Genomic DNA, 72089 nt, shown 5'->3' on the forward strand with positions numbered 1-72089 from the left:
AATATCCACAACAAGCTTACCACAAAGGGTCCTCCATAGTTTCGATATATGAGGATTCCAGAAAGATATCATGTATCGAAGGTTTCACTTTGTGGTTAACAGAGAAGCACCAAACCCAAATGAATTAACAGGTGTGGTTGTGGGAGGGCCTGATGGCTATGACGGGTTTGAGGATAGCAGGGCTGATTCCACCGAGCTTGAGCCCACGACGTATATCAATGCTCCTCTCGTGGGAGTCTTGGCTAAGCTCCACAACAACATCATGGAATAATCGACATAACAAGGCCAATTCGTGCAAGCTTGAGCCCACAACTTATATCAATGATCCTCTTGTGGGAGTCCTGGCTAAGATCCATAGCATCAGCATGGAATCATGGACTTAAGTTCAAAAAGTTAAGCTAGTAATATCTTTTACTAAGTCTGTATTCTATATGCAAATTTGAGTCAATGGAAATATATATGAATTTTGGTGCTTCTGGGCTCCAGAATTGTTTGCCTGTTGAATCCTATAATCAGATTGAAGACTTGTTTTTACATCTTAGATCCCATATGCAGATTGAAAATTCTTCTCTTTTTAAATAGTAGTGATATTAGCTTAGAAGAACATGGTGTATGAGAGTCTCAGAAGATCCTGTGCCATCGTGTTATATATGTGAGCAACTACGATAAATATTTTTTCTAATAATGTATAGTTTAATTTATCATGTGTTAAATTTTTGCTAATAAAATAATGGCATAAGAAATTTGGCTTTCCTTTTGTCCTAATATTGATCCTAAAGCAACTACGATAAATATTTTTTCTAATAATGTATAGTTTAATTTATCATGTGTTAAATTTTTGCTAATAAAATAATGGCATAAGAAATTTGGCTTTCCTTTTGTCCTAATATTGATCCTAGAGTTGTATCTGAGGCACTAATGGATATGTGAAATTGGAGAGACCAATTTCTCCCTCTTAAAATAGGTTTTGTGGAAAATTTTTCTCTCTATATTTCAAAAGTAGTGCAACAAGATATATTCTAAAAAAATCATTATATTTAATGAGCAATTTAAACAATGGTGATGCTATTTTTGTGAAATTTTTTATGAATTTGGGCTAACCTTGATTCCTGTAGACAATATAGAATGACCAAAAACAATTCCTTTAGCAAGTAACATATGGATTTTTTCATTACTTGATGAAAGATTAGTTTCTTGATGCCTAATCATTTTTTTCAATATTTTCCAATGCTTTGTCAAAAAAATTACCATAAACAGTAAAATCATCCCTATAAAACTCCACACAATTATGAGTCAAGTGAGAAAAAATATCTAAAACAAGTTGAAAAGTAGTAGGAGCATTGCATGTAACCCAAAGGTAATACTCTATAAGAATATATCCCCCATGCACATGTAAATGTGGTATTATCTTGATCTTTTAGAGTGATTTGAATTTGATTATAACCACTAAATCCACCAATAAAAGTTTTGTTTTGTTTTTGTTTTTTCTTGATAAGGTATCTAAAAATTGATCTATAAATGGAAGAGGAAAATGGTATTTTAAGGTGCTTTATTTAATTCACAACAACCTATGCAAACTCACCACTCACCATTCTTTTTAGGAACAATTACTAAAGGTGAAACCCATTGATTATAAAAAATATAATATATGGCAGTTAATTCCATTACAATTTTTTTAGAAGTGGATTCATACATATTTGGGGTTGTTTGATTGGTTGAGAAATTTCCTAAATATAAATGTGTTAGGATGGATTCCATTCATATCATTATACTCCCATTAAAATGCACCAAAATGTTTTTGTAGTTTTTGAAATAGCTTTCTTTATGAGATTCCTCAAATTTAGAATTTATGTTTAAAGTTTTTCCTTGTTTAATCTCAAGAGGGGTACTATAAGATTCTAATATTGAATTAATAAAATACGTATAACCGATTAGTGTTGATAGAGTATATATAGTACAATTTTCCTAAAATTTCTTATCCAAGATATGATCAAAAGAAACTTCCCCCAATATGTTGAATTAAATCACAAAATTATTAGTAAAATTTGTGATTAGAAGTTTTTCAAGATCCTCTTTTAAATTCATAGCTTGGTTAATTGTTAAGATTGGTTGTACTATTTCTTCATCACTATTTGCATCATCAAGCTATTGTGTATTTTCTAATTTAGTTAATGATTTTGTAAGTGAATACAAAATAAATTTCTTATCTAAATCTCCATATGAAAATTTCATGTCTCATATTTACAACTGATTAACGCCTCAACTATAGTTAACCATGGTATTCCTAAGATAAGTGATGAAAACCCAAATTAGATTTAAAATACTTAGGATATTTGAAATAATTTAAAGAGACTATAACATCTTCTATTGTTCCTTCAAGTTTCATTGTACATATATATGCTAATTGTAAAACTGTAGGTGTGTGATGAAGATTAGATAACTGTAACTAATTCATAGTTCCTTTGTGATGACATTAGTTGCAACTCTAGATTGATTAACATGTTTGCAATTAGAATGTTATTGTTGTGAATCTTAATAATAAGGCTACAAGGATCAACACATTTTTCTATAAAGATTTTAAGCGACATTATATCTTTTAATTTGCCAATTGCTTATATTATTTGTGGGTATTTTTTGTTCTTCTTGGTTTGCATAGGCATGATTTCCTAACTATTTAGCATGGATTGGAATATCTCTTATTTCTTGTATTAAATGAGTTTTAATACAAAGATTCTTTAATTCACCCAATAAATCATATTCAAATTGTTTTATATTCTTATTAAAATTCAGCTTTTCTAAAAAAAGAGGATATTTGCATGAGAAGTTTGTTTTATTGCCAATTATAGAACTATTTTTTAAAAGAAAATCTATAATTTGCATTATAATAATTTGGGAATGCCAAGACCTTTTACAACATGTGCCATGATATTTTCAGTTGTTTTCCACAATTCTTACCGCATTACCTGAAAGATTTTTTTAAGACTACATACTATTCTACTGAAAACATTACTCCCATAAACTCTCCCAAAAACTCCATTAAACACTACCTAATGACAAAACATATAACCAAATTAAAATTTAAAAGACATTACAAGTCCTCCTTAGCTGGAGTGACTTGGACTCCGTGATCATCGTCGATGGGATGCTCGTGGCTCTCTCGTGGAATATCATCGGTCGTGATATCCTCCTGCATTTGCTCCGTATTCATAGCTAACTCCTGATTTTTGTTGTTTTCCTATTTGCGTGCCATGCCATTCTCCCCATGCCATTCTCTTCCACCCTCCTCCCTAAATTGTTGACCTAAAACTCTGGCGTTTCGACGACCAACTGCAGATGATCCAAATTTTTCTTCAGCAACTCGAGCTAATGGGAGAGCAAAATCATTGATTGCTCTAGTTTCCATCAATTGCATCTCTACATTACAAGAGATTAGTGCCATCAGGAAATCCAATTCCCTTGCTATCCTGACCATGTGAATGTCGAGCTCCTCACCGACTTCACCCTCAATTCTTTCCATTTCTGCTTGTAATCCCCGAAATTGATGAATCAATGTGATGAGGAATTGAACTACCTTCTTATTGATAACATAAGCTCCCACGTTCTCCATATATAGTGTTGATACTTCCATCATTCCCGCATTCTGGAAACCTTCTGCATTGAAGCGTGATGCATTCATCAAAGCCACTTGCATCAGGTCCATTAAGGATTGAGCACAAAACCTCTGAATTTCAAAGAACTGTCCATGGCCAAACATGTACTATGGTGTAGAGATTATGGTTTCACACATTTGAATTTCCCCGCTAATCAAATCTTTGCTAATCCATTTGTCTGGTGCCGACTCCAAGCTTACATCACTGCTCCATGTGGCCATGAAAGCATGATTCTCCAAGTTAATTTGACAACTTGTTGGGTCTTAATTAATATGGAGCTTGATTCGAGAGGTCCTGTATTAATAATGAAATTTGATGCCTGATCCTAAGATTAATGTGCATCGTAAGCCCAATTATTTCTAACTGCTTGCTCAACATTAAGGGAGTGGCTTAAATATAATTTTCTCATCGTCTACCTTTAATTCCCAGGTTTTTAATAGCTCTACCTTTAATTCCCAGGTTTTTTATAGCTCTACATAATTTTCCATGCAGTCGGCTTCCTCATTCAGGTTCATTTTAATATGATAAAAATCTATATGTCAAATTTCTCTATTAATAGTTTGATCCAGTGCAAGATAACAGGGATAAATGGGTCATTTTTCTCACGACACTTAGATAACCTATTGTCATCCAGTGCAAGATAACAGGGATAAATGGGTCATTTTTCTCACGACACTTAGATAACCTATTGGATGACAATATTGGAGTCCCCAAACACCTTCAATTGTCGAATTCTGTTGGCAAAGATTGTTTCCAATTCCTTCCATAGTGCAAAATACATTGGCTGATTGTTAGTCAATATCCTTAGGCCCAAGCGAATTTCAACACTCTTTGTTTATCGAGGTGATGCAATAGAACTATTATTATCTTTTGATTGATTAACACTTCAAAAATTTTGTAGGTTAACATTGTAAGCATGTTGAGCTACTTTATTGTTGGGGGTTTGGAACAAGTTATGTAAGTAACTGGGTTGGTCATGGAGGAATTTGGTTTGATGGTAATTGTGATTATTGTGATTATGAATTTGTGGCTATTGAGGTTAGGTAGGATAGGATTCTTGAACTTGCTGGGGATGTTTGGTTGGTATTATAACTCATCATTTCATTAACAAGGATTTGAACTTAGGTGGAAAAGGTAACAACCATTTCATCCAACCACCCAAGATAACCCCAATTGACTGCTTGTTATCCCTTTTTACATTATAATGAAATATTTCTATATAATATTCAAGGCTTTCATCCTATTTTTGTGCCGTTTTAAATATTTATTCTTGCAAATATTGATTTATACAATAGTGTTGATATTTTGTGGAAAAAAATGATGCATTTCATCCCAAGTTTTGATAGTACTAATTCCCAACCACATAAATTCATGCAAAGTTGCATCTTTAAGAGTAACTAGAAACAACTTGAGTTTCTAGGCATTAAAAGGATAATCAAAACTGTGACATAATACATCAAATTCGAAAAGGAAGGTTTTGGGATCTTCAGTTCTCATTCCACGAAAAATAGGTAATGCTGATGGTGGAATATTTTCATTTGGACATTTGTTGTTGGATCCAAAATGGGGAATCCAAAGTCATCTTTAAAACTTGATGTCCTTATACCTTATTTTTGTTCTATTCATACTTGTCCTTCATTTTAAACCATATTACATCAGATATATTCGATGAAATAAATACTAGGGTTCTTCTATAGGATAAATACTAGGGTTCTTCTATAGGATTATCTATGAATGGTATTTATAATGGTTGTCTACTGATAAAATTTTCATCCATTTGACAAGGTGAAAGTATTACAATTTCTTATGGACTAAATATTTCTAGAACCCTTTCTTTTTCTTTGGTTTTGCTTCTATCTTGAGAAGCCACAATTTTTCCTGATCATCCTCCTCTTGTAATTTTACCTATGGATGAGTGGATGGTGTGGTTCTTAATGCACCATGAATTGGAATAGATGGAGTAATGGGTGGAGTATTTTTTTCTAGTAATAAATATACCTCTATGATTTGGACATCTACTCATGTATCATATTTATCATGGTTTGAATTCAGTAAAATTGCCTATAACTGCATTAAAACTGTTGCTACAAAGAAACTAATTCCTTTTAGCAATTGCATAGCAATGATGCCAAAAATGTTAAACAATTTATATAGTTTAAATTCAGTGATATTGAGTTATCAACCACGGACGCATTACTGTGAAATGCATGCACTGTATATGTAGGATTTAGCTATCTAATGAATGTTATTTTAATAAAAAAAATACTGATTTTAACTACAGAATAACCTTAAAGTGAAATCAATCAAATGCTACAGGGATAATCTGACCACTTAAAATGGTCATATATTGAATTGCAATTCTACAATTTCATATCACAATCTTTCCTTCATCAGAGAATTGAATATTATTGTAATCAATAAATAAACAATATGTAAACAATATGTTTAATGAAAACAATTTCGAAGTGTATTGATGTCCTTGTAACTTTATGAAAAATACATTCATCATTTAATGAAACTTAAAAAAACGGAAAACTAGATCTTTACAAAATAGGAAATAAATGAAATGAAATTAAACTAATTCACTGTGTAAATGAAACACATACCAATGCAACACATACCAATGCATGGGAGGCCCTTCTCGGCTTAGGCTACACTACAGGAAAGTTACAAAGTTAAATTAAGATCAACAAAATATGAAGAAATCAATGCACGAGTTTGAAAATTAGTAGTATTATAATAATACTCCAAGAGAGATATATACCTACAATAAACCTACAACACTGCTCTTCAATATATACCAACAGAGATATATCACTGTTGATATTTGCAAATCATTGTTTATATCATATTTATAATAATCTTCTGGAATAAATACTAACTACAAAGGCATCCCATAACCTACAATCTTCTAATCGGTCACAAAAGGAAATTCAAAATAGAGGAGCCAATTTGCCTTGAATGTAGTTAATAAAATCGTTAACCATTTTCCTATTTTAAGAATTTCATGATAGAAAAGATGAAATTCTTCACGTGGTCTATTCACTCAAGATAGGTGGTTGCGTTGACTTGGAGTTTGACAATGCATTATCACTTGTCCTGTTTGATCTAGAATTCATTTAAGAAATACATAACCATCCTTAAAGGATCAAGAACCATATCCAAGTGGTGATTCTTGAACTATATAAAAATCAAAACTATTTTTATAAATTAGTAAAAAGATATCTAACCTTATTTGCATATCAAAACTTAGAAAAATATAAAGTTGACAACTTATACATTGAAATCCTTCTTCATATGTATATATCTTATAAAAACTTGATTTTTATAAATTAGTAAAAAGATATCTAAGCTTATTTGCATATCAAAACTTAGAAAAATATAAAGTTGACAACTTATACATTGAAATCCTTCTTCATATGTATATATCTTATAAAAACTATAATAATATGAAAAAAAATAATAATGATGTACAAGTAAAGGATTATGGATTGGAAATTGTGGCTAGAAGTGAAAAAAATATCAAAACAAAGTAATAATGATGTACAAGTAAAGGATTATGGATTGGAAATTGTAGCTAGAAGGGAAAAAAATATCAAAACAAAAACCCAATAGGAGGAAAGAACTTATAATAAGATTCTCATTTCAAGATTACTTCTTTTGTATAAAAGGATCTCATATTAAGTGGTAAACCAAATATAACTAAGCAAAAACATTCACACAATTGAAATGGCTCGTGCCTCATTCCTTTTATATTTACCATTACTATAATTGTGCACTCACGAAAGCTTTAAGAATATTGTATCATTGAATGACATGATTTAAGAATATTGTATCATTGAATGACATGATTTACAAAGTGGAATGCCTACGGAATTCTCATTTCCATTGTTGTAAGGTTTTTTAGAAAAAATCTGTAGTTAGATTCTTGATGGAATTGATTTGAAGGAATACTCATTCAATGCAGACAATTTAGGAGTTTCCTTTGAAATCCAATTGAATTAATGGAACATAAATTCTTATGTTGTGTACGCATATTTTGTGTGTAAAGAAAACATGTGAAAAGTCTCTTATCTGAAATCCCTTGTAAGAGCCATGTTACTCACATTGATTATAAAGAGGTTGATTTATGAAATTTTATTTTTGTAAAACTCTCACCAAAACCTTATGCACATTGTTTGAGTGATCTTGTTATTAATGGAGTAGGGAAACATTTAAGACATCCATAACTAACATGGAGTTGTCATGTGTATTGTGTCAATTTTTAACAAAATAAAAAGAAATCCCTCCAATCAAAGATGTCATGAGATGGCGAGCCTTAAAATTAATGCATTAAGGATTCCTTTTTGCAAATTTCACTAGTTAAAAGGCATCAAGGTGTGGAAGTGGCCAAAATGCAAATTTGAAAAAGGGTGAACGATTACACATATGACCAACATGTAAATAATATATCCAAGACGAGCTTGTACAATCAACAAATGAGAGAAAGGCTATCTGACTTCCATTCACAAGGACTAAACAAGGGAGATGATATCTAAGAATGTACAAGTTTCAAGGAAAAGGATAAGAGTCTTACATCTTGCAAATCACCAAAATGCAATGTATAAAGCATAAGGTCATGTTGGCTTGTAAGTTATAGAGGAAAAATTTTGAGTGAATATGCACATGGGTAAGAAACTTGTAATTTTAAATATGTTTATTGTAAATATATTATCATCATACTATTTAGGATTATGATGAAAGTTTGTAAAGTATGTTAGGAAGGCCAAGAGCCAAGAAGGTGGAAGGCCAAGAGTCAATTAGGTGGAAGGTCAAGAGTCATAAGAAATTCTATAAAGAAATCTGTTGTGCTCTTGCAAATGGTTCTTATTTGGCATCATAAGTTCTCTTCATATATTGAATGAAGGACAATGATAACTCATGTTCTTATAATAATACAAGTTTTGGATGGTTGTAGATTCTTCTCTGGCCTTTCTTGAAGCTTCTACTGATGGATGTTTTAATATGTACCTTATGCATTGGTTACTACCTAATGTGACATAATTATGCTTTCAACAAATTGTAAGCTAGCCTCTATTATGATAGTTGGCCTTGGGTTTCATGCGAAAAATAGTTGATTGATTATTCTACCTACTATTTTTACTTATCCCTTGGTTTTATATCAAAATTAACATGAAGTAAGTATGTTTTTATTAATTCATAATATATCCTTAGAGTTTGCTTTAGGTTCAATGTTGACAATTGTTGGTGGAATATTCTTTCCACTCTTTGTACTTTTCCATGGTGATTGGTGGATTATTCTCTCCATTTTTTTTTTGTATTTTTTCTTCTATTTCATTTCCAATAAGTTCTTGAAAACAATTTTACATAAGAAATATAAATATGGTTAAATAGGCTACAATAATTGCATCTTGTGTTTGATACTTAGTTACATTTAATTTTAAAGCATAATAATTGATATTGCAAGCATGGAGATGGGGTTTTCCATTTCAATAGAGAAAGGCACAATTGGGCCTTTTTACCAAGCGCATGTGTGAATTTTACTTGGGATAATTTTTTTACATTAATAGGTTTTAGAGATGACCTTTATGGAAAAATGCAAGTTAATTTTTTGGAGAAAATTTCACTCTTGTTTTTCCATCCATTATGGAATTGATTTAATACCTACTTGTAAGAATGAAAGTAACAATATTTATTTAGTATTTGAATATGTGAATACTTATTTTTCAAAAATTGCAAAAGCCCCACATAAAACATGAAAACAAAGAAATCCCATTACTTGTCTTTCCACTTTGTTCATTAAAATCAAAATGATTTATTCCATCATTAAAATTCATCATAGGTATATCTATATATATTAATGTTGGTATCTTATGATCTTTGTGTTTATGCTAGTATTGGATTATGTTTTCTCCAGATAAACCTCATAGGAAAACCCAATGGATTCTTCCTCACATTTTTGGATGACATTCATAGTAAACACATTTCATAGGTTAGTGCACCCAACCACATGACGGCTGGGGCGGATGGCTTTCGCTCCCCCAGCCGGGATCGATTCCTGCGGGATGTTTCGCTGAGGACCTCATGAAGGATATTTGGTCATCTGCTGGCTTCGGCCTTATGAAGGATATTTGTAACGGCTTCGGCCATATGTTGTAAAAATCTGCTGGCTTCGGCCATATGCTGTAATATCTGCTTGCCTCGGCCATATGTTGATTTTCTCTCTGAAAAAAAAGGTTAGTGCACCCAACCTAAGGAGATTTAAATTAGTTACTTGCTGGAACATAATTAACCAAATGCCTAGTAACTTTAACAACAACTAGTTGAGTTAACTGCTTGGGCTAATATTATCTTATGTTGCATGTTGCAATAGGAACATTAATATAGTTAAATGTAATAAAGTAAATGAAATAACTGGAAAATAAATTTTGATTGTTTCTTTCTTGTGTTTACTTCTAAATATTTTGAGACCCTTAACTTTTTCTGGTACACTTAACAGAATAATTTTTAGGTCTTTGTTTATGTTTTTTCTTTTTAATTATCAAGAACATATAATTTGTATCAATAAATTGTTGTAGTTGCATTGGTCAACATGATAATACATGTAGATCTGGTAATTGTTTAAAAAACATTCAAATAATGTCCAAGATTTGAATAATCCTATATATGAAGACAAAACAATCATCTGTATAGGGTTTTTGAAAACTACTACTTGTATGCATTTTGATAAATACTCCTAATATTAATCAAACTTTAAAAAACTTTATACACTATTATTGAAAAAAATCATGATGAATATAAGATTCTTTCTAGTTCTCTACATTTATCATGAAGGTTTGGTCCACATTTAACATTTTCACATCCCTTTGTTGCTATTGTATGCTTTCATCTTCTTTAAATTACTTTATTGCAAATCCAATTGACATCCTAGCATTCAAAATAACTAAAGTACTACTTCTTTCCAATCACAAAACTAGATGTTGGAAAGTAGCAAGACTTAGCTTGAAGGTCCTTAATTTGTCTCCTTTAATTTGCATCGTTTCCGATATCAAGACAATTTCAAAATTTATATCCTCTTCTTATGAATACGATCTACTAGTAATTGAGAAGATTGAGTTCCTATTATTAGTGATGTAACCATCCTTTCTTCTTAACACTAAGGATTTAAGTACTTTCACATAGTGAGCATCTCTTATAATTCCCATTGTAGTGCCCCGCTCTAGTTGACTGACAGTGATATGACACTAACATTTATTTAGCCCTAAGGCCCACACATTATTCTTTGAGGACCTCAGGTTGAGGATCCAGACATATGAGTCTATTATTAGTGGTTGTGATGTTTATGTATGTTTTCCATTGATATTATGATGAAGATAGCATTAATGGTTATGTATGTATCTATTGGTATTATGATGATTGTAGCATTAATGGTTATGCATGTTCTCTATTGGTATTATGATGATTGTAGCATTAATGGTTATGCATGTTCTCTATTGATACTATGGTGATTGTAGCATAAATGGTTATGTTTGGTCTCTATTGAATTTATGATAATGATGGCGATAAAAGATATGTATACTCTCTATTGATATCATGATGATGATAGCTTTGATGGATAGGTATGTTTATATTGATGTTACAATGTTGATAGCTTTGATGGATATGTATGTTTCCATTGATGTCATGATGATGATAGCCATGATGGATGTGTCCCCTATGTTACCTACTTTCATTAGTTCGGGCTTACAATGAACAATGATGTGAATGACTAGGTGTAGTTAATGATGTTATTATGACAATGACTAACACTGAGAAACCTTGTTACTAATGATTATTGAGTATGGCAGGAAACCACCAGAGGCACTCACATATGATGAGTTGATGACAACTGGTTTGATGAAAAAAAAAATTATATTATTTTATTTCAAAGTCAATATTGAAGCCTGATATATATGTTTATCTATATGCTGATGAGATGATAGTGGTTGTAGGCACAGATTAGTTTCTTGGCCGAATGACTCACATATGGGTGATGGGGTTGTACAAGTGGATGGAACTACATGGGAGGGGTGGGACAATGTCCCTGATCTCACCCACTAGCACTCCCATCGTGACTTGGGCTGGAAGGGTTGAAACACCTTCGCCTTGAAGATCACAATGCCATGAGGGCAGTTCCCAAAGTTGGGTCGCTCATGAGGATTTTACCGAGGGGCGCGCATCAAGGCGGATTCCTTGATCCCCGACACCATTAGTCTCACTATAGCAGGCAACATAAGAGATGATAGTGGTCTATGATGTTGCACCTATATTTTCCCCTCGTAGTCACTGAATGCTTGAAGGGCAAGTGGTGTGGCACCCTTGGAACTTCAAGGGAATTTCTTGAAGGGCATGACCAACTTGGCACCCTTGGCATCACAAATAACTATTAGGCATGGCACCCTTGGAACTTCAAGGGAAGTTCTTGAAGGGCATGACCAAACTTGGCACCCTTGGAACCATTAAAAATAAATTAAATAATAGATATAATCAAGGAATGAAAGCTAGATAAATTTACATCAAGGGTAAATGATGTTAGAAACCGAGGTAATTAAATCTAAAATAAAACTTGGGTTAAGAGGATCATAGGAAGAAATAAAATAGATTACCTTAAAAACTCTACCCTTCCCATGTTGGAAAATACTAGGAAGATTATGTGGTTTAATTAGGTAAAAAGGGGAAAGAGGGACATAATTGTAAGGATAAAGATTAATCCTAAACTAATTAAACCTAATTAAGAAAAGAGGAAGGTGAATTAAAATAAGAATAATAAATTAAATCTAGAGAAATGTAAAGAACCTCCATGTGGCAACAAACAACATAAGAATATCCATCTAAGAGATAACCTGAGTTAAATTAGGGAGTAGATAGGGGATCAAATCTTGACTCATTAATTGACTTTAGTAATGAACACAAATTAAGGAATAAAAAGGGGGATAAAGAGGCAACTAGGAGAAGAAATAGGAATCTTGTTGAGGCGAGGAAAATATTAGTTTTAAATTAAAATTTAAGTAAATAATTTTGGGAGACCCTTCATGAGAGAGTGACACTTGGGTGGGTGAATAATCAAGCTATTAAATTATAAAAAATAACTAATTATGCATGACATGCCAAGTGTCACCTATGAGGACTCCTATAAAAGAAGGGGCAAGCCATGGGAGAAAGGACTTTTTTTGGTAACCCTATTGTTGGATGGATGAGATGATGTCAGAGCAGTGATTACGAAACTATAGTGAGTTTGGTGAGGTAGAGGATTTTAGAGAGGGGACTCTTGAGCCAAGGAGTGCTCTCCTCTACCAGCTAGTGCATTCCTCCATTGTACAACCCCATTGCAGCTCGGGGGTCCGCGGGGAAGAAGAGTACCCAAGGAGTAGGCTGGGAGGTTAACCGGTGGGTCTTTGCATTCGGATCAAGTACGTCGTCATTCACTTGCGAAGGTGACCGGCAACAAGGGAATACCAGTAACAGTAGAGCAAGCGGAGTCTCGCCTTCTGGTGAACGGTACATATGTGTTTCATTACTATTTGATCTTAGTTAAAAGTATGTAAATGTTATGATATGTTTCCTGAAATGAGTTTCAGGAAAGTGTTAGACAGTGCTGAATAAATTTGAAATTTCAATGCGTTTCTCTTCTGGTGGTATTTTGCTGTGATTATAACAATATATATATATATATATATATATATATATAGTATGGAAATGGACCTTACACCCATGAACCATTGTGGTATCCTAACATAACACTTGAATGAATCCCTTATCTCTACTCACAACACTCGAAATAAGCAATCCTAGCTTCACATAGCAACCTTCCCTTAGAAAATTAGAAGAAGGATAAAATGCTAACCTTTTACAAATTCAAGTTGAGAGAAATAGGAGCTTTTGAAGAAATAAAAAATACCAAAATAGAAAGGCCACATAATATAACTTAGACCACCCAAACTAAACTAATCCATATGAACTAGAAACTAAAAAAACTGAGCCATGTTAACAAATATGGCCCAAACTACATGGACCTAAGCCACTAAGACAATAGGAATCTAAGTCCCACAAATAGGGGATATATAGAGAGCTATCAAATCCCCATAAAGAAAGGCTAATAGAGCGCAAATCTAGAAAGATACCAAGACTAAGATCTCATTAGAATAATTTAAGAAAGAGAAAGTCTAATTCAAAGCCCTAATTCGAACCATATCAAGATAAAACCAAAAACCATACACTAGAAAGCACCACAAATCTTTAAACAACAAACCTACCTGGAGAGTTATTATCCTAATTATAATAAAAACAGACCTTTAAAATAATTAATATAACTTATCCCACATTAACCTTTGAGTGTTCTAGGATAACATAAGTTGAATGCTCCTTGATCAACGTAAATGGTAATTAACCTTCTATTGACATGCCAATTGTTTATTATGCAAAGTAATTTGATTACTATGGTTTGATATTTATGAGATGGGAAAAATACCTCCCCATTTTTTAATCATAAATCACTACAGTCCAGACAAGAAACTTTCTTGAATAAACAATCTTAGTGGTTAAGAAACTCAACACTTAAACCTAAAAACTTTCCTTCTCATTCTCTAAATTCTCGCTTGAAGGCTTTTTCCATGTTTCCTTCGGATTCAAGAATGACCTTACCTCGAAACTTTCTTGAATAAACAATTTTTTTAGTGGCTGAGCAACCTTATAGGAAAGAACTCAACACTTAAACCAAACAACTTCCATTCTCATTCTCTAAATTATCGCTCGAAGGCTTTTTGCATTCTCATTCTCTAAATTATCGCTCGAAGGCTTTTTTTCATGTTTCCTTCGGATTCAAGAATGACCTCACCTCACTTGCCTTCCATTAGGATTTTGTTGAATTTAATAACTGGAAAAAAATTATTATTAAAAAAATTCAAAAATGCTATTATACTAATATGAATGGTCCTTTATATGAGTACATTTTTTAATGTAAAAATACCATCATTTACATTATAAAGTTAGACATTCCATGGTTAAAAAAGCTAAAGTTTCATAAGTTTTATAGTATTTTTTAAAACAAAAGCTAGCTCCCTTTATATATATTTGTTGCATTTCATCTTATTACAACATCTGAAAATTAATAGTTGAAACATGTCAATTTTTATTTATTTATTTATTTGTTTTAGGGCGTGAAAATTGTATCATAAGAGTGTTTTTTTACTTTGGGAATAAAACTTTTAAGTGATTAAAAATTATTTTTATATGAGTAAAGTGTTACGAATATTTTATTAAACAATGTATTATAATAAGTGCAATGTATTACAATAAATTCAATAATATTATGTTTAAAATCCAAAATTTATATTTGAAGATATATTTTTCTTTAGATTTATGGATCGATAAATTACTATTTATTGCATATGCATGGAAATTATAATTATGTAGAAAATAGAGAACAATGAAATAAAACTCACAAACCACAAATTAACACAAGATATAACCTGGGAAACTTTTTGAGGAGACAATTCAACTAGAAGGTGTGGTTGCTTTTCTCTCTTTCCTTGAATAGAAAATGGATACAAGTACAAAGAAGCGAGGTGTATGACCCATGGGATATTGCAATGCACAAATCCTCTCTGTTTTCTCTTTCCTATCCTCTCTTAGCTATATACTCATCTATGAAAAAATGCACTCGAATATGATTGAACTCCTTTTCCAGCCAGCGACCCAATTATAACACAACTTGATAGCCTATTGGTTGTTAAATTTGATTCCCCAAATCTTAATTAGTGTTACAACATTGACTCTTCTAGAAACTTCTTCATCATGATCATGTGGCTAGCCCATTTTCCATGAATAATGGGCGCTGACATGACTTATGGTGGTTAAAACAAGAAAGCCAACTTCTGAAAGTGACATAGCTTTTGCATATGAACTCTGATTGGGGCAATTCTTGCATCGTTGAAAATGTTTGTGTGTAGAATAATAAAAGTAGATGAGGTGCTTAAGCAACAAATTTTTACTCCAAAAAATATCAATTTATGCCTCAAACTACTCCCTGAAGGTTTCAGACCCCAATTTGCCAAACTAGGTCTTGTTAGTAAAAATGGTTTTGTGAGCTGATTCCTCCACTAGTTCCACTATCAAAGCATAAAAATGGATGATAAACAATATAATGATCTAATATAGATCACCATAAGATAAAACATTCAAAAACAAAAATATAAACCTATATGATAAAAGGGTGCATAATAATATAATCACTCACTTTAGAAGATGAAGATGATTCCTCCATAGCCATATACATTGAAACAATAGAAAAGACACTTAAAAATTAATTTATTATGCTAATATGCATGTATATTTTGGAATATGGATTTTAGAATTTTAATTTAACTATCAATAATTATTAGGTGGGTGGAAGCAATTTAACCTCAATGGGATATTCTAGAATATTTTTAGTAGTTGTCACATATCAAAGGCTTTGATTTATTTCAAAATTACTTATTTCTTTCTAACCTTTTAGTTAAAATAATTAATTAAAAAAATGTCATATGAACAAGAGTTATGGTTTCTTGGACATGTGATACTATTAAGCTATGGTATTGTAACCAAGCTTATTTATAGGTTAAAAACTTCAATAGTAAAGTAGGAATGAATAATCACCTTGTTACATGCTTTTTAAGTGTATATATATTTAACTCATAAATTAATTTGTTAATAATAATAATAATATAATTTACTAATTTTGATAATTTGTTTTGAAAATAATGTGAGATTAATTTTAAAGTAAGTGTTTTGATACCTTATCAACCATTTAACTTATATGAATATGTTAATTATTTTATAAAAAAATTAACATAAATAAAATTAAAGTAAATTCCCATTTTATTTGTTCTCTAAAAATAACTAGAAAACATACCCACTAAAATAATACCCACTAAAATAAATTCAAATCTTATTGTTCCCGCTTAAAAATAATGTTCATTTCAATAATGTCAGCTCGAATAGAAAGAAAGAGAGAAAAAAACAAGAAAACATATTGATGTATTCCTCAGCCGCCTTGGTAGTGGCTGCGAAAAATACACCAGCCAAATTTATTATACAAATGATCTGAAACCAAAATTTAATCTAGGAAATGCATAAAAGAATTGGAATATTTTTAATACAGAAAATATAATGCAATAGCGTGATCGCTCTATAGTTAATCAATGACCTAACAATAAAAAAAATGGATAAAATTCATACCCACCAAAATATTTTTGTTCCTAAGAGGGACTTAGGTATCTTATTTTTAAAGAGGATAAACGAAAAGACTAAAAATGACCCAATTATCAACACTAAAATAATTTTAAACTTTACTAAGAAATTTAAGATCAAGAAGATTTCCTATGGTAATTATTTCCGTACTTTATACTTACTTTTAAAAAGATGAAATATTAATAACGACTTGTGGTGAGTTCAGATTTCAAAAAGGGCAAAAGCAAGGAAATGGAATTGGTTTAGTAATCATGTTATTTCGCGATTTACTTATGTGATAGATTTATAAGAGTACAATGATTGGTGTGATATAATTAAAAATGCGATATTGCACATATTTTTAAATTAAAAAAAAATAATAGTTAATTTCGTGATTATTGCAGCGTGTCATGTGATAGATTTGTAAAAATATAAATTTAATTTAATTTAATAATTTTTATTTTTATTGTTGTTAAAGAATTTTGAAGTTTAAAGTGAACCTAATTTTTTTTATTTTTATTTTATATAGTAAAATTAAAATGGAAAAAATTATATAATAATAATTTGGTTTATAGTAAGTTAGATATAATTTTTTATTTTTATTGTTCTTAAAGAATTTTGAAGTTTAAAGGGAATCTAATTTATTTATTTTTATTTTTATTTTTATTTCATATAGTAAAATTAAAATAGGAAAAATTTATATAATAATAATTTAGTTTATAGTAAGATAGATATAATGTTATTTTTTTGTTTTGAAATCGAGATTTTTATTAATTTATATAAGAATATAATATGAGAAGTTTGTTATTAGTCTATTGCTAATTTTATTTTTCCTGAACTTATATTGATCATAAGATAATGAAAAAAATAGTTTGACAATAACAATAATAAACACAGAGATCATATTTCGATCACCCAAAAAATGTAAAGGGCCCCAAGAACCAAAATGCATCCAATATTTATCCCCAATCAATAAGATTACCGGACACCTGGAATGTTTGGTCCATTTTTGGGAGGTAGAGGAGGGCGAAGACCCTCATGAATGTGTGCTTCCAAATGTGCCAATCTGCCCTCTAATCCTTCCAACCTCGCCTAGATCCTTTTCTTCCCACAATGCAAGGATAATAGTGTATCCATCATGTGCCATTGGTTATGTTGAAGGTCATTCATGAAAGTAATGATTTCATTTTAGTCATCATGCCAGTTGCGTGTGAATTGCTCCAGAATGGTGGTTACCAGTTGAATTTGGTTTTCCAGTGAATCAAATGGAGGTGGGAGATCAATTCCACTAGGAGATGGAGGTGGTTATTGGTCTACCTCCTCCCCAAAGTCTCGAATTTATGCCTGATGGTCTTCTCCCTAGACGTGAGGCCCTATGCATTTGTGAACATGAACTCACTGGCATTGCATGGATGTGGAATTTCAATTGAAGGTCACCAATCCCACACCCTATGCTCAAAGAAATCATCATCCACACCCTGAGACAAGGAGACTAAGAAGATTTACAAAATTATGCACTAGAGAGGGGTTGACACAAACATTCCAGACAATAACCATACCTGGAACAATAATTGACTCATAGGCCAAAAAAAAAGAAGGGAAACCCCATAAAAAACACCATTACCTCCCCAATTGACCTCAAGTAATGAACACCAACAAAGGAGTAATATAAAGATCAGGAGGGGCCTATCCCCAACAACCATAAACTCAGCCACGACTATCCCAAGCTGAATAATTGTTCCATCACAAAAGTTAACATTCTAGAAAAGAGAAAGAATATGAGCAAAATTGAAGACTAGGGGGGGGGGATTTAACTAGTGAGATTGAAAATGAGGTGGCCACTCTCAAAGTCACCATAATCGTCAACGCCAATTGTTGATTGCTTTGAATCAATTCTCAACTCCTGTCGTCTGTCTGTGCAGACCACCATGAGCCTGGGTCCCAAGCCGTTTTCAACCGAGTTTCTACCGTGATAGGGGATAAGCATCCAAGCTTTGAAACGACGACTATTCTAACTATTATAGTTTGGGGAGCCATGGATGAAAAGGATAGAAATCCACCTTGCACTCCAACGAAGACATTACCTACCAATTTCCCTCTTCCCATTACCATGCAAATCCAATGACTTTCCAATAGAACCCACATATCACATATACCACAATGCCCTTCGAGAACTATCTGTTCTCGCGCACCACATGAGGTGTATTTAATACACTTCATGTCATTTAATGCCATGTGGCATGGGGTTAAATGTCCCTCCCTGTCCTTCACTTAACATCGAGGCCACCCCCATCAGGGGTATTGAGTCCCATTGTGAAATAATTTAAAAAAATAACATAATAAATATCTTTCATGCTTTTAATTATAACTATATATTATTTTAAATATGAAACTTAACTTATATTAAATGAAATGCTTTTTGTTTTTGTTTTTGGTAAGTTAAGATTTCTATTGTTAATAAAACAATTGCAGTTGTTACTGTTGTTATTTGTCTTTGGTATGCCACATGGGAAACCACACCGGAGACAAGATAATTGTTGGTCAGTTAGTGTCCAAAATGGTATGAGGAAAAGAGCACCCAACAAACGTACAATTTGCCTATCCCTTTGAGGGGAAAACTAGCTGAAAGAAAAACAAAATTATAGACCGAATTTTGAGATTGTATGCAAAGAACTAATAGCATTGGTCTAAAAATAAAAGAAATTGTCCCATAAGTGGGGAGACCAACCTTGAACACTACAACCAAAGAATCCAAAAAATCTGGACAAAATGAATAGAACAAAAATTAAGAAAAAATTGAGTCATGAAGATAAGCAGGTGTCTAATTCAATTGGGTGGTCTGAATCCTTGAAATGTGGTATCACTGTCAAACCTGGAGGCAAGCCCATTTCAAGGCGAGCAATATGGCCCGCCAAATCCATCAACAACAACTTTAACTCCTCCAACTTGTGTGTGAGGTTGTCTCGAGCATCCCATATATTAACCATATCTTTATGTAGAAGTAGTTTAATGTGCCAATAAAAATAAGAAATGAATGATTTTTATGGTCTTTCGTGTTTCCAATGTCCAGATCCCAATCCAAAATATTGTCCATAACCTCAGAGTATAGTATGCCTTCATCCTCAACTGCGTAAATTTTTGAGTAGATTTTAAGGGGAGTGTGATATTTATAGTGGCGGGCAAAAGTATTAGCTCAAAAATGAGCCTGTGAGCCTCTAACACTCCCACAACCTATAGCACCTTGTCAGATACATGTAGACTGTCACGTCATAGTGGCTAAGGGAAGAAAGAACTGAGTGAGTCAAAGGAGACTCAAAATTGAATGATGAACGAAGTGTAGGCCGAAGAAGAGATTAATACTTTCCTTGAGGAAAAAGGCTATGTCTATGATCACCTATGCATGTCCTCCATCATCCATTAGTGTTAATGAGGGCACGAGGAAAGTTAGAGAGAAGCTATCAAAAGGAGAACCAAGGAAAGAGGAGTTGCAAGCAAGAGTCATGTTGGGAGGTGGAAACAATTGGGAGGAATTGGAAAAAATGAAAATGGAAATCATTTTAGCGAGCTTGGAGATAACACCCTTCACGAAGTTTGTGGAGGCATTGACATGAGTGAGTTTAATGCAATATATCTTGCAAGGAGGGAGGAATCACTACCAAGACTGAGTTTATTGTACTCACTAATCCGTTATCATGTTAGGAGGGGGAGAGGCCTTGAACCCTAGCCCGAATTCTAACTGACACTTCACCTTCAGCCCTAAACACCTCATCAAGGAATATTAAATAAAATATTATCTAAAATTTATAAATATAGATAATTTTAAGTAATTTAATTTACTGAATAAAATGTAATATAAAATTAATTTAATTTAATATATATATATATATATATATATATATATATAATTTTTTTTTTGAAGATAATGGCTATAATAGACACCTAGGTCTCAAATCATTTTGAAAAGCTAGCCTCGGACCTAAGCCAAAAAAGGATCCCCTTGGTTTTGCAAACTATGTGCAACTTCCTTTCATACAGGGAACCACTGACAAGATCGCACACATTCTGAGTAAGAATAAGGTGCATGCTTCCTTTAAGCCCCTCAGCACTATTCGTAGCTCCCTTAAGTCAATCAAGGATCATGTTGACCCCAAAGATATGAAAGGTGTTTACTTAGTCCCTTGCTCATGTGGAACACCATATATTGGAGAAATAGGTTGTTCCATCAAGCAAAGGATCCAAGAGCATGCGGCAGATATTAGGCATAATAGATCCCGCTCGTCTGCCTTAGCTGAGCATGCGTCTAATACTAAACACCACATATGTATTGAAGATTCTAGTGTTTTAGCCAAAATTGATAATTCCATAATAGGAAGTTCAAGGAGGCTTTAGGAATTGAGAAGCACGATAAAAATCTGAATAGGGATGAAGATTGGAAAATTAGCAGCGATTGATCCCTGCTCTCTATTCCTAGTTTTTTTTTTTTGGAAATTGCCTATTTCTTTAGTCTCTTTTTTATTTATTTTTATTACTTATTCATTTAATTTTTATTATTATAATTTATTTTTATTTACAATTTTTTATTTATTTAATTTTTTTTTCACTGATCTTGTTTTTAATAATTTGTATTGATCCTTCTTTTGACTTCCTTTATTTTCTCCATAATTTTAGCATTTCATATTTGCATATATATTTATTTATTTATTATTATTATTTTCAATACATGATGATTGTTTTGAACATTTGATTTCATTTGACTTTGACTTTTTAACGTATAAAAAAAATAAAAAAATTTGTTTTTTGATTTTTTTTTTTGACTTTCTAATGGATGAATTTGTTTTCTCTGAAACATCTACACCTATATATATGGTTAGTGTTAGATCATATACTCCACTTTTGCTCTGACAATGAACCACACTAGAGGATTCAAAACTTTAGTTCCAAAAAATTATTCGATATGATCTCTCCAAAAAGAAAAAATCTCTTTTAAAAATTCAAAATTTATTAACTAATTAATAATATTAATATTTAATAAAACCATTTCATAATTTAAAATTTATTTAAATTAAAAAAATCATTACTTTAAAGAATCACATTGTTTATTTTGAAAATTTTGCACTATTTCAAATGACAAAGTGTTCTCATTGAATTTTACACACATGCATATGTTCTATATTTTAAATTATTTTAAAAAATAGAAGTAAGTATGTATATTTTTAATAATGGTTTTAATCATTAAAATGATTAATTTATTGAAATGATTTAGATTAAGTTATAAAGCAATATATGACTATCATTATAATTCAAAATTTTATATAATAGTTTGAGGTTAGATATATTAATAATCTGTGACTTAAACAAAATTAAGGAGCACTAAAGTGAATATTATTTTAGGGTGTCTAACTCTCTATCCTTATCACAACATGCTAATATGTCACTCCCAAAAATTGAGTTCTGGCCCGAATGAGAGCAAGCAATCTTCCCAACAACCCAAATTATAGATATTGCAATATACTATTGCACTCAAAATTTAAATTATATATATATAATTCCTATACCATATTTACAAAGCCAATGCTAGTAGCTAATGGATAAGACCATAACACTAGATGGCCCTAACGTGTGAGCTACTATTTTAAGCCTACCCATAAAGAAACTAGGCATCATCAAAATTGGACAAGGTCATCACTGCCATATATAAAAAATTTCCAAAATTTGATAAGAGATATTAACATTTCTAAAAATAAAAAATCTTTATGAGTTGATCAAACCTATAAATACATAAAACAAAAATAAAATTATAGATAGTAAAATTAAACCTGGTTGTAAGCTATGGTTGTCGAAGCATCCTCAGGGATGTAAATAGGATTTACCCTAGAAACTAGATTGGTCTCATAGATAAGGAATCCTCACTACTTATTTTCCTTCCACTTTTAGAGCCAGAAGAAGACACCCTTGCTTCTTTACTCTGCCTAGTCATGCTCGCAAGTATTTGTGCTCTATTTGGTGAGGGCATAAGAAATCAATGTTTTGGTATGCTAGTATAGCTGCAATATTCTATGGCACTTCATGTCATGAGTGTGGCTAGTTCCCATATATGGGACAATATTTGTAGCTTCATTCATTACCTCTTCATAATTCACCACTTCTTGCTTAATTTTAACCTCAACTTCTTGTTGCATTATCACATTTCTTGTTGTAGGGGAGGCAAAGCTGAAAAAATCCTGAGCAAGTTCTCTGGTTGCAATTCCCTATGTAGCTGGGTAAAGGAGAAATTGAAAAAGGGAAAATACCTTTGAAATTAAATTAAATTAAAAGGAGATGATATATCAATTTGCAGTAGAAAGAGAAGAGCCATATTTTAGAGCATGCAAGGGTCGATCCTATTGTAATAAACATTCCCCACAGCCAAAACCAATTGATTAAACACATCGTTGTATCATTGCCTTATATAATTATCTTGAAAACCATGTTAATCGATAAATGAACATGACATTGCTACAATGGAGGAACCATGATATAGGACTAGAAAGTTACTATTAGTACCTAGTACTGCATGTCATGATTTGGGCAAAGGATGATGCATGACCTAGCTTTGTGGACTTTCGTCATCCCATTAATACCTAGTATTACATGTCATGTGTTGGTAGAAGACAATGCATGACCTAGCTTTGTGGGACTTCGTCATCCCACCCCACCCCTTGTCCTTCTTTCATCAAATTCACCTCATACAAATAATATTATACTATATAAATATCAATGATATATTTTTATAATATTTATTTTTATTTTTATTGAAAATACTTATTATCTATCTAATTGATGCCAATGCATCTATCTCCCAAATTTACCCTTTCTTCATTCCAAATTTCTTAGTGTAATCCTGAAATTTATATTAAATTAAAACACTGAATTTCTAAGCCCTAATCTCCAAGGGTGTAATATGCACTATCCACATAACCAAGCACTAAGACTTAGCATTTTTCCAAAGTTCCACTTGTATTTGGGATAATTTGTTAGTAAGTTCCTTGCCGATGACTTGGATTTCTTTAGACCTAGATATGTCTCAACCCAAACAACGTTTTGGTGCACTTCCCAAAATCTACAGGGTCCACACCTGATTTTTTTCTAATGATCTGGATACTTTATTTAACCTAGATATATGCCCCGAACAGAATTCATTTTCTTTAATCCAAATATGTTGTGACCCAAATAATCTCCTTCCAATTCAAATATAACCTTGATACAAATATCTTTGTCCGAGCCCATATTTATCACTTCAACTCACATGCCTTCACTTTAATTTGAATATAACTTCTCAATCTGAAAATCTAGGAATCCAGATCAGTTGTATGTGACACACTTTGGGAAGGCTTGGATGAGGCTTGAACCATATTTCTTTATGGCATGACCTCAAAGCCTTGTTGTGGGGTACACTCTAGATACTCAAGTTTGGGATGTGGTTTCAATCCAGACTCAGGTGAAATCTACATTACCAACAATTATGAATCTTAGATGCTCCTTGACTTGGATACTATGTTGCAAACTAGTATGTATGACGAAGATTGTTGACAAAATAATTCTTTATTTTTTCCATCTAATGAACTATTTATAAAATGAATTTGGACTTGCAAAAAGGTAATGTTATAACACTTGACTCCAGTCTGGATTGACGACCCCGAATTGTGCTGTAACCACAATTTACTCTGTAACTTCGAATTAGAGCTGACGATAGCGATTCTTGATCATTCATTATGAAATATCAATTTTTCCTTGCAACAAGGCTAAAAATGATCTCGTTTTACGTTCACAATTCTCACATTCTCGCCAATCTAAACATTACATAGTGAATGTAAAAACCCAAGCATTCATATAAAACATGACATAAAGATTGTGTGAGAGAGACTCCACTGCAAATTCAACACACCATCTCGTAGTATTCTTGCTCAACATTTATTAACATGACCAACATTGATATTCAATAATATTTGAAGAGACCTTCCCACAAGAGATGAGATACAAATATCCATACAATCTTGTGAATAACATTCAAAATCAAATCATCAATTTTAATAAATTGTTATATTGAGGGTTGTTAAATATTGCTATAATCTCCCTTCTTGGCGTCTCAAACCTTTTCTTACACCCACTCTCTATCTTATTCTTCTCTTCTCTCTGTCTATCTCACTCTCTACCCTTGTTTTCAGGACTCTATTATATGCAAGGTGCCAATTTTGTTGAGATTCACTAAGTATGGATCAAATTATCCCTACATAGAAATATCCAATCTAAGCCTAAAATCTCTAACTCCAATAAATCACTTCAAATAGTGAATATTATGTAGATGGTAAATTAATCCTCCACTTCTCAAATCAATCATTATTACATCTTAATTATGAAAACAAATGCCTTAATCATATCTTAAATTAAATTAAAGAAATCCACTTTATTTTTTAGTAAATTTGGTAAGACCTCTTAAGTCTGGTAGATTCTTAAAGAGATACTTCAACATCACTAATATATAAATATATTAATGATATAGTGTCAATTATATTAATATAAAAAGAAAATATTACGAATAATCTACATGATTAAATGATAACCATTTTAATTCTAGACACTCTCATATGGAATGAAGGGAAAAAAGAAGAAGAAGTGATAATTACACTAGAATATTTAAATAATTATAATTGTAATTAATTATATAAGTAAGATAATGAAAAATTAATATACTTTATAATAATAATAATAATTATAAGTGAAGTTAGTAAATTTCGAAATAAATAATGCTTTTATGAATAGATTCTTTATTATTATATAAAGGGAAATCAAAGTTTCTTATTATTAATGTTGTAAAAATTTGACTACATTTTCATTAGTGCACAAACTTTGTAGTAACATTTTGTATTTTTAAAATTAAGTGTTAATGACCCTACCTTGTGCTTCTTGTAAGGTTTGAAAGAAATTGTGATTATGATGTCCTTGGAGGCAGCCGACAGTGTCACTATTTGGCATTTGGTTTATGTTTTTGAGAGGATTTTCTTCCTCTACGTGCTACCCATCTCAGGCCCATCTCAGGCAACCGACACTCACAAACTTCCTTTAGTCCTTGAAATGAGCCAATATCTTGTCCTTCCAAATTGCAGATACCCCACGTAAAACATTCCACTGCTTTTTCACTTTATTCTTTGAGTCCAAATCAGTTCTATGCATCATTACACCAACGTGGAGAAGTAAATATATATACCCACCAATTTTGGTAGCTTTGTCTGCACGTTGTCCTTTATGTTTGTTGGGGTTTAGCAATCAGTTGCAGCAGCAATGGGTTACAGGCTCACTGTTGGAAGGTTTGTCTGCATAATTCTTGCTACAGTGCTGTCAGCTGATCATCAATTTGTGTTGGGTGAGTTTGATTACAAAGATTCTCTGCATAAATCTATTCTGTTTCTGGAAGCTCAACGTTCAGGAAAACTGTCTAGTAGGAACAGGATCAGTTGGAGAGGAGATTCTGCTGTCATAGATGGACACATGCAAAATGTAGTAATATAATTACTCCTTTTGGTATTGCCATCTAAGTCTGAATGCTTTGCACAATGAGAAAATAATATTAATGGATGCTATAGTTCATATAAACTTGTCTAGAGACTACTCCCATGAAAATTTGCAGCCTTTTCAATTAAAAAACACGGGTTGCCTGCCTTAGATTTTTATATTTTGAGCTGGCCATGGTCAAGCTAAATCAGATTTGTTTCACTGGTGAAGTTAGTGGAGTGTTGCTGGTAAACTGGTTTCATTATCATTATGGTCTGCTCTACCGTAATGGCTAAAGCCATTTCTAGTTTATTTGTTTTACGTTTAGTGTATTTTGACTATGATTGCAAACTGATAAAAATAGGTATTGTCTGTACAAATATTTCATTATTTCTGTTCTGTCATTACTTGTGCCGTGTAAAATGTATCTTGTGTTGCAATTATAATTATGATTAAAAGGTAGGAATTTCAAAATGAAATGCATTCTGTGTTTATTTATAATTATATTTAAAAATAAAAATTTCAAAATGAAATTAAAAAAATGAAATTGTTTGTGTGTTCAAAGAAATTAAAAAAACTCAAAGATTTGTTTATGGATCTATTATATAAATCATTTAAATTTAAATTTATTTCTAATCAATTAATGCGGCTCATTTAATTGTCTTGAAAAACTATATTAGTAAGTTTTAAAATAGTTCTAAATATTAACCATTTAAATAATTTATGTGATAAATTCCGAAAACAAATCTCTAAATGACTCTACTAAAAAACCACCTTTCATATATATATATATATTAAGATGCAGTTAATTTGGTAACCAAATTCCTATTCCATGCCGTTATTTAAACCTATTGTCTAAATTTAGAGATTTACTTATAAGGATTTAGATTATCATTTCAAAACAGTAATTAGTTTTTTTGTTATCCCATTAAATTCCATCACTTTCTTTAAACTTATTGTCTAGATTTACTAGTGGGGGTTTAGATTATCATTACAAACTAATAACTATATTTTTTTCCTTTCCCATGATGAGCACTTTGCCCACCAAATTTCACCCTTTTTATTATTTGAACTTCTCGATCTGAGTGATGAGTTTTACATTATCACTGAGATCTGGGCATTGCCAGCACAATTGAAATAGATATTGTCTGTGAAAATATTTCATTATTTCTGTTCTTTGAATGTACCATGTATGCCACTCTCAATTACAATTTCAATTGAGCTTATTGTCTGTGCAGGTATTTCAACATTGTGTATTATCATTGAGATCTGGGCATTGGCAACACATTTGAAATAGATATTGTCTGTGAAAATATTTCATTATTTCTGTTCTTTGAATGTACAATGTATCCCACGCTCATTTACAATTTCAATTGAGCTTATTGTCTGTGCAGGTATTTCAACATTGTGTATTAAAGATATTTTTGTATCCTTATTAATTCCAATCGCTCTACTTTCAATTGCTCTACTTTCAGATCAATACGTACTTTCAGATCAATACGTGTTTTAGATTCTATGGCTAGTCAGCAATTTTCATTTTTCCATGATTACAAACTATTGTCCCGAGCCAGGCAAAAATCTAAAAGAGAGCTATAGCTTTGTAAGTTAAAAAGAAAACTGGCTAATGAATTTTGATGGAATGATAAAACGTAATAATGATATTTTTTACCAAGTTTGTTAAGTTTTTAAAGTAAGGTGGTGATATTCTTCATAAAAATTTGAACGGTCAAATCCATGCCTTGGTTGGCAAGTCCTCTCGATTATTGATGCAATGGTAAATTAAATACCGACCCATCAATGAATTCTAAAGTTTGCTACGCTTTAAAGGATCCCATTAACACTCTCTGTCCAAATAATTTTGTGAATATAATATTTAGTCCATATCCTACCAATTCGTGATAACTTTGGTACATTAGAAAACTCACCACAACTTAATTTTGAATTAAGGGCTCTTCCTTGAAAGTGACAGGCTTGCTAGGGTACCATCAACATTCTCCATCCAAATAATTTGTGCATTCAATATGTAGTCGAGATCCTCAACAAGTCTGAAAAGATACAATGATGTTTCGTATTGTTTTTACTGTGTTTTTGTGTAGATGGTGTTATCACTCAGGTTGTTCCCTTTGACTCCTAAGGGAATACGACCGAGGTAACCACAAACCAATCTTTGGATTGCAGGTCCTAGCCTAACTGCAATCAAAGAGGGCTCTCTCTTTATGATTTAGCTTTGTTTTAGGGGTGATTTTAAGCTAGATATGATGTGCATGGGTTTGATTTTTGTTTGGTGGATTGGTTGGTGTTTTCAAACAGAGTTGGCATGTAAAGTGTAAGAAGTTCAGACCATTGGGCATGGAGTCAATGAATGTGAACTGATGGGTGTGTTTCTTTGGTAGAAGAGAGGAATACAGAGTAGGATAGCTACACATGACACAATGTTAAATGCTGGAATTAAGATGAAATGGAGGTAGGGGATGAGAGGCAATTAAGGATCTCTCATCCAGCCAAAGAGGGAAAGTGGATGAAGGCTAAATAGGAGGAATGAAGGATTCCTAGACAACATTCAGAGAGAAATAGCTTAAACATGATCAATTAAATATGCATATTCATCACTAATTTAGAGGAAAACATATAAAACCACATAAATTGAGCACAGAGCATATAGAAAGAGTTCTGAGCTATTCTTTCTTTCTGCAGCTTAGATTGTGATATATAGATGATACAGACACATATAAACTGAAAAAATAGAGGCAGGAAAGACTTATTGAACCATGAGGAAGCACGAGAATTCCATATTAAGCTCTTCAACCATTAAAACCACAACCAGCCAGTTCAGAAGCAAATATTCCAGCAATCTTTGATTATAAAAACTCTCAGGCTTACAGTGCAAGTCTGAAAAACAATGAACCAACCAACCCTTAATACATAGCTCATGGTGGTATTTATAGGAAAAATATCTACAAAACAGATTTGAGGGAAGATCTAGGGAAATAACTCTGATTAACCTAACTTATCCTGAAATAAATGTAACAAATATCTACTTAAGCTGCGTTGGAGGCAGCAGCATTCAAAATGGGGCTTTGAGGTGTCCTTTTGGCTCTGTGCTGTTCATTTGGCCATAACTGTGTTTTGGTTTCTGCAGCGCTGCCCTTAGGTGGCTTTGATGCGCATTAACTCTGATCTGATAAGCCTTTAATGGGATTTTACTGCTTATTTGACTTGGATGGAGGCCCTTTAATGTTTATTTTCCTTGGCTTAAAGTCTTTCATTGAAAATCTCTAACTGATACACTTTGCTGCAACTCTGATACACTTTAATACTTGAATCGGGGCCTTTTCTCTCCACTGATACTTTTTAACTGTCAAAATCGCCCTTGCCTGCCACTTTATGGTGAGATTTGACTACTTCTGTGCTTTCCGTGGCCTTTAGCGCTGTTTCGGCACTTGGCCGATCAAAATATTATCAAGACTGAAGAAATCCTGCAAAAATGGAGGAGGAATGCTCACTGATGGCTTGTGCTAGGCCGTGCTCATTGTCCGGAGCAAATTTGGGCTTTGGAGCGATAAAAAATGGCTGAAGAATGCATGCTTCCTTTGAACTGGAGCGCACACAGGCATAGATATGAAGAATATAAAAAATAGCCTTTTTTCCTTTGTAAGGAAAAAGACCATTTTACACGTTAAATTCATGAAAAACAGAGGCGGGAGCGACATTGTAGCAGAAAATTAATCCTAGCTGTTGGATCGCGCGATGGCAGATCCAACGGTTGCGATTGAATCGCAATATCGCTATCGGCGGGGATCGAGGGACGGGGGCTTTTATATATGTGCGACTTCCGATATAGCGATCGTCGATATCGCTATCGGCGATCGACTATCGGGGGTGGAATGGGCGATGGCTATTATATATGCGATAGCGATGGGAGCGATGCGATAAGATCTGGACCGTTGATCTGAGGGTAGATCGGGCGACTGCCGCGCGATCGCAATATCGCGTCGACGGAGGTCTAAGGGGCGGGCTTTATATTTAATTGCGATGCGATATGCGATATATGGCGATAAAGGGGAAATATGAGGAAATGCAATGTTTAACGATAAACATATGTTTTATTTAAAACATAGGTTTATGCGGTAAAACGATAAAAAGCGGATATATGAGGGATAAAGGGAAAATGCGATAGGAAGGGCTCCCGATAGCGATATCGCCTCAGATGCGATAACGATATCGCATTGGAGCATGAGGAATGGGGGCATATATATATGGGGCCAACACTACTTCTATCTTCGACAACGATATCGCGTCGGAGGGGGGAGATTTCTAATCGGAGGAGGGATTTATGCCTTTAAAAGGGTTATAAAGCATCGGAAGGGTTTTTAATGCATCGGAAGGGGGATTTTTAATGCAATGGAAGAAGTCGAATGCATGAAAAATAGGGTTTTATGAAGTAAAAGGGGTTTTATGCATTGGAAGGGGTCCAAAGCATTGGAAGATGGTTTAAAGAGGAAAATGAGGGTTCTTACTAAGTTTCAAATAAACTTAGTAATTCCCAAGGCATATTTATGGTTATATTTCAACCAGAGGGAGGGGATATGTATATAAAGGGGATTTATAACATATTTTTAATAGAGGAAGGGGAAATAAGAAGGGATTTATATAATAGAGTTAGTAATTAATATGGAGTTTGTGAAGAAAGTGCTGAGTATAGAAATCTTAGGCTACAAAGGGGAATTAGGACTTTATAGAAGAAATATGAGCACTCCTAAGTAAAGCAGATCTTTATTTAGGCAAATGTTATGGAATATGATGAATTTTAAAGATATCAAGCAGATCACATCTTTAAGGGGAAATTAGTGAATGATTTGGGGAAAAGGAAAAAGGGGAAGTTAGTCATGCCTCACTTGAGTTGCTCCAAGGGAAAGTTGCCTTGCACTTGTGATCTGAAGTAGATTAGCACTTTGAAACACAAAACTGGATCACAATTCATCATTCTGCCACCTTAAAACTGCCTACCCAACCTACTCACCTAACATTTTTTCTTCTTTTTGTTTGGGTGCACTTGAACTAGAAAACCCAGCTTTTCATCTTTTCTTTTGGCTATCCTCCTACCTAAATCTACCCTTATTACTTCCAGGGGATTACATTAAGCTTTTGAGCACCCTAGCTTCTCTACCTATCTAACAATCTGCCAAGATTAAATAGTTTGGTCAGATCTTTATTCTCTATCTTCTAAAACAAGCAATTTAAACCTAGGGAGGCCAAGATTAAGCTGTTTGGCCTTCCCTTAACCGTGAAAAAATTACAATTTTGAAGTTCTTCAAAGATGGAACTTTTGTAGCATGGAGAAGATGAACATATTTGGCACTTCCACTGCCAATCATGAAATATGAAACCTATTGCAATAGGAGGCTAACAGTGGCTCCACTTGGGGATGGCTTTTCCTTGTGAAAAGTCAAGAACAGCAGGTCAGATGGCCTTATTATTCAATTCTTGATGTACTCTAAAAACTTCCCTTTGTTGGTTGCTTTATTGTATATATGATAGCACACTTGAGGAGCTTAGGGCCTTCACTTCAGGCTTCAACTGCAGCAAGCTACTGTCCAAAACAAAAAAAACTCATACTCACCCTAATCAACACTTACTTTGCTGGTTAGGTGAAATGAAACAGCCAATGCAGCCACTTAAGCATTATAAACATCAATGACCTTTGCTGCTTGTGTTTGTTGGTGCTTGAAATGGAGATCTTGCAATCTGATGTAGCTTTGTTAACCATTAAGAAGATCAGAAAAGTCCTGATCTCCTTTGCTGAATCTAAACACTGTACAAAAGGGTCCTGCAACATATATACAGAATTGCTGAGCTGAATTAAAGAGCTGTACAAAGGTTTAGGATGACTATCATGCCTTTGAATTGGGAAATCACCAGCATCTTGATATTGAGCCTTACAACCTGCTAATGGAGAAGAGCACTGATTTATTTCATCACTCAGTATGTCTGCTGATTGATTACACGGAACATGGAAGGATATTTGTAATTTGTTACATTCAGGCTCATAAGGAACTTGACTGATTTGCACTTGCTGCTCCTTCCTCTCTTTAAAAAATTCAGATGATTGAAAACAAAGCGGCGGGGAAAGAACTTGGATCACTTGATTACATACTGCTGCTTCCAAGTCTTCTTCGAATTGGCATTCAGTGACACTTTGGGGCTGCAAATCTAGAGGTAATGCATTAGGAGCAAGGATTTGACTCTCCTCTAAATGGCCAATATCAAAATTTGATGACACTTGACTACGAGTTGCATGATAATTATCCTTAATGAACTGAAAATATTCAAAACAAAAAGGCAAAGTTCCTTCGCTGAAATCAAAATTCTCTGCATTTTCCTCCTTTTCTTCATAGTTGAAATGAGCAAGCCGATCACTGATTTCAGGCCACTGAACCTGAACACTGCTTTCTGCCAAAATAGCACGTGATTCCTCTGCAAGGCTGATTTGGATTTGAGGTGCATAATCATCATCATACAGATCATATTTGGGCAAAAAACTGAAAGGAGAAAAGCTATCATATTCACACAGAATATCAGGACACTGCTCCTTCACATATGGATCTATGAATATGTTATCTAATTTGTGGTAGGTTTGTTCGTGAATATTGTTGAGCCTCAAACTTGCACTTCTTTACACATCCTCTCAGCCTCCTTTTCCTACTCATATCCTTCTTTTGCCACTCATTTCCTTCATCAAATTGCTCAAATCATTGTATTATAGGACTTTTTACATGATTTTCTAATTATGCTAACGACTGTTGTTGGTTTAGAATTTTGGTACAAAGTGCTGCGTTTCCGCAGCTCACATAGGGTTTCCGCAGCTGATCCCGGTTTCCGCAGCCAACCCCGGATTCCGAAGCTGTTTTCTTAAATGCTATGTTCCAGGTGTCCTCCGGGTAGAAGAGCCACATGGGAAAGTTCGTGGAACCAAGGACATGGTGTGTGTCCTTCCAGCCCACCCAAACTGGTCATATAAACCCGTGGTCAACGCGGAAGAAAAAACGGTCAAACGGAGGTCATTGGCGGTGGCACGGCTCTGCGTGTTCGGTTTGGAGCACGTAAAGAACAGCTGGCCTCTTCCTCACCCACGAGGACCGTGGGAAACAAGAATCCAACAGAAGATTGATAGCCCATAACGACCGTTGCCTAAATCCGAGGACAGTGCCAGATTATGTGTTTTTACACAGCTGATAGAATAGCCCAGTTTGCGTTAAGTTAGTTTTCTTTCTCTGCTATAAATAAAGCGTCTCTAAACGTTGAATAGTTAGTCTTTTAGTCTTTGTAATCAGTTGTAAACTCTGTTGAGACATATTGTTATAAGCATTTTGTAAGCTCCCCACTGTATTTTTCATATGTGCTGTTAATACATGAGAAGACCATTCTGTTTCTAAGCGTGTAACTGATCTTTTGGATTGGTTGAAGTAGGCGGAGGGCCCCTGTCTGCTACAGCCACTGTACAGTAGTCTTTACTTTATTTTCTTGGATTTCTTTTTTCTGATTTTCATGTATATTAATGTACAGTTTGAATTGCTGCATTTTATTTTCCTTTAACATGTATATTATTGTACATAAACTTTGAATTATGCTGATTTACATTTCTGCACTTTTGTTCATGACTAATCAGTGTGTTTTTGCAGATTTCTTAGGAGCCCGGGACAGTTTTCTTTCTTCTCTTTTTACAACTAGTGGCATTTGTGATCGTCTTATCTATACTGCTGATCTTTATTTTTTATTTTCATTAGTATCATTGCTTTAGTTTGCACTTTACTTTCTGCTCATAGCTTATCAAGTTGTTCATCTTTTGATGGCTCTTTTTATCATAATCAACTAACTTTAGTAGAGACAAAATATCACTTAGTGCAGCTTGGTTTATTTTGTTTTAAGACTCACATTGCTAACTTGCTCATAACTCTTTCTTACATGATCAATCCAGCTGAAGGCAAAAAGTTTAAGGGAAAATCAAGTGGTGTGATTTGTCACCTAGATTTTACATTGCTTAAGATTTAATTGAAGAGTTAAAGTAGTTGTTCTTGTTTTAATTGAGTTAATGTAGATGTCATTTTCATTTTCATTTTCATCAGCAGTAGAGGTACTGGGCCGATGCCATTGGTCTTTTATTTGATGCCTTTACTTTCCTTTAAAGCTTTGATTTCATTTCAGTTATTGTTCAAGCTTTCTTTAGAATACTCTTTAAATTCCAAGAAATCATTTAGAAGTCGCCACAAACACACACATTCACTCGCTTGATTACATCTCCATCACATCACATTAGGAAAGATAAATAAAAAACAAACTAAAAAGATAAAAACGACAAAAGATTAAGAAAAGGCTATCTAAGTACATATAGTACACCTCACTTCATCAGCTTACGAGCCCCGGGTTGACATTTAAAAGTTGCAATTTAGACATCACTAAATTGACCAAACAAATATCACTACTTTCCTTCTACAAAATAGATGTGTTCTGGTGCTCTAAACATTCAACTTTCATTGCGATCTGTTGCATCATTTCCTCTATTTCTTTTAACAAATAAAGAAGTTTTTCTTCTTGCTCTGCCTTGCGCTGTTCCTCTCTAATATTCAGATTTGCCTCCACGTCCACAGCCATGTCTTGCATCTATTTGATAGTGTACGGGCTTCTTTCTCTCAAACGATATTCAATTTCTGCATCAAAAGCTCTTGGATAATGCAATAGAGCTAAATCAGTGGGAGGTCTTATATTCAAAAGCATAGAATGATAAATTTGATTGAATCGGTCGGAAAACTACTGAACCGTTTCATCTGGAAGCGTTCTTAACTGATTATATTCTTCTATGAGCATGAGGAAATTGACTTTGATCATCCATCTATCAAGGAAGAGTTTGAGAAACTACTCAAGATTAGAGATGCTAGCCTCAGGCAAGGTCTTGAACCAAGTCCTAACTTCGCTTTGCAAAGAGAGGCCGAAAAGCCTAATACTAACATCCTCATCTTCTACTTCAAATATGTTAAGATAGTCTTCAAAAGCTTGGATATGCTTTTGAGCAGTAACTCCATTCTCTCCATAAAATCTCGAGAGATACTTAGGATGATCTTTAGGCAAAGGATTGAGCGTGGGAGGCAAAACGAGAGGCTTATATCTATCGGGAACCTTACGAGGCACGGGAATATGTACAGGGATTGGAAGACTGGGCTCGATTTTTGGTTCCTCCTTGAATGTATGATGATCTTTAACAACATTAGAAGATTGCTGCTCTAATGCGCAAGGAGGCTTTTCAACAACGTTTTCCAAAGGAAAATTATAAGAATCTAATCTAAAATCGTCTTTAAAGTACAATATACATTGCAAAAGCATGATCTGCTCATATAGTTCTTTCGGGTTCATTTCTCCAGCGGAGTCTTTATTATGAGCATGATGTGGAGTCACCAGGTGGATGAATTAACTTTGAAGTGCTTGATCTCTTTCCATCGTCACAAATCAAAGCTAAACATGAAATAATTCTGAAGAAAGGGGGGATCTTCTCCAGGGAATGAGATTTTCTGATATTTTTGAGATTATTTTGATTTTTTTTGGGATTTTTTTTCAAAACAGATCAAGGATCTTACTCAAGAGGCAAACTGATCAAATACTTAGATGTGCAATGATAAACAAAATGATTCAGTCCCCAGTTGAGTCGCCAATGATGTTATCACTCAGGTTGTTCTCTTTGACTCCTAAGGGAATATGACCGAGGTAACCATAGACCAATCTTTAGATTGCAGGTCCTAGCCTACCTGCAATTAGAGAGGGTTCTCTATTTATGATTTAGCTTTGTTTTAGGGGTGATTTTAGGCTAGATATGATGTGCATGGGTTTGATTTATGTTTGGTGGATTGGTTGGTGTTTTCAGACAGAATTGGCATGTAAAGTGTAAGAAGTTCAGACCATTGGGCATGGAGTCAATGAATGTGAACTGATGGGTGTGTTTCTTTGGTAGAAGAGAGGAATACAGAGCAGGATAGCTACACATGACACAATGTTAAATGCCAGAATTAAGATGAAATGGAGGTCAGGGGATGAGAGGCAATTAAGGATCTCTCATCCAGCCAAAGAAGGAAAGTGGATGAAGGCTAAATAGGAGCAATGAAGGATTCCTAGACAGCATTCAGAAATGAGAGAAATAGCTTAAACATGATCAATTAGGTATGCATATTCATCACTAATTCAGAGGAAAACATATAAAACCACAAAAATTGAGCACAGAGCATATAGAAAGAGTTCTGAGCTATTCTTTCTTTCTGCAGCTTAGATTGTGATATATAGATGATACATACACATATAAACTGAAAAACAGAGGTAGGAAAGACTTATTGAACCATGAGGAAGCACGATAATTCCATATTAAGCTCTTCAGCCATTAAAACCACAACCAACCAGTTCATAAGCAAATATTCCAACAATCTTTGATTATAAAAACTTTCAGGCTTACAACGCAAGTCTAGAATGAGAAAAACAACGAACCAACCAACCCTTAATACATAGCTCAGGGTGGTATTTATAGGAAAAATATCTACAAAACAGATATGAGGGAAGATCTGGGGAAATAACTCTGATTAACCTAACTTATCCTGAAATAAATGTAACAAATATCTACTTAAACTGCGTTGGAGGCAACAACATTCAAAATGGGGCTTTGAGGTGTCATTTTGGCTCTGTGTTGTTCATTTGGCCATAACTGTGCTTTGGTTTCTGCAGCGCTGCCCTTAGGTGGCTTTGATGCGCATTAACTCTGATCTTATGAGACTTTAATGGTGTTTTACTGCTTCTTTGACTTGGATGGAGGCCCTTTAATGTTTATTTGCCTTGGCTTGAAGTCTCTCACTGAAAATCTCTAACTGATACATTTTGCCACAACTCTGATACACTTTAATACTTGAATCGGGACCTTTTCTCTCCACTGATACTCTTTAACTGTCAAAATCGCCCTTGCCTGCCACTTTATGGTGAGATTTGGCTGCTGCTGTGTTTTCCGTGGCCTTTAGAGCTGTTTCGGTGCTTGGCCGATCAAAATATTATCAAGACTGAAGAAATCTTGCAAAAATGGTGGAGGAATGCTCACTGATGGCTTGTGCTGGGCCATGCTCGTTGTCCTAAGCAAATTTGGGCTTTGGAGTGATAAAAAATGGCTGAAGAATGCATGCTTCCTTTGAACTGGAGCGTGCACAGGCATATATATGAATAATATAAAAAATAGCCTTGTTTCCTCTGTAAGGAAAAAGACCATTTTACACGTAAAATTCATGAAAAACAGAGGTGGGAGCAACACTGTAGCGGAAAATTAATCTTGGCCGTTGGATCACGTGATGGTAGATCCAACGGTTGCGATTGAATTGCAATATCGTTATCGGCGGGGATCGGGGGACGGGTGCTTTTATATATGTGCGACTTCAGATATAGCGATCGTCGATATCGCTATCAGCGATCGGCTATCGGGGGTGGAATGGGCGATGGATATTATATATGCGATAGCGATAGGAGCGATGTGATAAGATCTGGACCGTTGATCTAAGGGCAGATCGGATGGCTGCCGCGCGATCGCAATATCGCGTCGGCGGAGGTCTAGGGGGCGGGCTTTATATTTAATTGCGATGCGATATGCGATATAGGGCGATAAAGGATAAATATGCGGAAATGCAATGTTTAATGATAAACATAGGTTTATGCGGTAAAACGATAAAAAAGCAGATATATCAGGGATAAAGGGAAAATGAGATAGTAAGGGCTCCCGATAGTGATATCGCTTCGGATGCGATAGCGATATCGCATCAGAGCATGAGGAATGGGGGCATATATATATGGGGCCAACATTGCTGCTACCTCCGACAACGATATCACGTCGGAGGGGGGAGATTTCTAATTGGAGGAGGGTTTTATGCCCATAAAAGGGTTATAAAGCATCGGAAGGGTTTTTAATGCATCGGAAGGGGGATTTTTAATGCAATGGAAGAAGTCCAATGCATGAAAATGAGGTTTTTATGAAGTAAAAGGGGTTTTATGCATTGGAAGGGGTCCAAAGCATTGCAAGATGGTTTAAAGAGGAGAATGAGGGTTCTTACTAAGTTTCAAATAAACTTAGTAATTCCCAAGGCATATTTATAGTTATACTTCAACCAGAGGGAGGGGATATGTATATAAAGGGTATTTATAACATATTTTTAATAGGGGAAGGGGAAATAAGAAGGGATTTATATAATAGAGTTAGGAATTAATATGGAGTTTGTGAAGAAAGCACTGAGTATAGAAATCTTAGGCTACAAAGGGGAATTAGGACTTTATAGAAGAAATATGAGCACTCCTAAGTAAAACAAATCTTTGCTTAGGCAAAGGTTATGGAATATGATGAATTTTAAAGATATCGAGCAGATCTTAACATTTTTAAGGGGAAATTAGTGAATGATTTGGGGAAAAGGAAGAAGTGGAAGTTAGTCATGCCTCGCTTGAGTTGCTCCAAGGGAAAGTTGCCTTGCACTTGTGATCTGAAGTAGATTAGCACTTTGAAACACAAAACTGGATTACAATTCATCATTCTGCCACCTCAAAACTGCCTAACCAGCCTACTCACCTAACATTTTTTCTTCTTTTTGTTTGGGTGCACCTGAACTAGCAAACCCAACTTTTCATCTTTTCTTTTGGCTATCCTCCTACCTAAATCTACCCTTATTACTTCCAGGGGCTCAGATTAAGCTTTTGAGCACCCTAGCTTCTCTACCTTTTTTCCGGGGAAAAAAGCACAACTTTTTATTATGATAATAAAAAGTTTTCATACAGATGTTCTTAAGCCAAGCTGGGCTCATTAGTACATTCACAGCTCAACCCTCAGGGAGCTTTTCTGCTGATTGTAAACAGTAGTATTCTTCCTCCCGGGAGGAGGAAAAAAAAAAAAAAAACCAAAAAACAAAAAGAGTAAGTGTCAAACCGGAGTCTCCTTCAAAGAAAGAAAAAACAAACCCCGTACAGTCAAAAAAGTATGTCCGCCGGCAATCGTAATGTTCCAAAAATAATATAAAAGAGGTCTGTATACTATGAGCTATTGCCGAAAGATAAAACTGCTAAGGAAAAATATATACAAAATATATAACAGTATAAAGAGGAACTGTAAAAAGTGCCGTAAAAAATGGAACTGATCATATTCTGAGATTACTGTTGTTGATCATAAGGAGGCTGGTCTGTTCTGTAAGACTGCCCCTGATGTATCTCTTCTATCGCCCAGCTGCCCTGATCCTGTTGTAGACCAGCCTTAGATAGCTGATCTGCTTCTTCGTTCCTTTCCCTGTAGATATGGCATAATGAGAACCTGTTAAAGAGGGTCTTCAAATATAAAATCTCTTCAACAATTGTCATCAAAATTTGATTTTGACAAGTAGCTAAACCATTGATCCAATTTATGACATTAAGAGAATCCCCAAATATCTGAATAGAGTTTATGTTTTTGTGTTGTAGCCAGCATAATAGGAGACGAAGGGAAGAAAGTTCTGCATAATTATTTGTTCCTGTACCCAGCCCAACCGAGGCTTTTAGAGTATGTTCTGAATTGATATGTATGCACATGCCTGCACCAGCCCTATTGTTTTGTGAGGCTCCATCAAAGAAACCACAAGGGATATCCTCCTGTATAATGATGTTATTTTGGTTTGTTCTGGGTTTTTTTTTCTCAGGAGGAGGCAGAGCAGAATAGATGACAGTGATATTAGAGGCAATAATAGAGGTCGGTGTGTTTTGATCTTGGAACAAACTCTTATTTCTCGCGATCCACACACCCCAATAGAAGATAATAGGCAAGTTCCTCATATTCCCTTCCGAATAAGTTTGCCACCATTTCCTCCAAGTATTGCCCAGCTGATCAATTCCCCACTATGCATTTACCTTGAGAAAACCTGTGACCTCCTCCCAAATCTTCCTCGAGAAAGAGCAGGTGGTGAAAAGATGATTTGTAGTTTCCTCATCAGATTTGCACAAGGGACATCGCCCTGGACCAGCTAAAAACCTAGATTGTAGAATTTCCCAAGTTGGAGCCTTCCTTTTTAAAATACACCAGAGAAAGAGCTTGGATTTGGCAGGGCTTTTGAGTTTCCATATATCTTTGGACCACCATTCCGGAACTCCCCAACCTTTCTTTCCCAATAGAAAAGAGTATCCCTCTTTTGGTGAATACCCCCCAGATTTGCTGTGAGCCCACATTAACCTGTCCGGTTCCTCTCTTATCCGAACATTGGATCGTTTTAGTTCTTTGATGAAGCCTGTCCATTCATTCTTCCATCTAGCATTTAGCCCTAACTCTTCATCGTCCTTCCAAGCCTGTCCCCAAATAGTAGACTGCCCAACTCTTTCCACCTGATTTATTGAGGTGATACCTTTGGATTCAAGATGTCGTAGAAGCCCTGGCGATAAAGCATAAGCTTCATTACACCCAACCCAAGGGTCTCTACCTATCCTGATTTGTCTGCCATCTCCCACTTTCCATGCTAACCCTTGCTCAATCACTGAGAAAGCATCCACCGTGGCCTTCCAAATTACAGAGGAGTTTTTTGCCTTCTTGTTCTGACTCCGGATCCAATCTTCCAAAGGCATTGGATCTATATACTTCCTTTTTACCACCCTTGTCCACAGGTTTTCTATAGTAATAAGCCTCCGACCTGATTTTGTAGCTAACGAAGTACTGAACTCAGGAAGTCTTTTAATCCCCCAGCCTCCCCACTCTTTTGGTCTGGCCACTTTGTCCCATGCCACCCAAGGTAAACCGGAGGATTCCTTAGAGCCGGCCCATAAAAATCTGTAACAAATTCTTCGGATTTTCTCCATTACACCTTTAGGAATCCAAGTTAGGGCAGCCCAGTAAACTGGGATGGCTAATAAGACTGATTTTATAAGAGTCAACCTACCTGCTCTAGACAACCATCTGTAACTCCAATGTGAAATTCTGGCTTCAATTTTTGCTATGATCCAGTTCCAGTCTTATTTTCTGTAAGCATCTGGTTTTAACCAAAAACCCAGATATTTAAAGGGAACATCCAGAGATTGGCTAGGAAAAGGAAAAAGATCGGCCAAATGATTTCTTTCCCTTCTATCCACATCTGCCAAACAAACTTGTGATTTCACCGAGTTTATCTGCATTCCAGTTGCTTTTAGAAAAAGATCAAAAATGCACTTTATCTCCTTTAATTCGCTGTATTTTCCATTAGTAAAAATCAATATATCATCAACGAAAAGAAGATGGGTGATGTAGAGATTTATTGCTACCTCAATACCTTTTACCTTGTCCTCTCTTCTGGCTTTATGTATCAGTCTACTAAGCCCTTCAGCCACAAGGAGAAATAGGAGAGGGGATAAAGGACACCCTTGTCTGAGGCCTCTCTGGCTAGTAAAAAAGGAAGAGGCAGCTCCATTGACCAAAACTGCAAAGCTGACATTTGTGATGCACCCCATGATCCAACTGACAAATGGGTAGCTGAATCCCACATGAGTTAGAAGCATTCGTAGATAGAGACAGCTTATCCTATCATATGCTTTTGAAAGATCAATTTTGAGAACAACACCCCTCTTTTTCTTCATTTTGACACTATGGATTACCTCCTGAGCGACCCCTATTGCTTCATGGATTTGTCTGCCATCCAGGAACCCAAATTGTTCCATAGATATGTTCCTTGACAAGATTGGGGCTAATCTGAGGGCTATAACCTTTGAAATAATCTTGTAAATGCAATTACACAATGAAATTGGTCTGAAATCTTCAAAACTGTTCGGCTCATCCCTTTTTGGCATGAGAGCAATAAATGTTGAATTAAATGGTCTATAGATTTCTCCTTTCAATCTTGACTCTTCAACTACTTCAGTTATCTCGTCTCCAATTTGATCAAAAAAATGGAGGAACAATTCTATTGTCCAGCCATCAGGGCCTGGGCTTTTGTCTTTGCCCATAAGCTTCATTGCTGCTTCAATCTCCGCCTTAGTGACCGGACATGTAAGATCTTCAGATTCATCTTCCTCAATAAATCTGGGAAAACATTGCACAGTTTTAAAGACTTCTGCAATAGTAGCCTCTCCCTGATCCGCAAAAATATTTTGAAAATGTCTTTTCCCTAAACCAGAAAGCTCTGGAAAGGACCTGACATCTCTTCCTTCTTCATCTTTAAGAAGCCATATAGTGTTTATTGATTTCCTTCCTTTTGCAAAATTATGAAAAAATTTAGTGTTTTCATCCATAGACTTTAGCCAAATTGCCCTGCTCTTTATTCTCCATTCTTCTTCCCTTTCCAAAAGAATTTTGGTTTGCTGCTTCTCCAATTGAAGGATTCTATCCTTAGATTCTTGAGATGAGTATCCGTCTGAATCCAAACCCTCCATCTGTTTCAGTTCCTCCCTTATACAGATCAGCTCCTCATTTTGTTTCAATTTCCTATCCTTTGCCCAGGAAATTGTTGCTGATTTCAATCTTTTTAAGTTTTCCATGAACAAAAAGCTTTTCTCCTCTCCTGCATTGTGTTCGGGGTGAATCCAAGTTTTTTTAAACAGATTACTGAACGTAGCATCTTGAAGCCAAGCAGGATTAAATTTGAAGGGGGCGGGGGGTTTGTGAGGAGGAGTAGATATGTCTAAGAAAATCGGGAAGTGATCCGAATTCCCTATTTCCTCAACCCACTGTCTGATCAAAGGAGCTTTGGAGGATAAAGAGTCCGACAGCAGGAATCGATCTAATATTTTGGCAATCCTGTCTGCTCCTATCCTTCGATTCCTCCAAGTAGGCTTTAACTTGATCGGGAGAGGGTCAATAAAGTTATTCTCTGTGATGAGGTTATGGAAAAAATCTGTAAGAGGATCTTCTCTCGCCGATGGTCCCCAAGCTTCAGCCCTACCCAAAGTAAAATTTAAATCACCTCCCATAATCATCACAGGTGCTTTCAAAACAGATTTTGTCATCAGTTCATCCCAGAAGAATTCCCTGCCTTGACATGGCCCATAGATATTTACTATGGTGATGGGGAAAAGGAAATCAGGGGACATTATCTCCATTCCCATAACATTCTTCATCCCCCAGTTATTGAGAACTTTTACCCTCCCTTCTTTGTACCCTATTGCAATTCCCCCCGAATGCCCAAAGACATCCATAGCACTGAAAGTCCACCCAGGCAGAAGGGAATTAAGCATAGGTTCAATCTCAAAAGCCTTCCCCAGGGTTTCTTGCAGAAAAATAACATCTGCTTTTGAGTTGAAAATCCATTCTTTCAAGGCCAGTTTTTTAGGTTTGCTGGCCAAACCTCTGCAATTCCAGGATGTCAGGATCATTTGATTACTCCCTCAGGGGGATGTGCTGCTCTAAGAACCCCCGGGATGGAATATTGTTTACCATCTGCAACATCCATCTTTGCTTTAAGTTTCGCCTTGGACAGATCAGATTTCCGACCACGTTTGTTTTTGGATTTGTTCTGTGAATGTATCATTCCCAGCCCACCTAAAGACCCCTGAGTCACTTGGTTCCCACCCAAAGATCTCAAATTGTATGGGCAAGGAGTTCGGTTCACAGGGAGAGAAAGAGGAGGCCATTTGTCTTCACAGTTTATATCCAGAAGCGGTAAGGTTTCAGTTAATGTTTCCACATCCGGATTTAACATTAAATGATCCATATTATCAACATTATAATTTTCTTGCTCTTTGTATGACGAAGAAGCAATATTTTGATTTACATCAGGATGCTCATGGGAAATAAAAGAGGAGATAGGAGTCCCTGAGCACTTACCCTTCTCCGTTTCGTCGGATTGGTCTTGATTTGTTTTCTCGACGAAACCTTTCACAGCTTCTTGATCTTTAGCTATTTCCTCGACGACCCCTTCCACAGCTTCCTGATCTTTGTCATTTTCCACCGCCATCTCCTTATCTTGTTCGCATTCATCCGCTGGCCCTTTCTCTGTCTCCTCTATCTCTAGATTCATTGGGTCTTGCGGCTCTGGCAAGTCCTGCTCCATCGCCACCTGAACATCGTCTTGAACAATTACTCTGCGAGCAGTTGTCCGACGAAAATGTCTCCTTCTTCTCTTATGTGGACAATCTTTTGCCATATGCCCATACTCGTGGCACCAATGGCATCTAAAAGGCAAGTATTCGTAGTCTAAGATCTGCTCATATACATATTCATGGGATTGTAGATTAATCGATTGTGCCAGACCCCCGCTCGGCTTGAGCATGACTAGAATGCATGCAATTGCCCTATTTTTCGTTGTCAGGAAAGACATATCCGCATCCATGTATGCCCCCAACCTATTACCGATGGTTTTGAATACTTCCTCAGTCCATAGTAAGGAGGGTAAACCCGGAGCACGCACCCAAACAGGAAATACATCCGTGCGCTCCTTGATAGCATCAAACAAAGGAGTCCATTTTTTTAACAGAACATGTATGTTTTCAATATGCCATATACGCTGCAGGACCCAATCCGCCGTTTCTCTGTCATCAAATCTGAACTTGAACCAACCTTTTGCTAAAACTAGGGCTTCGAAATGTACAGGTCTCTCTGACGTGAAACTTCTTTCACCCCATTCTTGAAGAAAATCAGATGTATATAGCTTACCTCTGACTCTGCCTACCAACGTGCAGTCTGCAACCGCTAGAGCTTCTATCATGGACACCTCCATCCCCAGTACCAGATTGTCCGCTATCACCTGTATTCCAATGTGTCTTCTCTGTTTCCTTGTCGTTCCTTTTTGCCTTGAGCTTTCCACCGCCGGTCTTCTTCCTTCACGATCCTCGTTATTATCTGGGGTTATCTGTGCTGAGCCCAATAGGGTTTCTGGTTCCCACATAGGTGGGATCTGTCCTGGAAGACCCAAATCGTCATTCCCAGAGACCAAGTTATCCGCATCCAAGCCATCATTACCTTCCTGCCCACCTGCTAAAGAAGCACTGAACTCGCTTGTTTGAGTCTCAAGTTGGCCTTGGGGATCTCTTGGAAGGGAAATCCTCGTAATCGAGGTTGAAACTCCTGGAAGTCTAGGTTGCTCGAGGCCTGCTGAAAACCCTAAATGGGTTATTTCTTCGAGCCCCTTAGGGTTTGTGAACCGAGTTTTCACTGATTTACCCTTTGGGTCCGTGGGCGAACAGGTCGCATTCACCCCTCTTGCATCAGACCCTTTCTCTGGTTGTATAGGGCTGACCTCTGAACCATCAGTCTGAACCACTCTGTCCGGCCCCGTGCCTTGGAATAAAACCTGAGGGGAACCCGCCTGAGATACAGTCTCCAGTCTAGGAAATTCTACAGACCCGAAATAGTAATCCACATTCTGAGAATTGATTTCCTTCCCCCACATGGATAGAATATCTTCAACATCTGGGTCCAGTGCTAAAAACTCGTCGGGTTTAACCATGGTTGAAACTTACAAAGGTAAAAAGACTACCGACAGACCTATGTGAACGGAAACAGCAGACAGTTGACAATAATGAGGTTTTACATTACCGACCAAAAGAAAATGCCAAAATGCGGGTTAACCTCCATCTGCCAGTTGCAAAGCTGAAAGGTAAGCTCCCGCGTCGGCAGCTGTGCAGGGCGTCAGGTCTCGACTACCTACCCAAACCCAGATCGAGGTTCAGTTCTCTGACCAAGACACAATACCCACCCCTGCTCCATTCGAACCCGTGACCTCAAGGTCTCCTCCCACTCTGCTTACTACCCTAGCTTCTCTACCTATCTAACAATCTGCCAAGATTAAACAGTTTGGTCAGATCTTTATTCTCTATCTTCTAAAACAAGCAATTTAAACCTAGGGAGGCCAAGATTAAGTTGTTTGGCCTTCCCTTAACGATGACAAAATTACAATTTTGAAGTTCTTCAAAGATGAAACTTTTGCAGCATGGAAAACATGAACATATTTGGCACTTCCAATGTCAATCATGAAATATGAAACCTATTGCAATAGGAGGCTAACAGGTGGATTTGGTGGGAGGTTACTACGACGTTGGGGATAATGTGAAGTATGGACTTCCCATGGCATTCACAGTTACCATGTTGACATGGGGAACCCTTCACTATGAAGTTGAACTTGCAACAGCTAGAGAATTGGAGAACGTTAGGAATGCCATTAGGTGGGGTACTGATTATTTCATCAAAGCAAGTGCCACTAAAAACTAGCCATGGGTTCAGGTAAACTAATTATTATAACATTTAAATCACACTAAGGCTCACACTAACTAGCATTTATAGTTTTTTTTTTATGATTTTGATTTTTAGGGGCAAACTTTAACTAATGAGAATAGAAAATACTACAATTAGATTTACATAGAACATATGTTTAACTGTTTTTTTTTTTTTTTTTTTTTTTTTTTTTTTTCAGGTGGGAGATCCTATTGCAGACCATAGATGTTGGCAGAACCCAGAGAGAATGGACACTCCAAGGACTTTGTAAAAAATAGATAAATCCACTCCAGGGACAGAAATTGCAGCAGAGACTGCTGCAACATTCGCTGCTTCCTCCATTGTCTTTCTAACCGTTGACAATCCTTATTCCCATCGCCTCCTCAAAAGAGCTAGATTGGTATAAGATTAATCTCTTCCAAATTGAAAGTTAAATTAATTTAAAAATGCAATATCCCCTTCAATTTTTTATAACATTCACATAATTGAATATGTAATGTATTATTGCAGATCTTTCGTTTTGCTGACCAGTACCGTGGAACATATGATGGAGAATGCCCTTTCTATTGCTCTGTCTCAGGCCATGATGTATACTTTCCCCATAATGACACATATTTTCAAATTAAACACAAATTACTAACACACCATTATTTAAAAGTAAATAATGAGTAACTTCATGATGCCTTATTCTTCTTCCTCGGTCAATATGCAGGACGAGCTTGCATGGGCAACATCATGGCTGTATAGGGCAACTGGATTGTCAAAATATACCAAATACATACTTCAACAGAATTTTTCTACTTCCACTGAATCTGACTTCAGCTGGGATCTCAAATCTCCAGGTGTTCAAGTCCTCATGTCTCGTGTAAGTTGATATCTACATAAATCATATTAATTACCAAATGTTCAAGCTAGTCAATTGAGATAAAAGTTTGAAATCTTGTCACTTGACCTTCAACTTACTCACACTATCATAAAACTAATAATAAAACATGGCAGCTATATTTCTCTGGAGAATCCAACTTGGAAGTTTACAGAAAGAAAGCAGAAGCATTTCTCTGCTCAGTTCTTCCAGAAAGTCCTCATTTCAAACTTTCCACAACACCAGGTAATTGAAAATTTCCCCTTATGCTATGGGTTTCAAAGTTAAGCTCCTTAACAATGTTTAATATGTTGCATTTGGACAGGAGGATTGTTATATGTTAGAGATGGTGCAAATACGCAATATGCTACAAGCATATCATTCCTTGTATCAGTATACAATGATTTGTTATCAAGATACAAGCAATCCCTACAATGTGGCGATCAAATCTATGAACCAAGAAACCTGATTGCATTTGACAAAAAACAAGTACATATACATATTGGATTTTTCGTTTTTGCAAAATATTTAATAAAAGACCATAACAACTTATCATACTAGTGTATCTATTTCCACATTTTCAGAATTTAAGAAATTCAAAGTTAGTTAGATATTTGTTTTCTGAATCCATCACATTACATATCTACATTTGTAATGGATATTGAAGACAATATCTAAATAATTTTATTCACAAAAGTCTCTATTAATATCTAAATAATTTTATTCACAAAAGTCTCTATTGAGAAATTCAAAAGGATCCATCACATTACATATATACATTTGTGATGGATCTTGAAGACAATATCTAAATAATTTTATTCAAGAAATTCAAAATTAAAATCTCCATTGAGAGATTCAAAATTATAATTTAATTAGTTTTCATATCTACATAGGTTAAAGAAACCAACAAAGTATTTTCTTACGCATCTGCATCTGAGCTGACACCACCTTGGTTATCTGGATGCAATAATGATTTAGCTGTGGACTACATTGCGTTTAATATTGTAAAATTTACAGGTTGATTACATATTGGGTAAAAATCCTGTGGGCATGTCTTTCATGGTGGGTTTTGGTGACAAATATCCACAACAAGCTCATCACAGAGGGTCTTCAATAGTTTCAATATACGTGGAGTCCACAACGATATCATGTACCGAAGGTTTCATGGTGTGGTTCCACATACCAGCACCGAACCCAAATGAATTAACAGGTGCAGTTGTAGGAGGGCCTGATCGCCATGAAAGGTTTGAGGATTGCAGGGCCGATCCGAGCAAGCTTGAGCCCACAACGTATATCAATGCCCCTCTCGTGGGAGTCCTGGCTAAGCTCGACAGTATCAGGATGAAATCACCAATTTAAATTTGAAAGGTTATGCTATTAATTCATTCTTTGTTCTAAGTTTGCTTTCCGTTGTGGCTAGGTTAATTAGGCAATGGAAGAAAGTATATGAACTTTGTTTATTCTGGGCTCTAGGATTATTTTTTGGGTCATTTCAGCTTGTTGGATTCCATGGCCAGATTGAAGGCTTTTCACTGCTACTTCCATCCTGGATCCTGTATGCAGAGCAGGCTTTGTAAATCGCTTTTTCCTTTTAAATAAAGTAAAATTGTATCACTTGTAAATAGAGAGACTTTACGTCTTGGATCCTGTACGAATAGGGTTTAATATGGCTGGTCAATTCTCTCCTCCTTTGCTTTATTGATTATAAATTTGTATTACTTGAAAAAAAAAAAAGAGTATATGGGGCTCTCGAAGCTATTACATGAAACATTCATTTTCTGCGTTGGTTAATCGAGATTTAACCTTATTGTTATTGAATATTATATATATATATATATATATATATATATAATATTATTAGTTTTTGTTAAAAGAATAAAAAAATTTGAAACATGCACTTTTAGACAAAGTTCCAATAACAACGCCAATACTCTTATACTTACACCAACACTCTTATTTTTACTATTAGTATGTGTTTTGCACTAGTATACTTGTTTAGGGGTTTTATTTAAATTATGTATTGTAAAAGTTAATATAAAATTAAGTTATTTCATAATTTTATTATAAAGTGTATTTTATTCACTATGCAATATTTTTAATATTGTTTTTAAGTTATTTTTTTACTTACAATTTTCATTTATAAAACAACTTTATTGTAAGAGCGATTTTTTATTTGTATAATTAAACTTATATGCAAAGTTAAATGAGGAAATATATATATATTTTTTCATAACATTAAGGAAAATTTTAAGGATGAGAATTTATTTTAAAGTTTAAAAATTTTGGCAAATCTTACTATTTCATAATATGCAAAGTGTAAAACATTTTGCAATTTGTTTGTAAAAGAATTAAAGTCTTTAAAATTTTGGTAATTTTTAAGGTAAAATAATTTTATACTTTAAATTTTGGATGAATCATTTTTAGAAAAATTAGAAATTGGTGAATCTCTTTTTAGGAAAAAAAACATCGTCAGCCTTTAAAATTTTCTCTCTACAATATCCATCATCATGTGGATAAAATTTAAGGTGCCATGTGGTTCTTTGTTACAAATTAATGTCTTTTTTCAAAAAGTGGCATAACTTTCAGATTTGAAGTCTATCTTTCATGTTGTTATTTTTTAAATAGACTATTTTTTGAGAGAGCTTTCTATTTAGATAATCAGTTTCAACATTTGAGTATATGTATATATATATATATATATATATATATATATATATATATATAGATATATATATATATATATAGATATATATATATATATATATATAGAGAGAGAGAGAGAGAGAGAGAGAGTTGCTCCAACTCAACTTTTCCTTACCAATTTCAACTATTTATGGAAATCTCACATGGAGGTTGTACTAAGAAGTAAGGAATTATATCAAATTACGTTGGGAAAAGAAAAATTTCCCACTAATATTGATAAGAGAGCCAAATGGGAGGAACGATGAATCATGTGGATTGATGAAAATGTCCATTTATCCTGATTTGTGGTTTCATATTCAAGAAACTGATTACTCGGATGAAAGTTTTTGTTTGTTTGTTTTATAATGTGGTTCATGGACTTTGGATATCAGTGACCCCTATTTCCATGCAATATTTTCACTAGGCATTGCTTCCTACTTGCTCAACCACAAAGCATGACCTCAGGGGTGTTGAGAGAATTGAACCCGTGACATCTCAATAGCAAAGGTGCTTTAACGTCGGGGACTTGATCAATTGAGCTAACCTTCAGGGTTGAATTTGAAGAAGTATTAAAAAAGTTGAAAAATATATTTTGTGAACCTAATGTGAAGTTAGATCTCATCAACTTGAAAATAAAATCATGACATTAAGTCCTAATGATTTACCTTGAATTGAAAATTATATATATATAAGTTCAAAACTTTTAGAAATTTAAATAAAGACTATCAAATTGATCTATATGATGAGAACTACATATATATTATTCTTTCCAAGCTTGGTTCTACATATATTTTTTATCTACATGTTATCCACTAAAGAAGCTCTAGGGTTTCATATTAAAAACATTCTCTTGAATCTTTTTGTCATTATATGGTTAGATAGTAATACAAGCTATTACATATTGGAGTGATTAGCACTATAGGTCCATCTAACAAGGCCATGGTAGCGTAATAGAAATATAAAACCAAGCATCCAAAGAAGCAACATCCTTGTGAAAACAAGCAAAACAAGGGCCCCAAACCCTTTGAAACATCTTCTACTGCCAATGGTCACAAAGGACCAAAATGAAAAGAGTAAGGAGATTGATAGACATTGCAATGATTGTGGGAAAAATGGTCAATTTGGAGTTAAAATGTTCTAAAGTGATGGAGACCTTGGAAGCAATAAAGAAGCACAACCTACATCTCGATTCTTCTTCTAACACTTCCTCTCATGGACATGCACTTTATGCTTTTGGTTTCTCCTTAAAGCAATCTATAATTCTTCTTCTGATGAGTGGCTTATTGATTGTAGAGCATCTTATCATATGGCTAAGAATAAAGCCTTTTTTCAACTCTTAATGATTAAAACACAAAATAAATACTTATTTGTGATGATAGACCTATTAATTTTATAGGATTAGGAACAATTCAAGTAGATAATTATCATTTGAATGATTTATTATGTGTTTCAAGTCATTCTTGCAAACTTATATTAATATCATATCAGTCATTAAGGTGAAGATGAAAAAACAAAGTTTTCACCTCACCAATTTTTAATTGAGGATTTAAAAGATCCTAAGCACATTCTTTCCATTGGAATAGTTTGATATTACCAGGTTGTACAAGTTTGGCAACTTTGGGTCATCCGATTTTCCCTCAGTTTTTATTTCTCATAGTGATAACTTGAGCAAACTTTGGCATAAGTGATTTAGTTATCTAAACTATCACTTATTGCAGAAACCTTGTAATCAAGATATGGCGATTGGTCTTCTTCTTGTTTCTTGTTGAGATGTCATTTATACTAGTCGTGTTGGAAAAAATCAGTATGATAGTTTTGACAACTATGTCTCTTGACACACTACAACCGTGTTGTAGCTTGTCCATAGTGTTTTTGAGGTCCACTTTCTTCTACTTCTTTCTTAAGGTTCAATTAATTCTTAACTTTCATTAATGAATTATCTAAACAAACATGGGTTTATTTCTTAAAACATAAAATATATGTTTTTTACTTGTTCTTGGCCTAAAAGGCCCTTGTAGAAAAACAATATAGAAATCAATTGCAAAGGTTAAGAACAAATAATTCAGGTGAATATGTCAACAATAAATTCACAAATTATTTCACTTCCACAAAGGATATACAAAATATAACACCAAAAGAGGCATGGATTAAAATTAAGCTAGATGTAAGCCACTTTGTGTCTTTGGTAGTCACCAGAATGCGCTCACACTCCTAATTAAAAACTGAAATATTTACAACCTAAAAGAGAGAGTTGTATTTTTGTTGGATATTCTAAAGATGTAAAAGGTTATAGACTTATTCAACCTCAATTCAATGAAATAATCATTAGAATATATGTTAAATTTGATGAAAATCTCTTAGTCTAGAAGTTTGATTTAGTGGTTGTGTCTTAATAAGGGGGGACCCTTTTATTGGTTTGTTTCACCAATTCAAATTGGTTTGGAAACCCTAATGATCATAATTCTAATGTGGGTTAGTTTTTCAATCTTGGTTCCAGACATATCACTTAGGATTGTAAAAGGCACAAGAATATCACTCATTTTTCAAAAAATTAGAGTTTTAAGCAATAATTAATGCAATTCAAGAAGTATCTTGGCTTTGACAGATATTTTCATAGTTTTCTAACAACATCATCAAACCACCCTTTGATGTGACAATCACAATGCCATCAAGATAGCCAAAGATCTAGTTCAACGTTAGCATAGGAAACACATTGAGCTACAAATGCACTTCATCGGAAAGATCATTCATGATCAAGTTACCTTGAAGTGCTCTTTTTCCTTACAAATGATGTAGTTGCATATTAAGTTCAACTTGTTTTAATATGTCTATTAGGTAACAATGAGTTTCATTGTGTGTTTCTTTAGTATGCATTAGTTGCATTGTAATCCAATGGTCACAATATGTTCTAGACATAAAGTGATATGAAAAATCATATTCTCCTTGATAATAATGATATTGATCCATGACTTAAAACCTGATTGATCCATGATAGGTATTTAAAGAGCATAGAAAGTCATGGTTGATGAGCATTTTGTAGAACTCTCTTAAGCAATGTTTTTTATTTTGCATTAATAAACTTACTTCAACTAGCCACATTGGCTAGGGACATGGATTGTTCCCCTCTTTGAGGGTTTTAACCATGTACAAATATTGACATTATGATATTTGATCTATTTGTAAGAGTGGTTACTTATGTTGTTCATCATGTATGGAATACCCTGTTTTCTTATAATATTTTTTCATTACAAGGCATAATGTTTTCTTATAATATTTTTTCATTACAAGGCATAATCCTCTCGTAATGGCTCATCTTTCCATTGGTTCCCTAAGGTTTATTGTTATACCCTGGTTCATTCTTGGTATATCATGATTTGAATGATATGAAACTACTGTGAAAATGAAAGATGTAATTCATTCTATTTCTAATATAACCTATCTATGTTTCCTCTCTAGTAGAATACATTTAAACAAACCAATTTAAAACAACAAAAGGGACGCACTAATCATGGAAATATTCAACTAATTATGATTGGTACCAAATATAAGATCATTTCAAAGAGGATAAGGAGATGTTTGATGGTAAACTTGCTTATTTTCCACAGATGGAAAAATTTGGCGATGTGCCGAATTTACTACCTTATGTGAAACACGATCCATCCACAATGTACTTTAGAGAACATTGTGCTAATTTTAATCACGGTCAACCACATTGTTATTTGTAATTAAAATTAACCTCTTGTTTTTCTACTCAACAATATCATTTCCTCAAGATTAATAGTTGTGCAAATAGGTTAAAACAATCACTTTCTCCAAAGACAACGTAGTTAAATCCATAAATGAAAAATATGACAGGTTATCAAATACGAACATGAACATGACATGTGATAATGTGTTGTTCCAAGAATTGGGTCATTGTTTCACCATTCACATGTGTCAACGGAATAACCTTTATCCATCTAAGAAAGTATTCTGTAATCATGATTGTGTACTTGCATTGCTTCAAATAGTGGGCATTTATCTCACCTATGACATTAAATCCCCATTTCTTGAAAGGATACACATTAGCAATATCTTACAAGGGATTTATTTCCTTCTTTTCTTTATCTATGCATGTTTTTATATCTAATATTATCTGAATTGTGCATGCCCATGTTTGAAAAATGTGGGACAATAATGTCCAACCATTAAAAATTTATGAGCAATGGTATCTATAGAGAAGTGATAACTAGTTGGACTATCATGAAAATCATTCCACACTTTCTTTCCCTTGTATTTCTCAGGGCATCTCAATAACATATCAACATAGCTTTCCCTAGAAATAATACCATTGAAAATTTTATATTGAGTACATTTAAGTCCTAATGATATTTTTATTTTCACATCTTAATGTGCTTCTTCAATGTCCATATGATTTTTTCTGTTAGCTACTACTTTACATAGGCCTTTGAACCAATCCAGCATTAAATTTGTTATTTTTTTAATTTACAAAATAATAACTTTAATTACTTTACATCTAAATTTGTTCTTTAATTTTTACCGGTATTTTGTATATTAATAGTAACGCTGATCATGCCGGCTTTATTGGCAACAGTTAGTTCATATTCAGTTTGTGTCGAAAAACTACAGCCAGTTCATATTCAGTTTGTGTAGAAAAACTAACTTCGTTATCTTCCTTGTGTTTTTTGAAAATTTAACATTTGCTCGTTAAAAGTACTGCGAGGAAATGGTGACGAGGCGACCTTATACAGTGACTTATCATTTAGTTAATGTTTTCATGGAATTTTCCTCCTTTCATATCCAACAGACTTCTCTAGCCTTCAAAATAAGCCCCACATCAACCATGCATGCAAAACATGTACAAGACTTCTTTGTCCTGCAAAACCTGTACAAGCCCCATGTGCATGCAAACGAGAGATCGATTTCCCTTCGTCATTACACGTTGGATGCGTGAGACACAAATATATATACGCATCAACGATTTTTATTTCTGTAGCCATTTGTTGATCAATTGCAGCAGAAATGAGTTTCAGGATCGTTGAAAGGTTTGTGTGTATAATTCTTGCTACTGTGCTGTCTGCTCATCATCAGTTTGTGTTGGGTGAGTTTGACTACAAAGATGCTCTGCATAAATCTATTCTGTTTCTGGAGGCTCAACGTTCAGGAAAACTGTCCAGCAGTAGCAACAGGATAAGCTGGAGAGGAGATTCTGCTCTAACAGACGGACAAATCCAAAATGTAATAACAATATTTTCTCATTTTGGTATTGTCATCTCTTCCGGATTGTTTTAGAAATGTTGTTTCCTGAATGTTTTAGAAGTGTTGTTAATCATACCCAAAATGGCAAAATAACTACGCTGATCTTATCAATGCGAAAACAATTGATACTCCACCCACAACTTATTTAGATCAAACAATTGATCTCTCAGAATTGATTTCTCAGCACTATCAGTTTTCAGGATATTCTGGAAATATACAATTAAGTTATTAACATAAAGATCCCCCGCAACCCACCTACAATGTGAATTCTTACTCCAATATTATGAGTTATGAGTTTGCAACAGCTTGATTTCTATCAACATTCTCTGTCCATATAAATTAGGAATTGATTATTTGGTGCAGATCTTCAAGAAGTCTGGAAAGATACAATGATGTTCAACATGGATTTTCCTGTGTATTTATGCAGGTGGATTTGGTGGGCGGTTACTACGACGCTGGGGATAATGTGAAGTATGGGTTTCCGATGGCGTTCACCGTTACCATGTTGGCATGGGGAGCCCTTCAGTACAGAGATGAACTTGCAGCAGCGGGAGAGTTGGAGAACGTTAGGGATGCCGGGAGAGTTGGAGAACGTTAGGGATGCCATTAAGTGGGGAACTGATTATTTCATCAAAGCAAGCGCCACCGAAAACCAGCTGTGGGTTCAGGTGAATTAATTACCATCCCAACTAAATTTACTCATGGATCACAACAAAATTTACTAAGGATCACAACAAATAGCAATTATGAATTTAGTTATGGATTTGTTTTTAGGTGGGAGATCCAACTGCAGACCATAACTGGTGGGAGAACCCAGAGAGGATGGACACTCCAAGGACTTTGTACAAAATAGATATATCCACTCACGGGACAGAAATTGCAGCAGAGACTGCTGCAGCATTGGCCGCTTCCTCCGTCGTCTTTGCAGCCATTGACAAACCTTATTCCATTCTCCTACTCCAACGAGCTACTTTGGTATAAGATTAATCGTATTCTAAAATCACTTATACTGTTTTATTGGTTTAAAACAGCGATTTTATTGGTTTAAAACAGCGATTGCATATTTGAGAGATATTGAGATATTTTAGAATCCTACTGTTAGGAGAAACGTTAATGGTTTAATTTCTTTTCACTATTATATTCTATTCTTAGAATTTACAATCTAGATAACTTTAGTAATTAAAACAAACACATGATAGGAAACCATTTCTTTTCACTGTTCTGTTCTATTCTATTCTTAGAATTTACAATCTAGATAACTTTAGTAATTAAAACATATGATAGGTCCTATTTGTTTGTGGATGAATGGTTTTTTTAACTTTTGTTTTAAATTTAATTTAATGTCTCTATTTTTAGAATATTTTGGGATCAGACAAACATGGGTGAAATTACTTATTTGAGGTTGCCTACGTTTCTTATGATTCCAAAATATTCCAAAAATCTTTTAAAAAATGACTATTTTTAACATTTCTATAAAATTCATGTTTTAGATTCAAAATTGAAAATTAATTTAATGAATTGTCTTCTCCAACATTTTAAAATACTCATATAGTTGAATATTAATTTAGTACAGCTCTTTCCTTCATGTGTTAGATTCAAAATTGAAAATTAATTTAATGAATTTTCTTTTCCAACTTTTTATGATACTCATGCAATTGAATATGTCATTTATTACAGCTCTTTCGTTTTGCCGACCAGTACCGCGGAACATATCATGGAGAATGCCCTTTCTATTGCTCTGTCTCAGGCTATGATGTATCTTTCCTTAACATTATAAATTTTACTTCCTTTTTCACTTCACACTATTATTTATTTAAACTATAGAGTAAGTAACTTATTGAAGTCTTCTTATTATTCCTCTCAGGCTATGATGTATCTTTCCTTAACATTATAAATTTTACTTCCTTTTTCACTTCACACTATTATTTATTTAAACTATAGAGTAAGTAACTTATTGAAGTCTTCTTATTATTCCTCTACTAACTAACATACAGGACGAGCTTGCATGGGCAGCGGTGTGGCTATATAGAGCAACTGGATTGCCATATTATAACAAATACATACTCCACCAGAATTTTTGTACTTCCAATGAGTATGAGTTCAATTGGGATCTCAAATGTGCAGGAGTAAGTCCATATTCACATAAACATATGAATCACCAAATTTTCAATTGAGAAAAAGTTTAAGACTGGCCACTTGACCTTCAACTGACCACATCTTCATAAAATTAATAAAATTAATAAACCTTGCAGCTATATTTCTTCGGAGAAAACAACCTGGAAGTTTTCAAAGGCCAAGCAGAAGTGTTCCTCTGCTCAGTTCTTCCACAAAGTCCTCAATTCAAAAATTCCATCACACCAGGTAAATGAAAGTTTCTCCCTGTCATGCTCCGAGTTTCAAAATTAAGCTCATTAACAGTGTTTGTATTTGTTGAGTTTCAAAATTAAGCTCATTAATAGTGTTTGTATCTGTTGCACTTGTACAGGAGGTTTGTTGTTTGTTAGAGATGGTGCAAATACACAATATGCTACAGGCACATCATTCCTTATATCAGTTTACAGTGACTTACTGTCACGATATAAGCAATCCCTGCAATGTGGCGACCAAACATATGAACCAAGCATTCTTATTGCATTTGCCAAACAACAAGTACATATACATATTATAATTTTTTAAGTGTTGCAAAATATTTAATTAATGAGGAGAAGAATTGAGCACACTTGTATATCCATTCCAGATTTCTCAGAGTATAAGAGATTCAAAGTTAAATAAATTTGATTTGTTTTTTCATATCATAATTTGAAAAAACCAGCAAAGTATTAGCTAACAAATCCACTTTGTATATGTAAATTGTAGGTGGATTACATTTTGGGCAAGAATCCTGCTGGTATGTCTTTCATGGTGGGTTTTGGTGAAAAATATCCACAGCAAGCTCACCACAGAGGGTCCTCCATAGTTTCGATATACGAGGATTCCAGAAAGATATCATGTACCGAAGGTTTCACTTTGTGGTTCAACAGAGAAGCACCAAACCCAAATGAATTAACAGGTGCAGTTGTGGGAGGGCCTGATCGCTATGACAGGTTTGAGGATAGCAGGGTTGATTCCACCAAGCTTGAGCCCACGACATATATCAATGCTCCTCTCGTGGGAGTCTTGGCTAAGCTCCACAACAACATCATGGAATAATAGACATAACAAGGCCGATTCGTGCAAGCTTGAGCCCACAACTTATATCAATGATCCTCTTGTGGGAGTCTTGGCTGGAATCACGGACTTAAGTTCAAAAAGTTATGCTAGTAATATCTTTTACTAAGTCTGTATTCTATATGAAAATCTGAGTCGATGGAAATATATATGAATTTTGGTACTTATGGGCTCTAGAATTGTTTTGTTTCATTTCATCTTGTTGAATCAGATTGAAGACTTGTTTTTACATCTTAGATCCCATATGCACATTGAAAATTCTTCTATTTTTAAATAGTAGTGATATTAGCTTACAAGAACATGGTGTATGAGAGTCTCGGAAGATCCTGTGCCATCGTGTTATATATGTGAGCATATAGGGAATGTGTGATCATAGGATTTTTGTTCCATGATGTTATATATGAGCATTTAGGAATGTGTAATCATAGGATTTATTTGTTTATTAATGTATAGATTGCTCATTAGATTGAAGACTTGTTTTTACATCTTAGATCCCATATGCAGATTGAAAATTCTTCTATTTTTAAATAGCAGTGATATTAGTTAGAAGAACATGGTGTATGAGAGTCTTAGAAGATCCTGTGCCATCTTGTTATATATGTGAGCATATAGGGAATGTGTGATCATAGGATTTTTGTTCCATGATGTTATATATGAGCATTTAGGAATGTGTAATCATAGGATTTATTTGTTTATTGATGTATAGATTGCGGGGAAATTTGCACTTGGTTATAATGTATATTTGTTTTAAATAATATGAATATATAATAATTTCTTTTAATGGTGTTTAATTTTAAAATACAAGTAGGTTGGATGGATAATTTGAATATAGGTTGGAAATTTATAGATGTCCTACAACAAATATGGGAGTATATGAGCATTACGAAATATAGATTTTGATTTGTGTTTAGTTTACAAAATATGCAAGTGATATAAATGTTGTATAAAAGTATATGTATTGTGAAAAAGAAACAATATTGTGATAAAGAAATATACTTTGTTAAGATGGGAGCATAGAGATTTAGTACTGATATAGAAATTTCAAGAATAGGGTTCAAGTACAAAATATAAGTAGGGAGAGATGGACCACTCGAATATAGGTTGGGAATTCATAGATATCATATAACAAACATTAGACTATATGAGCATTATGAAATATAGACTTTGGTTTGTGTTTAGATTGTGTTTTTTAAAGAATGTATATTGATATCACCACTGTGTATAAAATTATATGTATGTGATAAATAAAGTGTCATTTTTAAGATGGGGGAGGAGATACTAATTACTTACACACAAGTCAAAACCAACACTTTTACTTTGTAACTCCATCATGTAGACATTGCTAAAATGACATCCAGATAGAGAAACAACCAAGTGTTTCCAACCAACACATGTCTCGCTCCTAGTGTTAACGAACTTCCTAGTAGAGACGATAGAACTAAAGTAGACAACTCCTCTATATGGCCACACCCTTTTATAGATTTCCTATGTTTTCTCTATGATATGATTTATTATTGATTTAATATAGTTTGTAAATGTTTTTATCTTTTATTTTGTTTTATTTGATTGTATATATTGAATTTTTACAATTTTGCATAGTTTCCAATTAATTTGATGACAATTATTTCCATTCGAAATTTATTTATTTTTCATATCATTTGATCTAATTTGTTTCCTATTAATTCATAAAAGTGCCAAAAAAATTATTGAAAAATTCTTGGTAACAAGATCCAAATCAAAGAGTTCAAAGCATTCATCATATGGGTGTTTTAAAAGATTTTGATTAAATGCACATGCAAGTAATTTGAATCTGGATCATGTATACACATTGCTAATATAATTTTATGAGCTCTCAATTCCTTAAATCTAGATCTAGAGGAATTGTTGATAGATTATTTGTATTTGGATCTGGATAAGATAAATTATGTCTAAAAAAAACTCTCATAACTTAGATCATATATATTAGGATTTGGATCAAACTTAATATATAATTATTTGAAATTTCCAAATCCTTGATATTGGATATCCAAATCCAAAGCTTTCTTTCACATAATATTTCATAGATTTGAAATAACATGGTGGACAATGAAATGAATCTAACCAAATTTTGAGTGCATTTATGATGACATGTAATATGACATGCCATGTTGACATGTCATCCCAAATGGCCAATGACTGATTTAATTTATTAAGCATACTAATGACTTGGTATGATGACATATACATTGACATGGTAGTTTTGACATAGGTGTTAAAAGTATTCAAATTTCATGAATTCATTGTATCTGGATAAGTAATGATTCAATGGAATTTATTGTGGTGTTATGCATTCTAGATTTTATTTTCTATCTAACTATATAGAACTAGGAATTTGTTTTGAAGTTTTTCATATGTACTATTTGTATATGGATCCCAATTATTTTTTCACTTCATTCTTCCTAATTCCATATTATTCATTTCCACTTCAAGTACCTGGATCAAGGATTTTATATAACTATTTGGATATTGAAAATCCATATATGGATTAAATTTTATAGGCCTCATACAAGTCTTATTTTTCACATTCAAATTGTTTTGTTTAGTCCATGTTACTTGTGAAGTTCTTCTCCATGTCAGATAAAACTACTCAGCTATTCGTGGGCTAACCAATGGATTATTAGAGATAATCATGTATGCCCAATGGATTATTAGAGATAATCATGTATGGAATCTACTAGACACTGGCATGCTTTTGCTGATGTGTCATCTACCATAGTATTTCTATCCATTACATGTTTTCAGATCCCAAATTTTTGTATGCTAGTCTAGTATATGATTAAGATTAAAAGAATACATTGTAGTCCATATTGCATAATATTGTGCAAATGAATTATGTTAGGTGAAGGATAACTTATAAACTCTTTGTAACCATTTCACCCAATGAATATGGGATTAATATTTGAATCTATTATTTTTTTATGATTATTTGCGTAAATATAAAATTATTTACCTATTAACATACTAGCTATTACTTTTTGTACATTTGGCAAATATTTTTGAGCCTGAAATAATCTGAATGATAAAGAAAATAGAAAGAATAAGAGAATACAATAAATAATAGAAAATAAGGAGAAAAAAACCTACTTGCATACAAATAAACACTACTACATATTCAAAATCTTGAATCAAATACAAATATTTGTATAACAAATTACAATTTGTTACTAACCATAAGAATTTGATAAATGGAAAATTATATCGACATCATTGTTTGAAAGGAATAGTCGTATGCTTTTATCCAACATTTTTCATAATAAATATTAAAATTAGACTTGGAATGTGGAATTTGTTGTAACAAAAAAAGATAAAATTGAATGTACTTTATTAATTATGTCATTTAAGAGGAAGTTATTTTGAGAAACAAAAAGAAATAAAATTTAAATTCCAAAATTTGTATAATTTTATCAATTCTTAATAAATGTACTTTATTAAGTATGCCATTTAAGAGGATGTGCTTTTGAAAAACAAAGAGATCGAAAATTTAGATTCCAGAAGCTTGTATAATTTTATCAACTCTTACTGATAAATTTCTTAATGATAAATTGAAACGTCATATATCTTTGGAGAAGACTTCTATGCCAATGTATTGTTATATATTTTGTATTTCTATCAAGGTTTAAGATTTCCATATTCTTATATTTCACAGTAAGTTTATTTTTCAATTAATATTTCATATTGGATATAAGAATATGTATGTGATTTTTTAAGTAAAAATATATTTTTAAAATATTAATATATTTTTAAAATATTAATATATTTTTTGTGCTCAATCTTTTATTGATTTTATTAATTATTTAATTTAATTTTGTAATTAATTTGTTTGCTTGTGTTTTATCTCAATGCACATGTTCCCAATTAGGATAGGTAATTAGACATAATATTTCTAACATATACAAATAGTTGGATTTTAGAAATTTTAATGTTATTTTTCTAATTTAATTGATATTAAATTTATTCCAGCATTTTAGGTGGAAATTATACCAAATGAGAGCAAGTCCAATGGGGACTTGCAAGTCCAAGGATATTGTTTAAGATGATGTTATCATAAAATAATCAACTATAAATCTAAAGTTAAGATGAATTCACATATACATTTCAAAGTTATTGAATAAAGTTAAGATGAATTTGCATATACATTTCAAAGTTATTGAATAAAGTTAAGATGAATTTGCATATACATTTCAAAGTTATTGCATGTTATTCAAGCTACTTTTTATTGAGAGTAGAATTTTTAACACACACACACACACACACATACACACACTTATATAACAAAAATACAAATATTATAGAAATATTCAAACAAATTAAGTGATTATGTATGATTGTATGTTATTAATACTAATGTAGATCCATCTTACATCTATTAATCACTAAGTGGAATAAAGGTCAATTGCAACACCAATTTATTTGTGACTAAAAGATTGAGATTTAGATGGATTTATGTGCGTTTATTTTCTTATGACTATTATGGATGATGAAAAAATCAAATTTTATGAACTTTATTTTTCAATTGAATTTATAAGGATTACAATACACTACACATCTATCTCTCCTATACCATGTTTAAAGTGCACCTTTTTACTATTGCTAGGCAAATGAAATATGGAGTGCATAATCCTTTACTAATTGTGTTTTTGAATAATAATAATATATTATCATGGTTGTGGTGGAATGAATAGCCATATTATCAATGCCTTGGACATGAACATTAGTTTTTTTCCCTTGGAAAAATATGGAGTGCGTAACCCTTTACTAATTGTGTTTTTTAATAATAGTAATATATTATCATGGTTGTGATGGAATGAATAGCCATATTATCAATGCGTTGGACATGAACATTAGTTTTTTTCCCTTGGAAAAATTTGGGTAGATCGACCCTGAAGGGAATCTTTTAAAGCTCGTCAGTGAGACTAGCAGGGCCTAACCCCAAGGGCGTCGAGGAGAATTGCTTGTGTGACCTCCCGATTGGGGAGTGGTACATAACAACGGGGACTCAAATATTTGAGCTAACCCTTAGGGCTTGGACATGAACATTAGTTGTTTTCAATTCTAGTGAATATAATTAATCTATGGGAACAAATTTTGATCTCTTCTATGAATCATAGGAAACTACACTCAATCATTCCCAACAAAGATCAAATGCTATACCGAATTTATTATTTCACACAACCTTTACATTTAAACTTTATCTATATAAAAAAATGTTTTAGAGGTAGAAATTTAGAAGGAAGCATTAGAAACTCCTATTGAGTCCATCTAGTTGTACTACCATCTTAGATCACAAATTACTCTTGAATTTAGTCAAAGTAGAGTATCATCCCTTAAGACATCAAAATCCATTATATGTACTTAGAAAGAAGTTTAGAATATGAATATAAAAAACCTCATGATGGTCATTTTTATAAGTCGTATTGAATGTAGAAGACTCTTTTTGGCTTTGCCATGCCAATTAATTCATTTTAGATTCAACTGGATTTTTTGCGTAGCAAATATATATTTATAGAAAAACATTTTGAGGGAAATTACACATGCATTTATTCTTTTCAAATTAGTTTTTATATCATGAGTATGGTCTTAATTTCAATTATGTGTGCCCATGTTTCTATATAAATAGTTTCATCTTGTAGACTTTAGTTAATTTATAGCTTCTATCTTCTCATGCCAACTTCTTTAATTCAATTTTAATTCAACCCGGCACACTATATTAGAGCTAAACAATTCCATTAAATTCATTATGCCTTCATCATGAAAGATTCAAAATAGATAGTGTTGATCCATAACATGCACTTGGGATAGATTCCCTTTGGACCCTTTGTGGGTGACTAATGAACCCCAAGATTGCATATTCATAATTAAAACTATGTATTTATAATATATTAAATTATATAATTCAATATTATTTTTATCAGTTTCAATCACAATTGGATATAAACATGTTTTACCCATTTATTTGTGTTTCTTACATATCCAAGCTCGCAAATAGTTTAGTTGTTGTACTATATTAATGCAAAAATCTAATTAATATTGTACTTTTGTGCTATTCATTACTAAATTTAGTTAGTTCATTTTTATGATGTGTTTCTTATGATATTCTTTATTTTAATGAAACATAGAAAAGAAATTGATATTGTATATTAAAATGAGATAAGTTTGAGTGCCAATGGAAAACAAAGTGGGCCTAATAATACCCACCTAGCATATAATTTAAACTAAAGAAAGCATTAAGATATGATATGAGATTGGGTAAACCTAAAATAATGTTGGTATAATAAATACCCATAGTCCAAGTTTCTATTCTCCAATTCTTAGGTTAAGAAATAGATGCTTCATGTTATATCATTTGTACATCATTTATACTCTATCAAAGGGAAGAAAATTAACTTGGGTGTTTAGTGACTTTCATTAAATTCACTCACCAAAAATAATCGTGTATAGTATGGAATTTTAACTTTGGTACTCACATATGATTATACCCTAGAAGGTTCCTGGAACTATTCACCCATGCTTGACCCACCTTATGATTATATGATAGCTCTCAAATTATACATCACCTTCCAAGAGCTAGTTTCACCTTGGTATAGACATGGGACACCATTGGGATGTTTAACATTATGGTGAGTTCTTTGATTCCTTGTTACCCCATTGGTATCATACCCTGTGTTGCTAGTTTGCCTCATTTTTTTCCATTCGGTCATTTTTTTGTGCATTTCCTAAGTTCACTAAACCATTTGAGGGCACAAACCCTTAATATGGGTCCATCGTTACTTAGGATGCCTTAAGTAAGGTTCATAGCTATTTAAATATATTTGGAAGTTGTTATTTAGTGGTAAATTTTAGTCAAATATCCAATATTTATTGATTTCTTCCTATTGATCATACCATAAATTTCCTTTAAATGGTATCATGAATGTGAATTAGCAATTCAGATAATAGAGGGACATTTCGGGCCTAAATGATCTGCAATATCATTGTAACCAAATTGACAATGTGTAACCAAAATACATAACACACTACTTTTATAGAATTCTGACACTTATTGGAACATGAAAATGTTTCAAGTGAACTTCACAAGTTCACCTAGTTATTAAGTTAAAGGTTATAATTAGAAATTTATGTTAGGATATTTAGACACTTAGGAGTTAGTTATGCTCAGCTTGGTCTAATGTGTCTATTAGGTAGAATCATGTTTCTTTAGTATGCATTATTTGCCTCATAATTTGATGGCCATGATGTATTCTAGACATAAAGTAATCTAATGGTTTACATTCTCCTCGATATTAATGACTATTGATTCATGACTTAACACCCAATCGGTCCATAATGTCGATTTAAAGAGCATGGGGGGTCACTGTTAATAACTATTTCATGAGAAATATCTTATGTAAAGTTTTTTCTTTTTTCATCAGTTAAATTTCCTCTAGTAGCCACATTAACTGGGGATGTGGAGTATTTCCCTCTTTGAGGGTTTCAACCACATAAAAATACTAGAGCTATGATATTTGATCTAGTTGTGTGACTAGTTATTGAAGGTGTTTGTATTATATGGAATGAATTATCATCTCGAACATGTATCATAGCATGTTAAAATAGCTACTCTTTTTGTTGATCAATATCTTGAGCTTGTGTTGCCATTTCTAAAATTAATTATTTCCACACATTTTTTTCCTAAACAATTTATTCCATTATGTCTAGAGAATTGGTTTTAGTTTTTTTTTGTGTAAATAAGCTTTTGTATTAACAAGTAAAACATATATTACAAAACTTCTGCCGAGGCAGATTTCTAGCTGCATGGCAAACCTTACTCAGTAGCAACAGATTGAAAAGAGAAGAGAGAGCTATAGAAGACGTAGAGAGAACTAGAGCTGCCTAGAATAACACCACGCAGGGTGACTTGATCCCAAAAAACTGATTATCACATATCTGAAAAAAACACAGTAGCAGAGAATATAGCAGAGTCCCGCGAAGGGACAGTGGAGACTAATCATGGTTGTTGGGAGGGGTTACATGCGCCTCTCTATGCCTGGGGGCCTGGGCCTGGTGGATGCACGATGGTCCTCCCTTCGGCGAATCAGTGGGCTTGCTATCCTTCTCAATGGATTTCTGGAGGAGCTTGATCAGAACCGAGAGCTTTTTGCTGATGGAATCCATCTCCTGATGCAGAGCGCAGAGTTTGAATTCGCTGCTTTCGACCACAGCTCGGTGTTCCTTTGTCATCTAGGCTGCGAACTGTTGGAGGGTGCGAAGTTGCTCCGCCTGTTCCCCTTGAACATCCATGGCTTTTGCGACGATGGTCTTTATCCGCCATGCTTCGGCTTGAGTGCGGACAAATTGAGTTGCTATGGTGTTGGGCGTACCAGGGTCCTGCAACCAATCCACTTCCTGGCTGAGCTGGTGATCCGAGAGCTTTGCTTCCTCTTCTTGAGCAGAGGCCTCCAAGTCTATAATTTTTCTCTTATTCCTCTGAGAAGTTCTCCGCTCAAACAATTCTCGGGCCGTCTGCAGGTCTTTGTTTGCCGATTGATTTCGGCTGCTATTGCCCACCATGAGAAACCTTTCGTGCCTGATACCCTCCTGAATGCAAATGGGAAAGTTGATACTCTGCCTTCTGAGTGCATGAAACATGATGCTCCAATGGAGAGCAGGAGCAAATATATAGAAATTGGCGGGGAGGTTTCGGGCTGGGGAGTGGATCGCGGTGTGATCCTTGCCTGTCCGATCACCATAAATGTTATTGTGCGAAAAATTGGAGGGGTTTTCAATTGATTGGGAATGTTTGCCTTCGCCGCCTCCTGCACGATCTTGAGAGTGCCACGTGTCCCTCCGTCCCGCGCTTCTGCGTTGGGCTATGTCATCCTGGATCATGTTTCTGTACAAATCTCTGTAACCTGCTATATTCATGAATGCCCTTAACCGGCTTGTCCTGCGGTAGTTGTTAGGAGTTGATGGCCCCAGTCCTGTCGGCCTATCCATGTACCTGTATAAGATCATTAAACGGAATGTTGACCTGCCCTTTCCGCAGCCACTAAATCTAAGCGAGCGAGTTGAGAGCATCGGTCTTTTAAATGATGATTTTCCACCATTTGCCAACAGTTGTCCACCATTTCAGCTGGGTATTCGATCCCGTGGTTAGCCAAGTGGTCGGCGACTGAATTTGCCTTTCTCCTTACTGCTTGGAAGACGAGGCCTTTCATTCTTCCAAGCAAATTCCCAATATTTTCTGTGACCATGGATAGGCGCCAGTGCTTCGTTACTTTGCTTATTGGAGTGCCCCTGTAAATTTTCTTGGCCACTGCTATGGCTATCTCAGAGCCGCCCTCAATTATTGCGTTTTCTGTATGATTTCTGTGAAGGATTTTTAACCCCTTTTCCATTGCTGCGAATTCCATTTCGTTGTTGGTGCCCTCACCTAGCGCTGTGTTGTAGAGATGTAGTATTTCGCCTGAATGGTTTCGGATTATGCCCCCTATACCAGCTGGGCCCGGGTTTCCTTTCGAGGCTCCGTCGAAATTTAACTTCAGAAAACCTGTAGGGGGCCGAGTCCATCCTGTTAGCGTGTTGTTAATGTTCTTCTGTTTGGCCTGGAGGATGAGACTTTGGCCGGTGCAAATGTTGAAAGCGTTTAGGATTCGCTGTTCCTCAGGAGAGATTCGCCTGGCTGGGTCGGCTTTACTTTTAACCAGAATTAATTGGCGGATGTTCCGGAATAAGGTAATTCTCAAATGTTCCATATTCCTGTGCTCGCTTTGAAAAATCCTTCTGTTTCTTTCTTTCCATAGAGTCCAAGTTATGAAACCTGGTAGAGCTTTCCAGATATCGTTGATTTGAGGGTTTTCGGAAAAATTGCTTGGCCAATTGTTAATAGTATTGTGTATGGAGTCTAAATCTCTGCTGTTTTGCTGCATAATTGCTTCTATCTCTTGCCAAATGAGGTTTGCCCACTCACATGTGTTGAATAAGTGGTTCATGGTTTCAGCGGCTTGGTTGCACATAGGGCAAAAGGAAGGGCCTTCAAAACCCTTTTTCTGCAGGTTTTCCCAAGTTAGGGTCTTTCGCCGCATGAGAAGCCAAAGAAAAGTTTGAATTTTTGGCCAGAAGAGGGGGTCCCAAACCTTGATGTACCAAGATACGTCCTCCCTCTGCTCTATGAATTCCATCTGCCTTCGGGCTTCTTTAAGATTGAAATCGCCATTGCCCTTCAGCCCCATCTCAATTTGTCCTCATCTGCGGTTATTCTGATTTTCCTTTTGTTTAGGATTAGAAGCAGGTTTTGAAGGTTAATATTTTCTTCATTAGGGTTTGTTGCGGCTGGGAGGGCCCATTCTCTCCATTCCTGATCTTGGCTATCAGGGTTCCAGTAATGATGGACAGAGTGCTTTCCATTGTTCTGACAGTTAATTTTGTACTCTGCAAGGTCTGGGTTTTCAAGCTTTGGCTGCTGCTGCCAGGAGTCTTCCCAAAAGAGGGCAGAGTTCCCATTCCGAATCTCCCAAAAACTGTGTTCTTGGATTAGATTTTTATTCTTTTTTGCCAAATTCCAAATTGGGGAACCTTCTGGCAAAGCCTGAAGTCTTATGAGGTCCTGGTCTCTGCAGTTGGGAGTGTATTTCTCTTTCCAATGTCTGGCCCAGGGGAGGTTAGTCTCCTTCAGCCAGTGCCACCACAGCTTCGCTCCACCAGTATTGTTGCTAGTGTCGGGGTCGATAAGGTTTAAACCTCCAGCTAGTTTTGATTTACAGACCTTGTCCCAGGCCACGAGAGCCCATTTCCTTTTCTCTGCGTTGCCACTCCATAGGAAGGATCTTTGAATGGATCTGATTTTCTGCAGAATTGCTTTTGGCACAGGGAGGATAGAAAGCATATATTGAGGTATGGCCTGAAGAATAGCTTTTGTTAAAACTAGGCGTCCCGCAAAATTTAGAGCCCTGTGAGTCCAATGCTTGCATCTTTTTTCCATGTTTGCTATGAGCCTTTCCCAGTGAAGCTTTTTCCAAGGCTTAGTGGTGAGCGGAGCTCCCAAATACTTCGATGGAAGAGAACCTTTGCGAAAGCCTAGGATGCTGGTAAGATGGTTCTGTATTGAAACATGAGTATTAAAGAAAAATATAGTCGATTTGGAGTGGTTTATGTCCATACCTGAAGCCCTGCTGAATTTAGATAAAATGGATTTGAAAGCCTTGGCATCTTTGATTGTTGGAGAGCCATGCAGCATGGTATCATCAGCAAACTGCTGATGGGTGGTTGCAGGGGTGGAGGGGAAGGGGCGCAATCCATTGATTTTTCCTTCTGCTTTGGCTTTGTGAATATATCTGCTGAGCCCTTCCATGACTATCACAAAAAGGAAGGGGGACAGGGGGTCTCCTTGCCTTATGCCGCGGGTAGGAGAGAAGGGCGCCGAAGGGGAACCATTAACCAGAATAGAGAAATTTGTTGACTTGACAAGGGCGAGGATCCAGTTGATCCACCGAATGTTGAATCCAAAAGCACTTAAGGTGGCCTCCAGGAATTTCCAATTTACTTTGTCGAAAGCTTTTGAAAGGTCTAATTGAATCATCATACCAGGGATTTTTCTGGATTGTAAAGTATGTATCATCTCCTGAGCCAAGAGGATGTTGTCCAGAATCTGTCTGCCTTCCACGAAGCCTGATTGCTCCTCTGAGATGATGTCAGAGAGGATTGGTTTAAGCCTGTTAGCAATGACCTTAGAAATAATTTTATAAATCACGTTGCACAGAGCTATGGGGCGAAACTTTTCTGGAGTTCTGGCTTCCTCTTCTTTGGGGATTAGGGCTAGGAATGTAGAGTTTAGGGCTTTAAGAATCGAGCCAGATTGTCTTGAATCTTCAACTACTTCCCATATCTCTGTTCTGACAGTTTGCCAACAAGCTTTGAAGAAGTTTATAGTAAAACCATCAGGTCCCGGAGCTTTATCATTTGGCATGTCCTTTACAGCCTCCTCCACCTCCTCCATAGAGATCTTTCTTAACAAAGAGGCATTTTGGGCTGGAGTGATGATTTGGGGTATGGCCTGTGTTATTTCCTCTCTGGCTTCCGAACGATCTTCTTTAGATTCCTGGGCAATTTGCTTAAAGTGGCTGGTAAGCAGCGTTGAGATCTCATTGTGGTTTTGAATGACTTCTCCAGATGCATTGGTAAGTTTAAGGATTTTATTTGCCCCCCTATAATCCATCGTCGATCTATGGAAGAACTTTGTGTTTTGCTCTCCCTCCTTCAACCATTGGATACGAGACTTCTGCTTCCAAAGGATTTCTTCCTGTTGGCAGCGAAGCTGCCATTGCTGCATAAGGATCTTTTCCTGATCAGTTGAGTCCTCCTTGTTAATCCCCGAAGCCCAGTCTTTATGAATTTGACTTAGGCGGTCTTCTATGTTGTGCTTTTCCTGGAAAATATTACCAAACTCGGTTGTATTCCAATCCTTGATTTTATGTTTGATGTACTTGAGTTTGGACTGAAGTTTAAACATTTTGGTCCCCCTTACATTTCTGGGTTCATCCCACCATTTTTTCACCAGCTCTGGAAAATTTGGGTGAGTTAGCCAGAATTTTTCAAATCTGAAAGGCCTGTTTTTGGGAGTTATCTAGAAAAGCAGCTTCCAGGGCGATGGGCCAGTGGTCTGATCCCCCACTGGGGAGAATATCAGAATCAACGGTTGTTCCTTCCAGTAAGATGTTTTCTGAGATCAGAAAACGATCAAGGTGAGAGGCTATCCTATTTTCTCCTCCTCGTGGGTTGCTCCAAGTGTAGAGCCCATTTTTTGGGGGGATGTCGACCAATTGGGCGGATTCCATGAAGTCAATGAAGAGTTCTGAGTCTTTGTTCAGACGCCGAAGGCCTCCTTTTTTTTCCAGGAGGGAGGTGATCATGTTGAAATCCCCTCCCATTATGATCTTTGAAGAATTGTATCTTAGCTTTAGCTTCATTAGCGAGTTCAGGAAAGAAATTTTATCTTCTATACGCTGAGGCCCATAGACATTTATACAGAGGTAGGTTTCAGAGTTACCTGTTAATTGGAATTCTGTGGCGATATATGATCTGGTAGCTTCCATGGAGGTGATTTCTATTACACTGGAGTCCCAGAGGGTTGCAATGCCTCCTTCCCATCCGTGACTGGCTATGTCTATATATTTGATAGTTTTCCCTAGCTTTTTAGTGATATTCTCCAGCTGATCAGTGGCACATTTCGTTTCCTGAATGAGCATAATATCTGGCTTTTCCTGTTGTAGCTTCCTCTTTAGAAGGCGTTGTTTGACGTGGCTGTTAAGCCCTCTTGTATTCCAGGAGATGATTTTCATTGATAATGATGAGGTTATTGGGAGGACAGGAAGGCATGTAAATCCTTCATTTTGCCTGAATTGATCAGAAAGATACCCAGATCATGAAGAACTTCTCCATTCATCCTTCGGCCTCTTTTCTTATTTTT

At 34.7% G+C, this 72089-nt stretch overlaps 3 pseudogenes; all 3 read left to right on the forward strand.

Annotated features, from left to right (window-relative positions):
* Window positions 1-271, forward strand: part of LOC149254972 (endoglucanase 8-like) — a 3281-nt pseudogene extending 3010 nt beyond the window's left edge.
* A 25891-nt stretch (window positions 272-26162) lies between these two features.
* On the forward strand, window positions 26163-48820 carry LOC149254973 (endoglucanase 16-like; annotated as a pseudogene).
* A 6345-nt stretch (window positions 48821-55165) lies between these two features.
* LOC149254974 (endoglucanase 16-like) lies at window positions 55166-58591 on the forward strand (annotated as a pseudogene).
* Window positions 58592-72089: the final 13498 nt, after the last annotated feature.

Source organism: Pinus tabuliformis, chromosome 7 (genome assembly GCF_031772625.1).
Source record: "Pinus tabuliformis cultivar Carrire ecotype Pingquan chromosome 7, CPIR1, whole genome shotgun sequence".
Lineage (NCBI taxonomy): Eukaryota > Viridiplantae > Streptophyta > Pinopsida > Pinales > Pinaceae > Pinus > Pinus tabuliformis.